The following is a 72,089-nucleotide window of genomic DNA, read 5'->3' on the forward strand; positions in this document are numbered from 1 at the left end:
GCCCTAGTCCGCTTAAGTCCGAAGAAATGGGATCTTGGAATCACGTTATTCAATCGAGGACGGTTTTACATTGAATAATGTGGGAAAACTCAATTTTTCCAAAAACGATAACGAGTTGAAAACTTCGCAATTCTTTCTTGTAGTTTTAATGACTTATTAGAAAATTAGTTTTCTAACATTCGTTCAAATCTGAGAAAGGTTCTTAGATTCGAAATTAGTTTTCTAACATTCGTTCAAATTAGCTTTCTAACGAGTTGAATGAAAGCAACTTTTGAATGAAAAGGAATCCGAGAAAGGTTCTTAGATTCGAAATAAAGAAAACGTCCTAGAATACCAAATCTCAATGTTGACTGATACCGGATAAGGTCAAAAGTCTTTTGCAAGCAATGGTAGAACATTCTCTTTTGAAGAGTATTGGATGTTACCACGACCATTAAAACAACTAAGGATGAAGTTCCTACAAAGGTCATGAATGGAGAGGTACGAGACCTCTAAGGCAATTTGAAATGTCATCTTAAGAAATGACAACAGAGTTCATCTATCGTCCAGTTCAATAGCGATTGAACCAAGATACATAAGACCATAGATGAGTCACTCAGATTGTTGTGAACAACTGAGCAGAACACACGAGAACATCAAATCTAAGAAAAAGGTTCTTGAGATTCAGAGCAAGAAATGTAGGAAAAGTTTTTGATATTCTAAAAGGCAAAGGGTTAGTCAAGAGAGACAAATAATTTATCAAGGAAGACAAATCAGTTGTCGAGTCCATGATCAAGATTGTTCCTCATTATTGTAAATGTTTCGATAATTGGCTAGACCATTTGAAAAGAAACTACCCTTAGTACCTGGAGGACAAAAAGAATTGAATTGTGAATTTCGGTTCCATATCCTTGTTAACGAAGTTAAGCAAGTATAATTCCTTCATCAGGTGTTTAAGACCGGATGTGCGGCTCAGTGGGAGCTTAAGGGAACTTAATACTTGACTAAAAGAAAGATGGACTCTCAAATAGCTAATGAAGCAAACGGTTGCCGAAATCGATTTAAAGTCTTATAGTCTTTCTTTTAGACACTGATCTAGCTTAGAACTTAATAATAATTATTATGTTCTCGTGGGAACATCGAATGTTTTAAATTGGTGGTAAATTAACTGAAGGTTCTTGAAGAACCAAAATTGTATATATTGATAATGGCTAAAATCAAAAGATTCAAACTCGTTAACTCTAGCATTGTCGCTTAGGTCTTGAGGACCAATTGACAAACTCACCCTTTTCAGAAAGGCATAGAGACTAGTAATCAATTAGGACACATACTTAGTTATGCAGGCCTATAAGTTTACTTGCAGAAGCTAACAAAAGCTACTTCAACACACTCTGACAACTTCATGAAGTACGGAAACGTACAAGTCATAAAGTCAGAAGGTTTGAAAGGTTCAAATGAAGTACAAATCGAAGTAAAATAATCACCTTGACAAAGAAAAGATAAGCCATCTGATTCGAATGGTAAAGATTTGAGTCAAGATTTTGATAACCACAAAAGGAGTTGAGAAATGGGTTCCCAAGTCACCCCATAGAACACATTCGATGGATGGCGGGTCCAGTTGGAGTAATCGAACACTGTAAAATATGCATGACTCGATCAATGATGTGTTTGAGCCAATCTTCCGAATGTTTTGGGATATATTCTAGAAACCGTCGTTTTTTCACTTTACCTACTCCGTCTATAGCTAAGCCTACGAAAAAACGTTTTACAAGGGTACAAAATTAGCTAGTCTAACGCAATTTCTCTAAAAGAAATTTTGGCTATTCCACAACCGATCAGAGAACAAAGTGTTTGTTGCTCGTGATGGTATTCTTTTAATAATTAGTGCTTCGCTATATTATCAGAAGAATAAGTCAGAGAGAATGTACGAGTCTAATTAGTTCGACCAAGTTATGAGATTGAAATCTTACTGATAAACGATAAAAGTCATAAATCTGCGCAGAGACGGAAACCAACTCTAGATTTTGGCTTGAAGCCAAAATAACATGGAATCCAATCTCATCAAGTTTTGGAACTTGATAATTTGGTTAATAGAGTAAAACCCATTCGACAGAGAATTGGTTTTCTAGAGAAGAAAAATGAAAAGGTTAGAAACATTGGAGTTTCCCAAAACTATAGAAGGAGATAAAGATCACTGGTTCATACCATGAGACTATGAACGAAATCTTTTTCAGTCTAAGTTTTGTCCGCACTAACATAGAAAGTCAAAACCATCTTCCCTAATGAATTATGGGAGTTAAAAGGTTACCAACTTTAGAAGTTAGTAAAATACGCATGCTTCGGAAATCCATCAATGGGTTGAAGCGGGCAAGAGTTGGAATCTTCGATTCGACAAGGCAATCAAAATGTTTGGTTCCTAAGGAATCAAGAGAGTCTTGAACCTCAGGATTTCAAGAAGGTAAGTGGGAGTAACGCGTTTTCTAGGTCTGGTATGCAGTGTACATAACAAGATTGAGAACAACATTGAGATGTTGAATACAGTTAAGAACTGACTCCATAAAGGACCACACATAAAAGGATGATATGCTTTGGGCATCAAAGATCTATGAAAATAGAACGAAAAGATGATATGACTAATATAAGAAACTTACTATGCTAAGATTCTTGAATCTAAATACGAAAGACTCTAGAAGAGAAATTCAACCCAAGTCTCATGGCATAGAACTCAGCAACACTCAAAGTCTATAAGGCCCTGTTGAGCAAGAACCCATGAGAAAAATGTTTATGCTTTAAGCATAAGATCGGTCATGTGGGACATGATTAGCATTCGCCTAAGACATCTCAAATACTTGAAGTATAATGAGAGGTCACCATTCGAACTCAGACAAAACAATCTAAAACACTACTAAAGAACATCCTAGAAAGGTTTTGGATGAAGTAGTTTCTGCAAACTTGCAGACTCCCCAAACGAATGAATAAAATTGAAACTTGAGAAGTCTAGAAATATAGCAAAGAAACTAGAAATTATCAAAGAAAATTGAAGTTAAGTTCAGTCGATTGATAATTGGCAAAGTTTAACCAGATTACATGCGTTGACAACTAAATTGTCACCTACGATGAAGTATGAATGAGTTCATACAAGGGTCTAAGGCATAAGGTATATTTAGATAATAACCTTAACTAGTAAATTGACAAAAGTGAAGGAGTTTCCCAGAGAGACTCAAAATTACAAACTCTCGTTATCGAACATAAACAAAGCCATTTATTTCATAGTTGTCTAATTTTGGTTTAGTATTTATACGACAGTCCATGGATAACAAATATTCCAAATTGGTTCGTCAGATACGTGATCTGATGAATGAAACCCTATTAAGTGAACTAGGAATTATTTAATTATTATCTCCCTGGTTCAGATCATTGCAGAGACAACAATGACTTACGAAGACTAGCACGTGAGATCGACAAAATAATGTTGTTTCATGGGCTATGTGAATGGGGTATTCACGGCAACTACGTGGGTATATCATTAGGAATGTACACTGGATAATCCATGAATGAGAAGCGCATCAATGGTTATGGACGTCAAGAACTTCTCAATGGTAATATTGGAGAGATTCCTAAAAGCATGAGTGTTTCACGCATCTTATGTAAGGAATGTCTAGTTTCAATACCGTTAAACACCAGGTCGTAAAAGGAGGTTATAAAGGCAGTAACTGGGGCATGCATGATAGACATGAAGTTGAGTGGGTACAAGAATGGATTTTGTCATACTAAAACGTATCTCGAGGCCACTTAATGAAATACCTATTGAAAATGCGTGGCCACGCTCGAATGAATTAAATAGTTAATTATTTGTTTTAACAGTGGTGCTCGAGATCAAGAAAGTCTGAAAGATGTGACGTATCAGATGGGATACAAATTGACACGGGAATCGACCATTGCACTTTTTCTAAGTATAAGTCGGAGACTGAAGGAGATGTCCTTCAACCAAAGATGCAATGCGGGCAATTTTTCAGATAAGACAATTGATGAAGAAGATCATCAAGTCCAGCTGATTTAGGGGTCGTAGTGTTTAGCTAAAAACCAACTACGATCGTCGAATCACGAAGCCATTCGCGGCTAACTTCGTCTAGATCCTACATCGGGTTACACAAAGAGTGTCAACTTCATCAAAAGATATGACTAAAGAGATGAGACATATATGAATGGGTGAGACCCATAGATATGTCCAAAGGCCTAAAAGAAGTTTAGACAAAGATAGTGCAAAAGACCCAAAGAAGGGGTATTTGGGTCGGACACCAAAAGGGATATTTTGGGGCCCAAAAGAACACGGCCAAGCTTGGACATGTTCCCTTGTAGGGGTCGGCCAGATATGTCCAAGATGGGCATGATGTGGTCGTCCAAGCTATGGGAAACAGGGAAATAGCAACTAGTTGCTATTTCTAAGGGTTTCCTAAATCTTGTTCAAAAGGGACTTGTAGGAAACCTAATTAGGGTTGTACTCTAAATTAGGGTTCTATATAATGCCTCTTCAGACTTGAATAGGTGTGGAAAATTCTCAAGAAGCTTTCAGTCTCTACAACATCAAGTAGCGAAAGAAAGAGAGAAAATTCTCAACTATCTATTTAGTCAAAGAAGAAGGTGTTCTTAAATCTAACCACCATTGGAGTTCTTGCTAACAACAAGGTGGGAGATCAAGGTGATTTCTCGGTGTCCTTAGTAGAGGAGCTACAACTGGAGCTCTTGTTTTCTCAAAAGCGATTAGAAAGGTTTGACGGAAAACTAGCGATTAAGGTATTTATCGAACTAGTTAACTTAGTTATGATTATTAGCTTATGCATGAGATCCTGGGATACTAGTGGTAGAAATGTTAGATGTCTGAGATTCTGCTAGCAACACTAGGAGATTACATAACCCAACAGTCAGTCCTTAGTCGACCTCCCTATCAAGTGGTTCAGCGAAGTCGGAACTCGGCGACTCATGAGCTTGTTCTGTTTCTTCTTCTTTTTTATAGAAAAAAGAAGATTAGAAAATGATTCTTGGAGAAAATAGCGCAAAGAAATTCAACCTTCTTTTTTTGTGCTTATGGTGATAGTGTTGGTTGTGGTATGCTGGTGATTGTGATATGAAGGTTTATTGATGGAGGTTGTTGTGGTGTTGAGATTTATTAATGGTGGTGTTGGGGGTGGTGGTGGTGGTAGTGGAAGTACAATGATAGATGATTAGTAATTGTGGTGGTGATAGTAGAGGTACAATGCTAAAAGATTAGTAATCGACTAATCGTGGTCGTGGTAGAGGTCCCAACTAAAGTAATAGAAAAAGTACAATTTAATGGTTGTGGTTGTCGCGTGGAAGTTTAGTAACGGTGGTGGTCTTGGTGGTGATGGTAGTGGTAGTGGAGGTACAATGTGGAGGTTTAGTAATTATTGTGGTGGTAGAAGTGTGAAGTAAAGTAATTTAAAATTTACAATTTAATAAGGAAAAAATGCTTATGCTTGAGGATGAACTTGGGTTTTTTGTACCATTTATCACGATATCTACCAATTGAGCTAAAATAGAGTATTTGTTGTTTTTGGTAATGTTTTCTATAAAGATGAAATAAATAGGGGGCCCTACAATGAAGGAGTTGAAGGAGATGTCCTTCGACCAAGGTGACAATGCGAACAATTTTTCGGATAGGATAATTGATGTAGAAGATCATCAAGTCCGATTGATTTAGGGATCCTAGAGTTGTAGCTAGAGACCAACTACGATCGTCGAATTACGAAGTAATTCGCGGCTAACTTCGATCGGATCCTACAACGGGTTACACATAAGAGTGACAAATTGATCTAGGATATGACTAGTGGGAGTGAGATATAATCATGGGAGTGTCCCATAAACATATCTCATAGGCCTAAAAAGGAATTAGGCAAAGATAGTACAGAAAGGCCAAAAACAGGGTTTTTGGGCCTAGACCGGTTCGGGCACTTCTAGGGCTCGGATTGGGCTGAATTTTGGAGGGTTAGTTGCTGATATAATAAAAATTATATCTGCCAATTTTAGTGGTGTTTGGACACCTCCTCCTTAGGGAATTGAGAAAATATCAATAGTTGCTATTTTCGACTATTTCCCTAAATCTTATTCTAAAGGGTGTTTTGGGAAACCTAAAAGGAGGTGGATTCTCATTAAGGTTCTATATAAACACTCTTAGGGCAGAGAATAAGGTGTGGAATTTCTCTCTAAGCTTTCTTACTCTACCACATCAAGTAGAGAGGAGAAAGTGAGCTAATTCCCATTACTATCAATCTAGTCAAAGAAGAAGGTGTTCTTCTTTCCAACCACCATTGGTGTGCTAGCTATACAACAAGGTGGGAGATCAAGTTGATTGCTCGTGTCCCAAGTAGAGGAGCTACGTTTGAAGCTCCTGGTCTTCTTTAATCAATTCAACTAGTTCGAGGGAAAAGCGATTAAGGTAATCTACTATCTCCGTTAGTTTAATTACTAGTTTTGCATGTGATCCTGGGGATACTAGTGTAGACATTAGATGTCTTATTTCCGCTATAAACACTAGTATAAGGGTTTAAAACCCTACAGTGGCGTCAGAGCCTCTTGCAATGAACTAGTTTTTGCTAAGAATCGAACTAGTTCATATTGGATATGATTGATAGTTTAATAAATTGAGTTTATAAAAGTATTTTAAAAGTGTTTTAAAATTATTTAAACTCACAATTTGATATTATTGAATGGGATTCAATGAATTTCAAATTGAGAATCAAATTGATGATTGAAAGTGTTTTAAAAACTCAATTTGATTGAATTTCGGACTAATCCATGGTTGATTAAGTTGATAGTTATGTTTAAAAGAGTTTTAAACATAAAAAATTTGATTAATTTTGGATTAGATTCAAAGATTTTTCAAATTGATTTCAAATTTGTTATTTGAAAAAGTTTCAAAAACCTAGATTTTGATCCAAAATTGGTTTGATTAAGAGTTGTTTTTAAGTTTTGGAAACTTTTGAAAAACAAAAAATTCGGAATTTTAGAAGTGTTCTAAAAGAAGTGTTTTGAGTTTTAGGAAACTCTCAAAACAAAATTTGGAAAATTTTACAAGTTTCTACAAGTTTTGTAAAATTTTAGAAGTGTTCTAAAAGATTTCAAAATTTAGAAAGAGTTTTAAAATTGGAAGTTAGCAAATAAGATTTGCACAAAAAAAAAAAAAATTTTGGAAACTAGGGTTTTGGAAACCCTAGTGTCCGGCCAGGAAGCTGCTGGTCGCGTCCACTGGACGCGTCCAGAGCAGCTGTTGAGACACGTCCAGGAGACGCGTCCAGCAGCTGCAACCAGATTGCCACTGGTCGCGTCCAGAGCAGCTGGGACGCGTCTTGGAGACGCGTCCAGGTCGAGTCTAGGACTCGACCACCAGCTGTAATGGAAGCATCTGGACGCGCCTTGGAGACGCGTCCAGAGCAGCTCGGACGCGTCTAGGACGCGACCAGAAGCTGCACTGGTAGCTTCCTGGACGCGTCTGAGACGCGTCCAGAGCTCTCGACCAGACGCGTCTTGGAGACGCGTCTGGGAGGTTCTGGGTGTCTCGGACTAGGCCGAGACACCTAGTGCTGGTCCGGTCCAGCACCAGACACGTCTAGGACGCGTTCGGTGCATGGACTAGCGTCCTGGCTCCGGCCAGGACGAGACCAGGCCTTGATAGGCCTCGGCCAGGACATGCCGGCCTATGGGCCGTGCTATGTCCGGACCTTGTCAGAGCCCTTTTGTGGGCTTGGGCCGGGACTTGTCTAGGACTTGACCCGGGCTTTTTCGAGGCTTTTCGGACCACAAAAAGGGACCATCATTCGAGTGGGAGTTTTTGCCAAAATTTCTTCCGATTCCAACCAAATAATTCCAAAATCGATCCGGGCCATCCAGAAGGCCAAAACGGATTTCTCTTTAAATTGATTTATGAAATCATTAAGAATCGAACCAATATTTTTCCGAAATTGACCCGGGCTTTCAGAACCCGAAACGGAGTTTTTCTTAAAGATGATTTTAGAAATCATAAAAGATAAAACCGGAACGCACCATTAGTTGAATTCTTCGAATTTAGACTTAACGTCCGTAATGTGACATGTGATGTCAACTAAAGTATCTCCCAAGATAATCATGCATATATAATTCTTAGCCTTGATATATTATATGATTGCATGTGATGTGAATGCGGGAAACTAGTATGGCCATAGATTTATATCTTTATTCTTGTTTTAATCACGGATGGGTGCATGCTTTGTAATTAATTTTAATTTCAAGTTTATACGATCTGCGAATCGTTAGAGTCTTGTAATTAGAGTTTAGGGTCTATGAGTCCATTGAAGAAACTCGAGGATGAAATCCAAAGGTGAGTGGGAGAAATCAATGGAGGTTCAAAGATGGCGATCTAAGACGAACCGAAAGGCGAAACAAGAAGAAAACCAAAGGAGATTAGATCTTCTAGGTTAGGGGCCATACTAGGATCCATGTCTGCTTGATTTACTTTCTCGCGCGCATTTACTTACTTATTTACGCTTTATGTCATAGATGTTAGTTAGGCTAAATAGTTCACTATAACAAACGCCAGACTAGCGTAAAAGTCCCCAAAAGTAATCTTGAGTAATCGCCTATCCAGATTAAGACACTCGTTGCGCCCTTGTTCGAGGAAGGTGGGTCGGCCTTCGCAGAGTACCTCCTCTACCTTGGGACAATGCGGGTAGGTCTATAGAAGAGGCTTACACGTCTAAATGGTTCTACTCAACGAGATCAGCAAGAGAGTCTTGGATACTCGAGGCAAAAGGATAGATTAGTCATTCATTAATGAAATCTATCAACCAAGAGTCATAAGGTATGATCAGTGAAGTAGTTCGCTCACCCGGAACGACGGAGTCAAAGGGTAGGGCCTTCGTCCGCTTTACTCCGAAGAACTGGGGTCTTGGAATCACTTATTCAATCGGGGACGATTTTATTGAATAATGTGGGAAAACTAATGTTTTTCAAAAACGATAACGAGTTTTAAAACTTTGCCATTTCTTTATGTAGAATTAAGATGACACATGAAAACAGTTTCAACATTGAATCACACCTAAGGGAGGTGCTGATCAACTTCCTAGAATGGAAAAATCCGAGAATAGTTCTCAGATTCAAAAAGGAAAACGTCTAGAATACCTAGTCCCAATGTTGACTCATACTAGATAAGGTCAAAAGCCATTTGCAAACAATCATATAACATTCTCTTTGGAAGAGTAATGGATGCTAGCACGACCATTGAGACAAACTGAGGAAATAGTTCCTACAGAAGTCATAAATGGAGAGGCACGAAACCTCCATGGCAATCTGAAAGTCATCCTAATGGAAGACAACAGAATTCATCTATCACCCAATTCAATATCGATTGAACAAATTGATAAAGACCTTAGATGAGTCACTCAGGTTGTTACGAACAAACTGAGCAGAACATACGGGAATATCCAGTCTAAGAAAGGTTCTTGAGATTTGGTACAAAGAATCTAAGAAACAGCTCTTGAGATTCAAAAGGGCAAAAGGATCAGTCAAGTGAGACAAACATTTGATCAAAGAAAAGCAGTTGCCGAGTACACGATCAAGAGTATTCCTCATTACTGTGAATGTTTCTAAAACAATGGCTAGACCATTTAAAAGGAAACTACCTTTAGCACCTGGAGGACAAAAGGAATGGAATTATGAATTCCGGTTCCGTATCCTTGTTAACAAAGTTAAAAACAAGTATCGTAAAATTCCTTCATCAGGTATTTAAGACTAGATGAGCGGCTCAGTGGGAGCTTAAGGGAATTACATACTTGACTAAAAGAAGTAAAGATCCAAGAGGGAGCAGAAGCAGTAATGCTGGGGATGCTGAAAGGGATCAAAATCTTCTTTTAGACACTGATCTAGCTTAGAACTTAATAGTGATTATTTTGTTCTTCTAGAAACATATGACGTTTTAAACCAGTGGTAAAATTAACTGAAGGTTAACATTGATAATGGATAAAATCAAGAGATTCAAACTCATTAAACTTCAGCATTGTCAATTAGGTCTTAAAGACTGAATTGACAAAGTCACCCTTTTCAAAAGGCATAGAGACTGGTAATCTATTAGGACTCATACAGTGTTATGCAGACCTATAAGTTTACTTGCAGAAGCTAACGAGAGAAACTTCAAATACGTACTCTGACAACTTCATAAAGTATGGAAACGTACAAATCATAAAGTATAAGTCGGAATGTTTGAAAGGTTCAAACAAAGTACAAACCGAAGTAAAAGAATCATTTTGACAAGAGAGTTTAAGTCATCCGATTAGATTCGAGTGGTAAAAACTTGAGTCAAATACTTGATAACCATCAAAGGAGTTGAGAAACCGTTTCCCAACTCGCTCCATGGAACACATCTGAGGGATGGTGGATTCAGTGGGAGTAATCGAACATTGCTATGCATAATTCGATCAAAGATGGGTTTAAGCCAGTCTTCCGAATATTTTGGGACATATTCTATAAACGATTGTTTTCACACTTACCAAAGTCCGTCTAACAGCTAAGCTTGTAAAAGCATTACAAAATTAGCTAAAGTCTGACGCAATTTCTTTAGAAGAAATTTGGGCTTTTTCCACAAGCAATCAAGAGAACAAAGTGTTTGTTGCTCATGATAGTATTCTCCTAATAATTAACACACCTAGTAGTCTGGGAGAAAAGCACTAATTATTACAAGAATAAGTGGGAGAAAAGTACAAGTCGATTTAATTCGATCATGAGAAAAATCATGAAGAGTCATGAAGAACAATCATGAAAACTTGTACAAGACGATTAAATTCGACCAAGAGCAACAAACTGCGGCTCCTCGGAAAAGGAAAGGTTAAAGATATGATCTTGCAAACCCACCGCACAAAAGCGAATGTCATTCGCAGGAGAACTCTCAAAGCGAGTGAAAGTGTCTCTAAAGGAATATCTCAAAGTAGTTGAGAAAATTCCAAATTGTTGTTCAAAAGCCCTAGAAAGGTCAAAATAAAATCTTAAAGACTCAGAAAATAAAGGTTATTTCTGAAGAGATAAAAGACCTACGCAGAAACGGAAACTGACTCCAGATTTTGGCTAGAAGCCAAAATCATCGTGGAATCCATATCTCGTCAAGATATGAAGCTTGATAATTTAAGTCAACAGAAGACCTAAATTGGTTTTCCAAAATAGAAAACTGAGAAGGATGGAAACATTCATGTTTCCCGAAACTAGACAAGAAGAATAAGATTCTTCCAATCAAGTTATGTCCATAGGCATACTTCAGAAATCTATCGACGGATTAAAAGCACGCAAGAGTTAGAACCTTCGATTCAAAAAGGCAATCAAAGAAGTTTGATTCCTGAGGAATGAAGAAAATCTTGAATCACGAATTTCAAGAAGGTAAGTGGGAGAAACAAAAGTACATACAAAAGATTGAGTACGACATAAGATGTTGTGTAACAGTGAACACACTGACTCAATAAAAGGACCACACACAAGGATGAAATGCCATTTTGGGCATCTGAAGATCTATAAGCATAGATCAAAAGGATGATAGGATTGGAGAGACTCAGTACGCTGAGATGCCTGAGATCCGAAACAGAAAAATCTAAGACTCGGAAAGTCTAAAAGAATTTCGACCCAAAAACTCATGACAGAGGGCGTTGCAAAACTCGGAGTCTAAAAAAAGACACCGATGAGCTAGCACGCATGAGAGAGACATTTATGTTCGAAAACATAAAGTCAATCATGTTGGACATGATTAGCATTTAAACATCCGAATTCGGATTGGAAAACCGAAACACTACTTAGTACATCCTAGAAGGCTAAAGGATGAAGTAGTACAAAAGTTGAACATGTCATCGTAGCAAACTTTCAGACATGGAAGGAAAGTAGGCTAAAAGTGTTTAAGCCGGAAACTGTTGCAAATACTACATAAAGAATTAAAGGCCTTAACTCTAGTAAAGATTACTAGATATTATCAAAGTTGAAGATAGCAATCTTCAAATTAATTGATAATAAGAAAAGTTTAAAACCGGCTACCACGGTAGTCAAACTAAACTGTCACCTAAGACATAGTATGAGATTCATACACAGTCTAAGGCATGAGGTATAATTTTAAACCTCGACAAGTAAAACTGAGTGGGTAAAAAGAGTTTTACGGAAGAGGCTCAGATTTACAACTCTCGTTATCGAAAATAATAGAGTTATTTCACAAGTCGTCTAAATTTGGTTTAGTATTTAAACGACAGTCCATTGATAATAAAACGTTCCGAATAGGTTTGTCAGATACGTGATCTGATGAATGAAACCCTATTAAGTGAACTTGGAATATTTATTATCAAAAACCCTGGTCCAGGTCATTGCATGAACAACAATGACTCACGAAGACTAGCACGGGAGTCGATGGGATAGATCAGTTTCATGGGCTATAGGAATAGTATATTCTATTCGACTACGTGGGTGTGTAAAAGGTTTATACACTGGATAACCCTCAAATGAGAAGTACATCACTCGTGATGAACGTCAATACTTCTCATAAAGACAATTGGAGAGATTCCTCAAAATTTGAGTGCTCCACTCATCTTATGAAAGGAATGTCCGACTTTGGTTCCGTCAAACGCCGCGCCGTAAAAGGAGGTTATAAAGACGGATACTGGGAAGGACAGGATAGACATGAAGTTAAGTGGGGGGGCAAGAATGGATTGTGTCACCCTAATCACATTAGGTACAAAGTGTCTCAAGGCCACTTGATGAGTAGCAACTGAAAATGCGTGGCCGCGCTCAAACGGATTAAAAGTTAATCGTTTGTCTTTTACAGTTGTACTCGGATATCAAGAAAGTCTGAATGACGTGACGTATCAGATGGGATACTAAATTGACACGGGAATCGAGGCATTGCACTTGTTCTAAGTCCAAGTGGGAGTCTGAAGGAGTTGAAGGAGATGTCCTTCGACCAAGGTGACAATGCGAACAATTTGTCGGATAGGATAATTGATGTGGAAGATCATCAAGTCCGATTGATTTAGTGATCGTAGAGTTGTAGCTAGAGACCAACTACGATCGTCGAATTACGAAGTAATTCGCTGCTAACTTCGATCGGATCCTACAACGGGTTACACATAAGAGTGACAAATTGATCTAGGATATGACTAGTGGGAGTGATATATAATCATGGGAGTGTCCCATAAACATATCTCATAGGCCTAAAAAGGAATTAGGCAAAGATAGTACAAAAAGGCCAAAAACAGGGTTTTTGGGCCTAGACCGGTTCGGGCACTTCTAGGGCTCGGATTGGGCTGAATTTTGGAGGGTTAGTTTCTGATATAATAAACATTATATCTGCCAATTTTCGTGGTGTTTGGACACCTCCTCCTTAGGAAATTGAGAAAATATCAATAGTTGCTATTTTCGACTATTTCCCTAAATCTTATTCTAAAGGGTATTTTGGGAAACCTAAAAGGAGGTGGATTCTCATTAGGGTTCTATATAAACACTCTTAGGGCAGAGAATAAGGTGTGGAATTTCTCTCTAAGCTTTCTTACTCTACCACATCAAGTAGAGAGGAGAAAGTGAGCTAATTCCCATTACTATCAATCTAGTCAAAGAAGAAGGTGTTCTTCTTTCCAACCACCATTGGTGTGCTAGCTATACAACAAGGTGGGAGATCAAGTTGATTGCTCGTGTCCCAAGTAGAGGAGCTACGTTTGAAGCTCTTGGTCTTCTTTAATCAATTCAACTAGTTCGAGGGAAAAGCGATTAAGGTAATCTACTATCTCCGTTAGTTTAATTACTAGTTTTGCATGTGATCCTGGGGATACTAGTGTAGACATTAGATGTCTTATTTCCGCTATAAACACTAGTATAAGGGTTTAAAACCCTACATACAATTCTTTTGTTTTAATCGTCTTATGAGGCCTCTTGACCCTGACGGCTCGAAGCGAGGTGTAACACCCCTATTTTATTATTTATATCAAATTAGGTGGACATAACCAAACTCCAGGTCAATTTGGGTTTGGGCCTAATATGAATAGTAAGTTAGTGTGGACTTGAGTATCATAAAATAGAAGTGGGTTAGAAGGAAAAGTAGGGTTGCTTGAGGTGATTATACAAAAAGGGTGTAGAGCTCTTTTTTGTAGATCTAAAACAAAACTTAGAGAGAAAAAAAGAAATGGTATTCTTTGGAGAAGATTTTGATGAATAAATTGGAGAAATCAATGTATTGTTTATGATATAGTTGGTATATCTTCTTAATCTTCAACAAGCCACTCCTTAGTGAAGGAAGAATGAATAAAGAAGAAAAGAGGTAGAGATGGAGTTCTCTAGAGAGAGAAAGAGGCATAATTGTGGTCCTAATGTCATCTATGGCAAAAAAAGGTAGATTTCCAATCTCCTAATTCTTTTGTAGGCTTTTTCAATTTATTCCATGATAGGTTTGGTATTGTTAATCACATAAGTTCTATAAAGAATGATTGAATGATTTAGATATTAGTTTTATCTTGAATTCCATAAAAACATCTATAGAGGACAATATTTCGGTGTAGATTAAAATTAAATCTGGTATTGATTGATGATAAATCTCGGTATGTATGTTATCTGGTTGGAAAGGTATGTTTGTCTACTTTCTGGTGGTTCAAATGGTGAATTAATTGGAGTTCCGAGTGAAGAGTTATAGAAGTTTTCGTACGAGGTGTCAGAACAGTCCCTACTGTATTTTGGTCTAGATTAAAATTGAATTTGGTATTGATTGATAATGAATATCGATGTGTATCTTATATGGTTGGAAAGGTCTGTTTGTCTAATTTTTATTAGTTTAAACGGTGTGGTAATTGGAGTTCCGAGCGAAGAGTTATAGTAGTTTTCGTACGAGGTGGCAGAACAGTCCCTACTGTATTTCGGTCTAGATTAAAATTTAATTTGGTATTGATTGATAATGAATCTTGGTGTGTATCTTGTATGGTTAGAAAGGTATGTTTGTCTATTTTCTAGTGGTTCAAACAGTGCATTAATTGGAGTTCCGAGTGAGGAGTTATAATAGGATTCGTACTAGGTGTCGAGACAATCTCCAATGGGCGAATTTATTGAGATAATTCACATGGTTTCTATTCTTTAAGCAATGTATTTCTTAGATAGATGATACCTTATATTGGTGAGTCTCTATTTGTTAACTATTATTATTATTTGTTTGTTTGAGATTGTGATCCACGTGAGGATCTATTATGATCATCATCCATTTTGACTTGTCATGTGTTGTTGGCTTCAATGGTTTGGTGAACTTGTTTGTAATTCTTTATTAGAGCCAATGTTTGTGGTGTGATGCTATTATGTGTGTCATGTGATGGAATTGATGGAGGGTTGTATGAGTTTATGTGGTTGGTTCGGCCCTCTCTACCGGATGCGATCTAGGTATGGAGCGTATGGGACCGACGCTAACACAATGGATGACCTTGTGGACCACACTCTCATTCAACTTATGTTTGTTGTATGATTCTATTGTGTGTGTGATGTGATGGTGTTGGTGGAGGGTTGTATGAGTTTTGGTGGTTGGTTCGACCCTCTCTACCGGATGCGATCGAGGTATGGAGCGTATGGGGTCGGTGCTAACACAAGGGACGCCTTGTGGACCACACTCTTATACAACGTGGACACCAACTTGTCATATCCCTTTTGGTTGTTTGTATGTGATGGGGTTGGTGGAGGATTGTGGGAGTTTATGTTGTTGGTTCGGCCCTCTCTAACGGATGCGATCTAGGTATGGAGCGTATGGGGTCGGCGCTAACACAATGGATGACCTTGTGGACCACACTCTCATTCAACTTATGTTCGTTGTATGATTCTATGATGTGTGTGATGTAATGGAGTTGATGGAGGGTTGTATGAGTTTATGTAGTTGGTTCGGCCCTCTCTACGTATACGATCTTGGTATGGAGAGTATGAGGTCGGCGCTAACACAATGGATGACCTTGTGGACCACTCTCATTCAACCTATGTTTGTTGTATGATGCTATTGTGTGTGTGATGTGATGGTGTAGGTGGAGGGTTGTATGAGTTTTGTGGTTGGTTCGACCATCTCTACCGGATGTAACCTAGGTATGGAGCGTATGGGGTCGGCGCTAACACAAGGATAACCTTGTGGACCACACTCTTATACAACGTGGGCACCAACTTGCCATATCATTCGACGAGGGTTTGATGATTGTGTCTATTGGCATAATGTTTTGTCGACTAAATTGTCAAGTTTGGGTTCTATAAAGGTGTATCTTGGTTAAAAGTGTGATCTTTTTATATCTATCGAAAAGGAGAAAGATTGTTATATTATGAGAATTAGTATTGGATTAGAATGCGACGACATTGAAAACCTAATAATCAAGAATATAAATTGTTAGTTTCTACATGTATGAGGTGAATCTCGCTGTATTATGTTAGTTGTCACGTTAAATTTCAGATAACGCCAATAATGAATATGAATGCAATGTTTCCTTGATTAGGGATTGAGCTTGCCTATCCGAGACTTAGGTTTGAGGAAATCTACTGCAGTTGGGTTCTAACCCAGCTATTTTGTTTTTCAGGTATTGATTGTGCACTCATGGTAGGCGTTGCTCGTGGATCCAGTTTGAAGGTCCCAAATCTTCGATTTCAAGGCGGTTAGCTTGAGATTTGAGATTTGGGGCGCTACACGAGGCTTTGCCCACTTGCCCCTCAAGGGCGGCCTTGAGAGGAATTTAGATTGGATCAATTCCCAACTGGGAATTACAACTAAAAACTTTAGATAATTTGTTGGATAATTCTTATTAAATCCTAATTCAATTAGAACTCTGATTATTGTAGAAGTCTCTGTAAAAGGACCTCCTTATAATACAATTGGTGCGGAAAATTCTCTGAAGTTATGGCTTTCTAGCTACACTGCATAAGACTGAAAAGGTATTCAACTCTCAAGATATTATCTAGTCATAGAGAAGGAGTTCTCATCTTCGCCGCTTAAGTAAGTTTTAGCGAACTCAAACAGTTGAACATCGAGTCGGTGTCTTGGGAATCTCAAGTAGAGGTATTGCACAAGTGGAAGTCTGAGACGCGTAACTCAGACTTCTGGCCCAGGACACGTCCCGAGATATCCGAACTTGTCTCGACCCTTGGGCAGGTCTTGCTATAGGGCCAAGGGAGAGTGTCTCAGGCCTTGATCAAGGCATTTCTCAGGTCATTTCGAGAAAGGTCTCGGACTACGGGTCGAGATTACTCGGGGCTTGACTCGAGAGTGAATTTTTTCCGTTTCTCTCCAAATTTTCTCATCTTTCACGTAATGGTCTTTTCCGAAATTGACCGGGACATCCTAAGGCCCAAAGAAAGTGTTTCATCAAATTTATTTTGGAAATTATACCAAAAAAAACCGAAATGCGCCTTTTGTCAAATTTCATGAAAATGGACTTAAGGCCCGTTTGGCATAGAGATGCCAAAAGTATCTCTAGAAAAGCTACCAGTCCACAAATTCGGGGAATGAATCGAACCATGATTCCAGGTCTTAGAGACGAATCCAAAGTTACGAATTTACATTGATATTATGAATGTCATATTATGTGGTTATGTGTGGACGTTTGTGGATGCGTAAACTACTATGGCCACAAAACTTTTCTTCTTATTTTGAGCACGAATGGGTTTCATGTTGTAATTTAAATTTCTAGTTTATGCGACTCGCGCATCGTTGAGTCTTGTAATTGGACATTACGGTCAAATATCCGTTGAAGAGCTAAAGGATGGGAGCCTTGTTCGGGTGGGAGAATTCAATGAAGGTTTATGCATGAGTTCGCAGTAACGCGTTTTTGACAAAAACGTAAAGAGTCCCTGATAGAATTTTGAGTATAATGTGTACTCAGTCCCAGACTAAGACACCTGTGAAGCTCTCCATCGTCAATGGTGGGTCTGCCTCCGGAGGGTGCCATCTATTATTTTGAGAACAAGCGGGTAGACGTATGGTAGAGGTCTACATGTCTAAATGGTTTTACTCAACAAGTTCATCAAGAGAGTTTTTGATCTCGTGGAAAAAGGATGGATCTAGGCATAAGATGTGATCCATCAACAAAGAGTCAAAAGGGTACGAGCAGTAAAGGAGTTTACTCAGTAAGGACAACGTGGTTAGGGGCGTTGATGTCGATTTTTGGCAATCCGATATCAGTTAGAACAATGATAACTTGATGATGGATCACGTATAATTGACTGATTCTGCTCGGTTGATTCCTTCCACGATCAATCCGTGTCCCACTCTTCCTGCTCCAGGAATCTTGGAGGAAAATCTACAGGAGCTCGAAAACCTCTCCGATGCTCACGACAGTCTTATGGCCCCTTGAAGATAAAAGATTAATATTGAGTGAACCTTTTTCTAACTGTCCCTTCTTTGAGGTGATTTTATGCTCTTTTATAGGCTGCTTTGGACCGATTGCCGATAAATGGTGATAATGAGGCAGTTGAGATCCTACGCATCGCTGATTCAGAAAAGAGAGGAAATAATATAGATCCTCGTGAAAAAGGACAAAGTCCTACTGCCCAAGGCGAATACGATAAAAAGAATTTTGAGCCAAAGGACATGACCTCGTGGTGTGCCTTCCACAGGGAACACGACCACAAAACAGAGGATTGTTGGCACCTCAGAAACCTAATAGAAGAACTCGTGAGAAAAGGAGAACTCGACAAATACATCAAACAAGAACACCGAGCTCAATCAATCGAATACAAGGTGAAAAAGTCCTCTGGAAAAGGAGGACTTGTGTCAGGGCTCGATATAAAAACCCATTTCTCTTTGGCTAAGAAGTTGAACGAAGATTGGGAATCCAGACAGGATTCAGAACCAAGAAGGTGGGTACCATTAATACTATTACGGGGAGACCAGCCTCCGGGGGAAACACAAAAAATGCTCGTCACAAATACGCAAACGAAGCAAGGGGAACACCTTCTATATTCACAAAACCAGAAAGGGAAATTCCACCAATCATCTTCACGAGTTACGATTTACTTGACGTAATTACCCCACACACTGATCCACTAATAATCACAACTACGATAACAAACTGGAACATGAACTGAATCATGATTGACAGTGGCAGCTATACTGAAGGCATGGGCAGAGCTTGCCTCCGGAAACTTGGTGTAAGTCCTCATTATTTGAGGTCCTATCAATCTTACCTAAGAGATTTTAGGGCTAACAAAGTCCTCACAGTTGGGATAATATCAGTACCCCTGGGAAATGGGAAAGGAAGATCTAACCGGGTAATCATGCTAGACTTCATGGTCGTGGAAAAGCTCGTCGCTAATAACGTCATCCTCGGAAGCACCGTGCACCCACTCCTCCAACCACCCAGATCCGTGCAATGTAGATCCGACGGGTACTGGCGCGTCTCACCTTTGCTATAATACTCCCAACGCAATTGTACCCAAAATTTCTTATCCTTTTAAACCCTAGCCGCCAGAAATGTAGAAAAGGGTATCGGATTTCTAAAAATTACCTTTTTGGCCCCCAATTGGTTCTCACTTGATTTTTATAGCCAACAAGTGCCCTTTCTTGTTCCAAAAGCAACCCAAAATTCTATTTTTCTTCTTAAACCCTAACCAACCCATATAAATAAATCTTTTATTCCTATGTTCCATCTTAGACAAAAACTGCTCTCATTTCTCTTACTTCTACTCTTCTTACCTACATCTGTTTCCTTATTTCTTACTTTTCTCTCTTCTACAGGAAATTTTAAATTTTTTTAGTTTAAAAAGACAAGTTAAAGTTTTTTGTTAAAAACCTAAATTTTGTATTTTTTTTGTTAAACCCCCAAATATTGGTATTTTGTTTGGTTAAAATCACAATATTTTTTACGAAGGTGTTGCAAAGCTGCCGCAAAGGCGTTGTAAAGTTGTTGCAGGGCGTTGCAAAACTGTCGCAAGGTGTTGTAAATTAAAAATTATTCAGGGACCTGAAGACTACAAAAATTGACTGATCCTTTTTCACCAAAGTCAAAATTTTTTAGGGCCAAATTTCCCAGTAACCCTAAAACTCATTTCTTCTATTCTCACTAGCCACCTTCTCTTCTTCCCAATTTCATTTTAATTCTAATTTCTATTTTCAATTTCTTTTCTAAAATTTCTTCTTCTCCCATCTTTTTTTCCAGGTCTCTCTTCTCTCAAGCTACTAAAAGAGGTCATTACTTGGATTTTGGGGGTATTCTTGAGCATATTTGGAGCAAGCACCAGACAATATGGAGGCATGTAGAGCTATGGAAGTGTGTACACTTTAGTGATTTATTCTCCTTTCTCTTTTGTAATTTCATTTATTTTGTAATTTCAATGAATATTTCCTTAAATTCCATGTATAGTTAACTCTTCATCTAGGGTTGTAGATGAAACCTTTATTTGATCTTTTTGAGACCTGTTAATGATTAATTAAATCTTTTGATTGTGCTTTAATTTCTATTGATTGTCTAATATATGATTATAAAATGGTTTTGTCAAGAATATCTTCCAGAATGTAAATAGTTCATTATATTAAATTTTGAGTCATAACGAAAGAGGTTTAGTTGATTAATTGCATGTGTTAGAAAGTGAATTAATATGGTGGATTCTAAAATCCTCAATATTTTTTCATCTTGCTCCCTTCCTCTTTAGTTTGTTATTGTTTTATCATTTTCAAAATCAATTTAATGAAAGGGGGTTGAATTCTAGATTTAAAGCAAAGTTACTCTTCCTTGAGGATCGACTCTGGTCTTACTGTATTTATTATTACTTGACCCCGTATACTTAGGGGGTATAAACCTTTTTTTGGGCCTATCAATCAGTCTTGCTTACATGGACCCCCGCACTTCTCGCAAATCCTAGACAAACCTGGTTGTATTTTAGTTAAGGCAGGGCTTAAGGCTCCTATGATAGTCGTGTCGACCCTCCAACTCTAGGCTTGACGCGGGTTGCCCGGTTTGGCTTTTGGTCTTCTCTTGACTCATTGACAAGTCAATTGGTGACCATCTTTTAGATCATCAACAACGGCTTATAAAGAGGTATATAATGTTGCTTATTTATAACGACTCTTCGTAGAAAAACCGTTACAAAACGTGTATTTGTAACGGGCACTAGACGTTACAAGTGTAAGCCACGAGGCTTCTTGTAACGACCTGAAATTTATTAGTAACTGATTCGGGCCATTAAAAAGAATGGCTTCGGTTTCTCCTTACTGTAGCCACGATCATTATAAATGTTTCATGTTTTCGCAGTGAGTATACATATTATTCATTAAAAATCAATTGAAATCAGAATCAAAGAGTAAAGAATGATTTGTTATTACCTCAACGTCCTTCACGAGAAGCTCCTTCTCTTGAGAGGAAAGTTTTTCCCAAAATGAAAACATCGCAAAACTTATAATGGAATTAACAACTACAATCATGAACTTTAAGATTAATGTTTTCCTTCTCATTTGCTTTTTTTACTTATAGGCCTAAAATCTTAATCAGCATGAATCTATAAGCTCACAACTCAAGCAAAGTATTTACCTCAATGATTGTAAGAACAGACCCTAAGTCTTAACAAAATTGTGTGAACAAACCCGAAATGGCGACGTACTCTAAGATTTGAAACCAATGAACCTGAATTAGCAAAACTGGCGATATCAAGCAAACTTTAGGAATTAGATGACTATAGAAGAACTTCATGACCAATCCCTAATTTAAAAAACCCATGATCAAATCAATATGATTCTTCTTCTTTTACACTCGTCAATGCTGAAGGGAAGCGAAATATGGTAACAACTCCAATCCAATCGTTAGAATTAATGGAGCATGAGAAGGTAACTGCTGGAGAAGAAGATCCAAACAGTTCAATTTCAACGGGGGGAATGTAGGGTGTGTTTGATTCCAAGTCAGGGAAAGGAAAAAAATAAGAGAAAGTGTCTCAGGGAGAAACATTTTCTTCTAGAATCTGATTCCTTGAAACATTTTCTGAATTTTCTACTGTTTGGGTCACCGAAGAAAATAAAGTTATTTTTCTCATATTGTTAGTTTCTGTTGTTTGTCTGGCATATAGAAAAATATTTATTTACTAAATTATTTTTCTATAAAATATTATTGGTAACGTAATACTTCATTAAACTAAAAAGACATTTTTCTTAAAAGCTTAAAAATGACTCAAATACTTGTCCTACATTATCTTAATTAAAGAATTTATCGAACTAACTTATTAAATATCATCATAGTAGATGTCTTCACTTCAAAGAATGTCCCTAAGCAACTAAAAAATTAATAAAATAAATTCAAAAGTTTTTACCCCTTTATCACTTGACAACTTTCCTCTTAGCCATGTTCCTCGAAATCTCTCAGAAAGTTCTAAGAATAGCGGTGCAAGTTCTGGGTTATCCAAAAACAGGACCAAAGCAGCTTGAAACTCGGTATCTGTCAAGTTTGGAATGGCCAATAATGCATCTTCTACTCCATTAAGTGAAGGAGTTTGACATGCTTCTGCAAGTTTATTTGCAGCATCTACAAGCAATGCGCCTGTATCATCTGATCCTGATCGCCGTTTACGTTTTGGTGTTACAGACCGGGCACGTTGAGTAGAAGTAGGAGAGCCAAGACCATCATCTTCATCCAAATTGATTGGCTCCACATTTGCACTTTCACCTAAACCAAAATTAAGTAAATATAAAAATTTTAGGAAAAATGACACAACTTTCATAAGTTAATGTTGACATTAACCACTAACCACGTGTCTCGGTCGAAATATCATCAGCTTCAATTTGTCGACTGCCAGTGGCTTGTTCCATTCCAATAATCGATCCTAGTTTTTCTTGATATGGAAAAGTCCTAGTGCGCAAGTCTTTTGCATTTGGGTGCTCCTACAAAACAAAAGTCAATAATACTAATATACCTTATTATTAACAAATTCTGTATACGGAAATTAACAAGTTGAGTACACCTTACCGCTACATAAGCATTCCATGAATCATCATCAGCCTCAATATGAAAAGTCTCAGTATTAAACGCAAAACCGCTAGAATTGATTGCAGCTCTCGCGGTAAAGTAATGCTTTCTGAATGTTTTCATTCGAGCTTTGATGTTTTCAATAGTAATGGTAACTCCAACTTTCTTGAATATCTCATCTATTTCTTGTTGATTTCCATTTCTTTTTCCGACCAATATACTCTCGTAAAGAGTATTCACTAAAATGTCGTCCATTAGATTACTCCAAACTACAGTGGGTCTCTTAGTCTTTTTGGTTGAGTCCATGTTGTCAGACTGAGAAGCCATCTTCATTGAAAAAACACTCACAATGTCATCAATTTTGATTAGACAGATTAAATCTAATAACAGTTTAATATTAAAGACTAAACAAATCAAATATTCTATTTTAATTTAGTAATACCAAAAGAAACATCTCTAAAAGAAAATCATAATCTTTAACATGCTAGAAAGTATGAAACACATAAATATCAGTTTGAATACTCGGCCCACATGTCTTCTACAATCGAATCCCTATTAGCTGTCCACAATTGTGATGGAACAATGTTAATTTCTGCGTCTTGCACATCATGATCTTCGTCTTCTTCACCACCATTTTCTTCTTCTTCACCACAATTTTCTTCTTCTTCTTCTTCATCACTACTTATATCATCAGGATCTCCATCTCGTAAGAAATTATGCAATGCACAACATGCTATTACTATTTTAGCTTGTGTGTCGATGTCGTGGAATGGAGAATTTCAAAAATATGCAAATCTTTTCTTCAACAACCCTATAGTTCTTTCTACAACATTGCGCAATGATGAATGATAATAATTAAATAACTCTTTGGGTGTTTGGGGACGATGACCAGCGCGATCCTTAAGATGATATCTAGTACCACGGTATGGTGTGAGGAATCCAGGCACAAGAGGAAATCCCGCATCAGCAAGATAATATTTGCCTACATGGACGTGGTTCATTATGATTATTATTAGTAACGTAAAACTTCAGTAGTATCTTTCATTTAATATACAACTAAATCAAACTATCTACCTATTGGAACAGTTAGTTTTCGTCCAGAACGATTGACTGCACATCTTAATAGACGACCATCATGAGCAGACCCTTCCCATCCGGCAAGTACGTAATGAAATTTCATATCAAATCCACACGCTACAAGAACATTTTGAGAAATGAAACCCTTCCTATTTCGATATCTAGGTTGGTCCTTGATTGGAACATTTGCTTTGATGTGTGTACCATCAATTGCACCAACAGCATCCTATATGATATCACATAATGTCAATTAAAACTAATTAAGTAAATAAAGTTTAACTAGATCAGTTAATTTCATATTCTAAACTAACCTTGAAGTTATCATGCCAAGATTTTCGACGACTTCCGTCTGTAGGAGAGTTTGTTATTGTTGCTAGTTTCACAATATCTTTGTAGAGTCTAAGTACGGATGTTAAAACTAAGTGGAAATACCTACTCACAGTTTCTCTCGATCGAATGAATTGAAGAACTGAATTGCGGTTACGTTGGTCATGGCCAACAATATTCAAAAAGATAGCTACTTGTTCTTCTACCTTTACATGGCGTTTGTCAAGTAACCCATAACCACGCAACCGAGCACACAGACGTTGGTCCGTTTCATTCGCAGTTGTTCATGACAATAGCGGTCACTCTTTAAATACATCCTCTTTAAGACACTTGTTCTCTCTTGGTCTCGATTAATATGAGGCATTCTATTGAGATTTGCATTTCTTCTACGACGATGACTCCAGTATGCATATATGATGATAATCATCATCATACACGCAACCCTTAAGCGCAACTTTCGCGTAAGCATTTTACACCGTTAACCGAACTAAACCAAATAGTTATAAAAATTAAGAAATGAAGCACATAATGAAATAAAGATATATGAAAATGAATTGTATATGTTGGTCCATGCTAGGTAAGACTCATCTTAGAAGTGATTTGGTTAACCTAAATACTAAACCAAGCCATATACAAAATTTGCTCTTTACAAAATCAAAACCTAAACAAGAATGAAATCAAAACCTAAACAACAAAAGAGACATAAAGAACTCTGAACTATTATTAGTACTACCACCACCATGAAATAATCTAATACTAAGTAGAATAGAGAACTCATAAGCAATACATCATAAGCAATACAAATTCAAATGATCAGTGAGTAAGAAAGTTAAACAGAAAATCCATCTTAGAAAGTATAGTAATTAATAAAAACTATATTTATACTATTGCGTAATTTATTTCAAACCTTCCCCATCAATAATTATGTAACAGTGGATGCCATTTTAGTTATCATTCTTTTCTTTTTTTTTACTTTTGGAATTATCTATGATGGATTTTTTAGTTCTCTCTAAAGATTTGAGTTTTCCAAAAATAATTTAGAAATGATATTAATATGAATATGAAATCAGACCTCCAAATGCCAAACAACTCTATCTCTCTCTGCAACATTCTCTCTCTCTCTAAAAACTATGAAACTCTTTACAAACACAGAAATTAAATGAATACTATTGTTTTTGTTTCTTCCTTCTTGTATTCTCTTTCTCAAAATTTATATTCTTTCTTCTTATAATCATAACAAGAATCAACAAGAGGAAGAAGCTTTGGTTGCCCTCATTGAGCACAGAACTAAAGAACTTGAAAACTTCAAGAACAGGTTCAATTATTACAAAATCCAGGTTGTTATTTTTCATAATTTCATTACTCTCTCTATATGTCTATTTGTGTTATCAAGACCCAGAGTCGTTATTTATTTTATAAGTTGTTACTTGGAAAGTAGCAGTTCTTTGATTGAACCTTTCAATGATCTAAAATTCTTTATATTCTAAGTTGAATTTGGTAAGGACTTACTTAGATATTTAAAGACTGTGATCAACTCTAAGTAAAGAATCATGTTACTATTGGTTATATGAAATTTGTAAATGACCGATGAAAATATCGATCCACTCTGTTTGTTGTTAGGTTTTGACATGTGCACTGAGACAAGTGAGAACTAGAGTAAACCGAAAATGACCTGTATCAACTTTTGTCAACAATCAAGTAACAATTTGTCCAAGTTAATACTATCATTATTATATTCAAGTTTTAGTTTTGAAGGAAGAACACTACCATATATTTGAAATAACAATATAAATGAAGACTTTGATATTAATGACATACCTGGAATTGATATTTTGTAAACACAAGATAGTTCAAAGAGAGAGAGAGAAACGTGTTGAGATTTTTAAACCGAGTTGTTGAAAGTTGTTGCTCATATATTCAGTGAAGAAGTCGAGAGATAGAAGAAGTGATTTAGATTGAGAGAAAGTTGTTGAGAGAAAAATAAGGTGAAGTGAGAAAAATGGTTACTGAGAAAGAGATTCTTTAGGGGGAGGTGGGTAACAACTTTCCTTGATTTTAGAGAAAAATAGAAAATTTTGATCACGTGAGTGAAAATCTCATTTTCCCTAAAATACTCAACAAACACATGAAAAATATATTTTTAAGGTAACTGATTCTCTTTTCCCAGGGAAATTTCCGAATCAAACACACCCGTAGTTACAACTGTAGTTGAGAAACATGATCTTTATGTTTAATGAAGTGAAAAGTTTTAGAGATAGAGAAAGGTGGAAGCAGAAACATTAGATTTGTGTTTTGATGAAGAAATAAAAACGTCTAGAGATCGAGAGAAAGAGGAACATAAGAGTGGGAAATGAAGAATAATAGGGAAAGATGGATCCAAAGGCCATGATTGAAGCAGAATCGAGCGGAACGACCAGACTTTTTTCTACTGTCCCATTCCACACTTCTCAATTTATTATATATAATAGATTTGATTAGGACCGTTGATTCGTCCAAATTAATAAAAATTGACTATATTGTAAATGATGAAGGGCCCGTAACCAATTCCCTTAATTAAATAAACAATTGTTGGGTTTATAATTCAAAAAACAACACCGAAACCCACATTTAGTCCACCCTAATATTAATATAGGATTTTAAGCTAAAATAATAATTATAATAGAAATCTAGTCCAAATGGGCCCATCTCTATAGAAAACACAAATCTCTATGATTTATATTTTATCATAATACCCTTTATAACCTTATACATAAGATAAGAGCCACTTTTGAAAACCAATCACAAAAATTCTCTTTCCTTTTTTTTCTTTGATTTTCTCTCTCCAATATTCTCTCCCATTACTGAAACACTCTTACTTTCTCTCTCTAAAACTAAATACGCTCATTGATGTTGCTCCATAAAAACAAACACCAGCCGATTACAGAAGATCTTCCAGCATCATCTCCATCTTCTTCCTTCATCATCTTCATCAAATAAGTGTTCTCATACTTTCTTCTCTATAATCGGTTGTTTTCATAATTTCTCTCTATTATCCGAGTTCTCACATCACCGTTTCATCAGCTTCCAAACCATCGGGTTAGTTTTCAGAATCGTTTTACCCATTTCTGTTTTCATCATCTTCATTTGATGAAAACATTTTCATACTTTCTCTCTCTATTATCATTTTCAGTTTTCATCATCTTCTAACATAAACCTTAAAATTTTTAGTTTAAAATCTCTCATTAATGAAAACATTTTCGTCTTCATCTTCAGGAGCAGTTATATCTTCCTAACCTCTTCATCACCGTACCCTAAATCCTCGTCTCTGTTAAGATATTATTTCAAATTTAGTAGGTATTAACAGATTCTGAATATTAACATATTTATTACACATAACGCGTTTTATATTATATAAAATACACGTTTTTCTGTTAAGATATTTTTCTGTTTTTTTCGGTTAATAACAGATGTTGAATATTAAGCTATGTTGTATACATAACGTGTTTTTTATATATCAAAACACGTTTTCTTCAGTTAAGATAAAACATGTCATTGTTTCAAACCGTTTCTGAATATTATCAATAATTAGTATACATATCTTGTTTTTTATACATCGATACACATTTTGCTATTTATTTTCCATTTTGTTTCATAAATAATCGTGTATTTATCAATACCATTTCTTATCTTACATACATTTTATTGCATGTTTTATACATACCACATTTTGTATTCACTGTGTTACATCTTTTGTCTACGTAAACATTATAATACATTTCATTAACATAACATATTCTGCACTGTCTAAAACATCTTATTTACTATAAACATTATACAAGCATTAAGCATTTCATATAACTTATGAAACATTATGCATTTTACACTATTCATAATGCATCATTTTCCCACATAATCCATTTTGTATACGAAGTTAGGTAATTAGTCATGGATTTTCAACCTCATTCATCAAATGGAGTAGAGAAGACGACTCTGAAATCCGATGGTTGGGTAAAATCTTTGCCCGCGTTGGTCAGTTGTTTCCAGGGGTGTTAAAGCAGTTAGATACGCCCTTCATTAATATAGTATAAGCACCGGTCAAGATTTCAAGTTGGTCAGCTATTCTCTTGGGCCGCGATGGCATTTGGGTTCGACCTTCGTCAATAAAGTATAAATATGGATCACGATTTCAAGTTTGTGAAGAACGATTTAAAGCATGTCACTGCAGTTTGTCTTATAGAAGACTGCAATTGGCGAGTTCATGGTTGGGCCTTGTTGAAATGAAAATTCATGGTTGTACACCATTGAACTGTAAAAGAAATTTTTTTATTATTGTTATAATAAAACACATTTTGTTCCAACTTATTCTCATTATTTTGTTTGTTTATATAATTTTCAGTAATCAATATATGTTTGTCAGATGAAAATAAGCATTTTGCCGCCAATAAAATTTATACTTTTCAACTTGAAGTTTATCGATTGTTTGGCTGAAAATATAACATAACAGTTTTTTATTGTTTACAGAATAATATTTGTATATGAAAAACATACTTAAGTAGATAAAAACACATTTTGCTTCAAACAAAATAGATAAATTTCAATAACAAACTTTATTTGTTAACAAAATTACATTGTTTCTTAGTGAAAAAAATATCAGAAAGATTTTCCATTTTTGATTTGGAATCTCGTATAAATTGACTTGCACTTTAGTATAAATTGACTTGCAATCTAGTATAAATTTAGACTCTCCCACCACATCAAGCATGCGGCCTCCCATTGACTTCCCTTTATCTTTTTGTTCTTAGAACTTGTTCCAACGATCAGCAGATAAAATTGATTTAGCTTTTTGAAATCAACATTATCCAAGCAACAATTTATATTATTTCTCTACCTAAATAGGAAATGTCTGATAAAGAACACATATTGCTTCTGCTAATAAACTTTTGTTTTCAATTTTGGTATTTTTACTGGAGAATAACACATTATTTTGCATAAAAAATGTATTTTGTTATGTATTTTTATTACGTATTACAAAAATATATTTTTTACTTGATAATAACAGATCAAATTGCACATTATTATGAATGGAAATATCGGTTTATAAATCACAATATGGAAAATCATAATACAAAACATAATATGAAACAACATGTTTATGAAAAGAAAATATATGAAATGGATGATACAAAATGTGTTTTGTAATAAACAATTTGTGAAATGGTACAGACGCTAAAACAAGAGTTTCAAGATGAAACCCTAAAACAAAAACATGAAGATGATGAAACATAACCTTGAAGATGAAACGGTACAAATGAAAACATAAAGAAAACTTCAAGATGAAACGGTCTAAACCTTATAAAACATTACCAATCGTTAATGGAGCTTGAAGATAAAGAAAAACCTTGAAGATGTAGATGATGAATCATTCTTGCGTTTTGTTTCTGAGTTTTATAGGGTTTTCGTTGTGTTTTACAATGTGTTTGATGAACCTTCAGAAATGTATGGTGAGGAAACAAGAAATATTGAGAGATCTAGAAAGAGAGAGAAAGAGAGGGTGAGAGAGAGATGCTTCATCTCGATTTAGGTAGAGAAACTCTAGGGTTTTGGAAAGGGAGACGAACTGTTTTCATATCTATGAGGGTAGATTTGGGCGTCCGACTCTCTTGAATTTGGGCGAGAATTGAGGAAAGATGGGTCAGGATAGATTTCATATCTATGAGGGTAATAGGGTCCAAAGTGCTAAAGGACTAAAATCTCATTTTGTGAGAAGATAGGACCCTAATCCTTTTTTAGGTTTTGTTTTGGCCCTTATCCCATGGACCCAAATTCGTAGCTTTTTATTAAAAGGGTTTGTCCTAATCAGCACAAATTCTTTACTTTTTATTATATAGATATTTTTGTGTTATGTTTGAAAACTAGTTATTTAATCCAAATCAAACATATGTGATTTTATTTAATTAAAAATTTGAATCAAATTATTTTGAAATAAAAACTAAGCCTATACCCAATTTTAAACCCATTATTCATTTTAAACCCATTTTTCGTTTTAAACCTGTTATCCATTTTAAGTTATAAAACAATATTTTTTTTAAGAAATAGGAAAATTATAAATATTAATTTCAAAACCTGAATAATTAAATATTATTTTCCAAATGTCCCCAATCTAAATCGACAGTCTACACTCATCACCACCAGTACATGCTACTAGTTATCGGTCAATGTCCAAGTTGATGATTTCCAAATCTCAAATATGACCAATCAAAACGGATAGTTTCACGAAATCTACTCGATGTTATTTGGATTGACCAAATAATTACTAGAAACTGAATCTTGAAAAGTTACTAGCTCTTTTTGGCGCTCTAACTCGTCCGATTTTTCGACTAAAAAACATGGGTGTTACATTGACTTGAGATGAGTCTTCATTGTATATGTAAGTTCGAACGTGGAACTCACTAGGGCTTACTATATTGGCTAAATTCTCTGTTCTAAATAGATATGTAGTGGGTTTCAACAAGCAAACAGAAGCAAGAAAAATCAGAAATAAAAGTAGTTCTCTAGAAATTATGAGAGCATTTTTTAAGATGGATATTCATAATCATCCTTACACCCAACATCCAACACAAGTCTAGCCTCCGCTCGCTTACCAGTCTACTTGAAGGTCCGTAACCTAGTTGCCGGTCCCACCTAACAACATTCTAACCGTGTGATTTTCTATCGTCTACAACTTGTTGGACACACTCTACCACTTTGTCTCTTGATCAATCCTGAACCTTATAAATTTCCTTTAAGAATTGGTTTACCGTGTATCCATCTAACTTTTGGATTTTTATCCTTCATTTGTTGAAACTAAACCGCGTAAATCTACATATGTATAGAATCATGAACCTAAATCTGAGTAAACATTAGAGTGAAATTAAATCTCTTTTCTAGTAGTGTTTTTACGTAGTTCACTTAGAGTAAACCTGAAGCTTAGGTTTCTGATTGACATAATTTCATTCTCACAGATTCGCAGTTGACTTTGTCAGCTGTTGTCTGGATTTTTGTGTTTCGTTTCCAAAATTGATTTCAGGATCATTTTTTATTCCGAAGTTTCAAACTTAGTTCTATTAATGGTATTTTTCTTGAAAGATTTAGGTTTTGGTTGAGGAAAGCCATATACTGCCGTGTTTATTTACAATAGTAGAGTATTATAACACATAGGATTCACCACTCTAGATTCAAAATCCCTTTGAACTAAATGAGCTTAATCACAACGAATTCATAGGCCCATGGCAAAAACACGATTAATTTGTGTTGACAAACCAAGAAAAAACACAAATAGGGATGCATAAATCTTGAACTCCAAATGACGACTAATATTATCGATTGGCGAGAAACTTCCCATCTACAGATATCGATCGTGCACTAAATTGAACAAATGTATTCAAACAATAATACCAATATCTTCATCAATCAATTTCCAAGTATCAAATTCTCGAAAAAGTTCAAGATTGATTTCAGGATCATTGTTTATTCCCAAGTTTCAAATTTAGTTCTATTAATGGTAATTTTCTTGAAAGATTTAGGTTTTTGGTTGAGGAAAGCCATATACTGCCATGTTTATTTACAATAGTAGAGTATTATAAGACATGGGATTCACCACACTAGATTCAAAAGCCCTTTGAACTAAATGAGCTTAATCACAACGAAGAGGCCCATGGCAAAAACACGATTAATTTGTGTTGACAAACCAAGCAAAAACACAAATAGGGATGCATAAATCTTGAACTCCAAATGACGACTAATATTATCGATTGGCGAAAAACTTCCCATCTACAAATATTGATCGTACACTAAATTGAACAAATGTATTCAAACAATAATACCAATATCTTCAGCAATCAATTTTCAAGTATCAAATTCTCGAAAAAGCTCAAGATTGATTTCAGGATCATTATTTATTCTGAAGTTTCAAATTTTGTTTTATTAATGGTATTTTTCTTGAATGATTTAGGTTTTGGTTGAGGAAAGTCATATACTGCCGTGTTTATTTACAATAGAAGAGTATTATAACACATGGGATTAACCACACTAGATTCAAAAGTCCTTTGAACTAAATGAGCTTAATCACAACGAATTTAGAGGCCCATGGCGAAAACACGATTAATTTGTGTTGACAAACCAAGCAAAAACACAAATAGGGATGCCTAAATCTTGAACTCCAAATGACGACTAATATTATCGATTGGCGAAAAACTTCCCATCTACAGATATCGATCGTGCACTAAATTGAACAAATGTATTCAAACAATAATACCAATATCTTCATCAATCAATTTCCAAGTATCAAATTCTCGAAAAAGCTCAAGATTGATTTCAGGATCATTATTTATTCTGAAGTTTCAAATTTTGTTTTATTAATGGGATTTTTCTTGAATGATTTAGTTTTTGGTTGAGGAAAGCCATATACTGCCGTGTTTATTTACAATAGTAGAGTATTATAACACATGGGATTAACCACACTAGATTCAAAAGTCCTTTGTACTAAATGAGCTTAATCACAACGAATTCAGAGGCCCATGGCGAAAACACGATTAATTTGTGTTGACAAACCAAGCAATAACACAAATGGGGATGCCTAAATCTTGAACTCCAAATGACGACTAACATTATCGATTGGCGAAAAACTTCCCATCTATAGATATCGATCGTGCACTAAATTGAACAAATGTATTCAAACAATAATACCAATATCTTCATCAATCAATTTCCAAGTATCAAATTCTCGAAAAAGCTCCAATATACCCCAAACTGAACCACCCAGTTTGTAACTTAGGAAATTCGTCATCCCATCCATCTCTTAGGAAACAAAAGACACTATAATTTAGTGAACCAAATATGTTGATAATATCAAAAAAAAAAATTAGGGGATATTTATCTAAGTTAATTGAAACCAGTAAATAAAAAGCGTAAAAAGAAATTCACGATTCCGACGAACGATAGTCATTGAAGAGGCTATTGCCGCCGGTTAAGCAGAAGCAAAATAGGATCGAAAATATACTACTTAGAATATTTTAGGCTTTCATACCACAAAATGTTTAGGTTTTGGTTGAGGAAAATCGTATACATCCATGTTTATTTATATTATTAGAGTATTACAATCGCTGGAAACAAATAAATAAAGATAACTTCACTCATGATAGGCGTAATAAAATTCACTCGGTTAAGAATTCTAAGGGGGAATGAGTTTCTCACGAAGCTGATATTCCCAAGTGTTCACTTCTCATCTAACTAGTATTGCTACTACCACCAACCTTGCTACCTCTTTGATTATCCTTGACCTGTTTGAGTCGTCGGTGTCAGATAGTCAGAGTAGTTACCTTACATTCATTCTTATCAGAGATGAAATTGAATCAGCTATCCATAATCTCAGAGCAGAAGCCGCCCCTGGCCCGGATGGCTATCCCCCAACATTCTTTCAGTAGAACTGGGATACAATTGATAGAGATATGATTGATATGCTATATGCTTTCTTTGAGACTATTAATCTCCCTGTTATGACTAATTAGACTCATGTATCAGATAGATTTAAAACTTATACCCCTCAAATTCCGGCAGACTATAGGCCGATCAGTCTGTTGAACTCGAGTTATAAGATCATTACCAAAATTGTGGCAGATAGATTTAAAACCACTCTTAGTACGATTATACCCCTTTTCAAGAGGCTTATATTCCTAATAGATAGGTCACTGATAATATCATTATTGGGCAAGAAATCATTCATTCCTTTAAGAAAACTAAGGGGGCCAAGAGCTACTTCGGTCTTAAACTGGATATGTCTAAAGCATTCGATAGAATTGAATGGTCCTTCCTTGCTGAAAGCATGACTAAACTAGACTTCTCGTCCCATTGGATTAAAATGACTCGATTCATCATTTCAACGTCCTCCATGGCAGTGCTTATTAATGCTAGACCAGGACCATTCTTCTACCCGCCTAGAGGCATTCGTTAAGGGGATCCTTTATCTCCCTTTCTTTTCACGTTAGCGATGGAAGGTCTCAGCATACTTCTAGAATCCACCCCTACTGATAATCCTTCCTTGGATTTCCTTCTGCCCGTAATGGTATAGTTATCAAACATCTGTTTTTTGCGAATGACTACATTATTTTCGATAAAAACTCTCTAGATAATATCCACAACCTTAAAAGTATTCTTTATATCTTTTGTAAGTCTTCGGGCCAAATGATTAACTATTCCAAATCCAATATCTTCTTCTCTATGAACTCTCACACTAAATTCAAGTGTATGATCATTAGAAATTTCAAGGTCAAACATGTTTCTCTTTCAGCCAATATCTTGGAGCTCAACTTTTTATTGGGGTGAATAAAAGTAAAGTTTCTAACACAATTCTTGACCAGATTCAGATGAAACTCTCTCGCTGGTAGAATAACTTTCTGTCACATGTTGATCGTACCGTTGTTGTTTCTGCAATTGCATCAGTTGTACCCCGATATCAGATGCAATGCTTTGTCATTCCCAAAGGCATATGCAAACACATAGCGACTTTGCAGAAGTCCTTCTGGTGAGGTAAATTTGAAGGTATTTGTACAACGGCTTGGTTTACCATTTGCCTTCCCACGAAAAAAGGAAGCCTCCGTATGAGGAACCCATACTTCACTAACCTAGCTTTTTTGAGTAAATTAGCCTGGCGCTTACAAACTGAACCCGATGCTATTTGGGCAAAGATCCTCAAAGCTAAATACTTTCTTCGAGCTGAGCACCCAAAACCTATCAGTAATACTCACTCGTGGAATTGGAAATGTATTCGCAAACAATTAGGCATTACTAATCCATTGACAATATGTGAAGTTCATCGAGGTAATGCTATAAATATCTAGACTGATATTGGGTTCCGAGTACCCCTCCCCCGTTACATAACCAGTATAATTCCTCTCTCATTTGGGTCTCCCAACTTATCCGAGACAACAATTGGGATGATAATATCCTTAATGCTAACTTTGATTAAACCATTTGCAATCTTATCAAAACTACAGACCTTCCAACAACTGTCATGATACTTAAAGATGGACTCTCTCTCAATCTGGTAAGCTTTCTGCTAGTTAGATGTATCATCACATAAACAATACACCGCACCTTAACCCCATCGAGGATGTAGAGTGGAATTATATTTGGAATTTCAGCACTATTCCGAGGATATCCATGTCCATATGGAAATGCTGCACTAATTAGCTGCTAGTCAACCATAGAATTGGTACGTATATTAATAATCAGTTTGAATGTCATTCATGCACTAGTATTGAAACGATCCAACATACTCATCTACATTGCCCGTTTGCAAAGAGGATATGGTTTTATTTCAATATCAACTCTAACAACATATTCGATTTATAATTGGATTATTGCATTGAAATCCTCATTTACAATCAGAACAATGAATTAGTGACTAACCTTACTACTATTTTGTGGTTCATCTGGAAAGCCAGATGTGACATGTTTCAGACAAACAATTACCGAACCCCACGAAGTGATAGAGCAAATTCTAGCATTTCCGGCAATCACGCAAAAGGCACCTAAACGTAGTTCGAATAACAATCATCCTAAATGGACCCCTCCCCCGTATCCGTATATCAAAATGAATACAGATGCATCCTTCACTAACTGTAATGAAAAATATAGAATTGGCATTATTTGTCATTATCACCATGCTAAATTTATTGCAGCAAAAGTAGTTAAACTCAGGGCGAGAACAATAGAAGAAAATGAAACGAAAGCTATATTATAAAGCATAAATTGGGCGGTAGAAAAAAAGTACAAACATGTTATTATTAGAGCGACAATATGAATATCATCAATCATTATTACAGGATCCAAGGAAAGTTATTCAATGGCAAACCACATCTACAATCACAAAGATAAAGCAGGTGACGAAGAATAACCACGAAGACAAGATATGAATCTCAATTCCCGTTATCATTTCTCAATTTTATTGTAATAATACTCTTAGTTATTAATGACAATACTGCCTTTTCAACATAAAAATAAATAAATAAAGATAAAGTAAGACATAAAAATAACCCTAATTCTAGTGTATCAATTTTTTTTTTTTTTTTGAGATTTGACTCCAAGAATCATTACCTTTGTATGGCATTGATACATCATGCATATAATATACAATACATCATGACTTTGGATGAGCACTATAACCGTCAATGAAGAGATCTTATAACCGTCAATGAAGAGATCTTGAGCCCTAAAGCCCATATAAAGAGCCTTGGGACCATCTAGGGGGCCTGAAAGCCCGTTCCTACCTTTACTTATTTACTACCTAAATTACACTATATAAAACTTGATAATAAGCTGCTTCCTCCGATGCCAGATCCCAAGACCTCATGTGCTTGAGCGGGAGTGTTCAACAATTGCACCAAAGGATGATACTCTAGTGTGCAATTTGTATCTTGAATATAATTATATATATGTATATATATATATATATATATATATATATATATATATGAGTTGAGTTCCCTTTGATTTGTATAATGGGTTACCCAGATTTTTTCTTACTCTTTTGCTTGATGATATCCAAATTTCTTTGTCTTAATTGACTGCAAAAAGAAAATATGGACACAGGTAATACCTTGTTTGCATTACAAAGAACAGAAAACTGGAATCAGAAAAAGAAAATATATTTTCATGCTACAATTGATTAGGATACGAGTCCAAGAAGAGAGAAGTAAACAATAGTGAGTTCCATGTATCAGGAACCCCAGGCAAACACCAGTGATTACAATCTGCATACAGCTCCGGTTCTCTTCTTTGCTCTATTGTCAATAGCTTACCTCGTTTAGTTGTGTATATCGTCGGGTGAGCATCTTTACGATATTCTGAGAGTTTCGTAATGTTTAGATACTTTGTTGGCGTTCGCATTTGTTTTATCGTCTTTAGGATTATTTCAATTAAGGATCTTCGAAATGGCGTTATGTATGAATCGTCGTTGATTGGTTGTGTTTGATTGAAACACCATTGCTCTCTGCATTTTAAACAATCATTCATTCAAGATTACTTAGTCCTCACACTTATGGGTTATGTTGTTTTTGAAATTATCAAGAAAACATTGAGAATAAGATTCTGTGTTTCTGTTTATGAACTCACTCTTTATGTATAGCAGAGATGCTCCTAAAAACAACAATTGTTTTGGCTGGATCAACGTTGAGATCGACCCAATTAGCCCATGTTTTCATGGCTATTTGGAATGCAGTTTCCGGCTTCACATCCTTCACCAACTTCCCTTTATGTTGATATAGATCCCATCTGCATGCATCAATCTTACACAATTAGTCATTTTTCCCTAAGTTATGTGTTCATATATATATATATATATATATATAGGAAAAAATTTGTGTGTCAATCAATAGACAGATACATCTATCTGTATGCGTGATGGCAGTGTATGTGTTTGTGTGCGTGTGTATATGTTACATGAAGAAAAAAGGATGGAAGGATGAGCTTACCGTTGTATCTTACGCGTCCACCAATATCCAGTATTGAAAATCATAACATCAGCACCTCGCCATTGTTTAGCAAAGGGAGAGAGTTTATCAATATTTAGAACTCTATGACCGACTCGTTTGGTTTCATCAAATTGAACTAGGAATGGACTCCAGAAGAACTCAACAGTGCAGTTGTAATCCTGTCATCAACAATAAATGCAGCTTTATATACAAATTCCTTTTGTATACCTACATTTGCACGCTCAACTTAACAGAATTTTCTCTTTTAATATGGTTCAAATTTAAAATTATTTACACATTCAAAAATGACTTATGATTACAGTATCATAGTTGAGGGTTAGTAGTGGTTTATTAACTTATGTAATCATATTACTCCAAACTATTATTTATCAGTTCTGTAAGCTTAAACTTCAAGAAAGAAATAATATGGCGTGCACAATTGTTAATATAGCAACAAAATATTAAACATGTGGCACGTCTATCAGTGGTGCGGCTAAGTTTGGGTCTGATGCAAAATCTTATTAAGGCCAATATACAGTCATTTAATTCTACATCACCATGTTTTCCTATACGTACTGTAGTAAGCAAAAACCTCGAAATGTATTAATTTGATTAATATTTTTAAAATTAATTAGATAAATCTAATGGTTGTGTTAACAACGTATTTATTGCTCCTAAGTACTTAGAAGCAAGTCGATACCAGCTAAACTGCATTACTTTCATGATAAGATTCAAATCTACCAACTAAGCTACACCTTAATTCATTATTCATAATTGATACTCGTAATTTGTATTTGTGGTTGAAGATAATAATGATTTGAAAATAAAATTAAAGTTAATGAGATTTTTTAAGATATATATGCTTGGTTGCTTGAGGGGCTCAAATCTTATAGAGAGCTTACTGTTTGAGGGGGCCAATACCATCGGACAGGTGGTAGCCCTCAAACACGTCTACAGAACCAAATTGTTATATTATTAATACTTTTTTGTTCAATCAACACTAAAATCTGCAACACCCGATTTTTCCCTTGTTTAATTCCTTAAGAAAAATGCGAATTTGGGTCTTTCGTTATAAAGTGCATATCGCCTACTCCCATAATTCTCAAAAGAAGGCAAAAAATTTTGATGCTAATTTTTAGCCTGAGCGATTAGAATAATGAAGAAACGCCCAAAATGACCAGACTCACCTCCAAATATACAAAAATGATGATGTTTGTACCATTTATAGCACCTCCTAACTAAATGAGTCCTTCTAACATGTTTCCTACAATGGTACAGGTATCTTCATAACTATTTTCCAATTTTAACAAACTAGTTTAATTTCTCTCGCTGATTGAATCGTTCTAGACGTTTCTAAGTACTAATAAAGAAGGAATTTCTTTCTTAAAGACACACATTAGGAAACCCAGCAGAAGAATTGAAATTCTCTTTTCTTACTCAGTTTTTACTATCTCTATGTATGTGACTCGATGAAGTGTAAGAGCGCAGTTAAATTTACCTTGGCTTTGAAGATCTTGGGACGACTACCAGACCGAACATACGCCCGTCTGGGAGAAATTGCAGAGTAAAGAAGACAAGAGAGAGATTCCCACTGGTTTCTATTGAGTGAATCTCCTGCTATAATCACCCTTTTCCCTCTTAATCTCTCTAATATCTCCTTCCCGTTCCACCTGATTATCACCCAAAACGCTATTCAGTATACACACACAGACATACACATGTACATGTTGATGATATGTGTTCTTACTTAGGAATTTGACAGTCTTTAGCTTCCCACCTCCATTTCTCATATTCGAATTCCGGTCGTCCATTTCTTCGGCAACTAACTTGATCACTAAGGAAAGGGCACAACCGATTTTTATATAATGGACTTTTTTTTGGATCGTAAACCCATTTACCATCAAAGATATTACATTCTTTTACTTTTGATTCATTCATCAGTAACTTGTCATATGTTGTATCATCTAACAATAGGGAACTAGTATTCGCCACACTTTTAGGCTTACCAATAACAATGTCTATACTAGTATTGGCCAGGGTTTCAGGACTAGTTATTGTGACTGTTGGTGTTGGTGTTGGTGTTGGTGTTGGTGCTGCTGATATTGATGCCATTGTTGGCATTAGCACTGTTGCTGCTACTGGTGCAACCACCGGTGTTAGTGTTGGTGCTGGTGCTTGTGATGTTGTTGGTGCTGGTGCTGGTGTTTGTGTTGGTGCTGGTGCTGTCATCGCTTTTGTTCGGATAGATTTGATGAGCTCGAAAGGCGATAAACTGGAGCCTTGGTACAGGTATATAAGAAATGATAAGAGAATTGAGCAGGCAAGTAAAGTAGCAAAAGTACCAAATCTCCATCCTCCATTGATGAGGTTAGAACTGGTTCCCATGGCTAAGTTTTCTTTTCATTGGACATGGTTGTTTTCATCTTACTTCTTTCTTTGTTTTTGTTGGAGATTGAAAGCAATATAACCACATTAAGTCAACACAATCTACTAAAATCAACTCATTCAACACATCTCACTGAAAATATACTCACTTCAATTAACATACCCATAGTTTGTTTTGAACCAATAATAATTTCTTCATGCCATAATTAAATATTGTCGAACAACTTACCTTACAAGAACATACAAATCTCCTCCAATATTTCTTCTTTTGTCAAGATTCTTCACTTGAACCAAAACACAGAAATCTAGCTTCTCTCACTATAAAGTCACTTTTCTCACACAAGACTTTCTTTCTTCTTTTCTTTTATACCTCTTCACACTTAACTGCCCTCCTCAATGATCATCTATGTCTACCATTGAGCAGAGTGTGGAACTGCAAAAGCCACATAATTTCCCTCCTCAATGGACTTCCATAGCTTGAACTGTAACCCTTATCGACCACTCTGTCTTTGAACCTCTCTGTTGCTTGAAGCTCTATCTCCCTTTCTCTAGCAACCATTTCAAACATAAAATATAAGAACATATTAATGCAATCATAAACTTCAAAACAATTTCATAGAAACTTCAAAACAAGATGGAATCATAAACTTTAGGTATCAAAAACCCTAACAATTTCAGTAAGTAATCATAAAAATTTCTGAATATAAAGTATCATAAACCCTAAATCACAACAATTTCATAAAGGAATGACATAAATAGTTGGAGGAAGATGATAAACGCTAACCTTAACTTTCGTTTTTTGTTAGTAACGCCATGAATTTCTGTTGGAGGAAGATGCTAAAGCCTAATCCTAACCAGAAGATGGAGCAGAACAAGGAAAGATTGAAAAAATAGAGAATCTTGAGCGGGAAATCAACAGAATGCTCTCGATTTCCCTCTCTCTTGCTCGAGCTCTCGTTCGTTACTTCGTCAGTTCTCCCTCTCTCTATTCTATGGATAGAAGTGAGGAAAGGAATTGAAGGAATTAATTGTTAAGTTCAGGGACCAAAGTATAATAATGCTTAAAATCCTCCCTTCTAATACTAGGAGCACGGTCTTGGTTGCCCAAGTGATTTAATGTGTTAGACATAAACTCCAAAAGTTCCCAGAAGTCCCGGGTTTGATCTGCAGAAGAGATGGAATCTTTGGATTTAGTTGGACTTTGGACCATAATTTAGTTGGGATTTAGGCATGCCCCTGTTAAATTTGACAATTATCGTGTTTATCACATATTTGATGTAACAAGCCATTGTAATGGCTATCGTATATCGTAGTCAAATTCCCAAACAAAAAAGATACTAGGAATGTCAGTTTGGTCCCGAGTGGCAGGCCACGTCACGCTTCGGGCCCAAGTTGGACTGCCATTCAGGCCAAGCAGCATTTCTCTTTAATAATCATGTTCTTTATAATATTTACATGCTTACTTAACATAGAACTAAGCTTCCGTAAGAAGTATTTGAGAAACAATAGGATTCCATTCCCATTTTGTGTAAACACAAATAATTTGACAACATACTTTGAGGAACCTTTATATGTAAATTGGCGCCTATGCGTGGGCTTTTAGCACCTATTATTTCAGGGTGACCAACATGTGGATAACTAATTTTCTTACATGAACGCCTATTTTATGTGGTTAAGTAGAAAAATTAGAAATTTTATGTGGACACCCGTTTTTAATTACGGGGGCATCACTTTGTGATTTTTCTTACATGTCCTCTAAGAATTAGAAGTTTTATTTTAAGTTCTCGTTTTTAAGGAGACATCACTCTATTAAGTTTTCAAAAAGACAAGTGGGAGAAATATTTTGAATTTCATTCGAACTGAGCAACAAATTGACAATAGTATCCCAACGTTAGTTTATGCGGCCCAAGTCTCCCAGACGAGACAACAGACAAACAAAGTTTGTAACTCAAGTTGTCTACCGCACTAGACAAATAAGATTCGCAGTAGAGAACTCTGAAAGTTTTCTTAAGAGATTAGGAAGATTTCACAAAGTTGTTCAAAACCCCATGTGAGTCTTAGGGGACATGCACAAAAGCTATGAAGGAACCAGACTATAAAAATTGGTTGAGAGCCATAAGATTAGAATTGGAATCCATGTTTGAAATCAAGTTTAGAACTTTGTCCAACTGCCTAAACAGGGTAACTGTAAGATACAATTAGGTTTTCAAAGTGTAAAAAATCCTTATTAAAAGATGTCGATTCATAGTAAAAGACTATGAAAAAAGGTCTTTGTTCTTATCACGAAGTAAAAGTTCATAATGACCAACTAGTACATTGAGATTGAGATCCGAAAGGATAACTGTGATAGAGAAAGATATTCTCTATATTTAATATTAGGATATATTTTAGAAGATATTCTATAGTCTAATATTAGGAGTTTCCATATTTTAGAGTTTCTAAGTAATTTAGGAGTTTCTATATTTTAAAGTTTCCAAGTAATTTAGAAGTTTCTCTATTTCTATATTTCTAAATATTGAGTCCTAGTTGGAGTCTAATTTGTCTAGTTGTAGCCTATATTTATGGTTGAGTTCATAGTAGTTAGATATGAATATGAATATGAATATGAATATGAATATGAATATGAATATGAATATTGAAGTTATTAATAAAGTTTTATATTAGTATTATGTTTATCTTTGGCTGGCCTAGAGAAGAACTTGAAGGTTCTTATCAATTGGTATCCAGAGCAAACGATCCTATCATTCGCTTTCGCACTATTTTTTTCCCTTCGTTAGAGAATCTTGTTTTTGGTATAAACTCAAAAAAAAGTAAAAAATAAAAAGAAGAATGGAGAAGTAATTGGGTAAATTGGCAGAGAAGATGGCTGAGATGACGGTAAATCAATCATTATTGATTGAGAAGATTGATCGATTGGTCAACAATAGAGAGATTGTGTCTCAAAGAGGTGATCGGTCTAAAGGTGAAAGGTTATATTTTAAACGGTTTAACGGATCAGATGTGGAAGGATGGATTTTTCAAGCTGAACAATATTTTGAGATTTATGACACTGCGCAAGACCAAAAGATTCAGTTTGCAATCAATTACTTGGATGGAAAAGCATTGCAATGGTGTCGTTGGGCTAAAAGAAGTATTCGTTCATGGGAAGAGTTTGTCGAAGCGGTTGTCGATCGCTTCGGGAGAACAACGTATGAAGATGCATGGGATGCACAAGCAAAATTACGACAAACGACCCCATACAATGAATATCAAGAAAAATTTGATTGTCTTTCAAATATGGTTAAGAAGCCCGAAAAAGATGAGGAGAAGACAGAGAGAAAAACAACCAAAGTAGAGGAGAAGGAAGCTCACAAAGAGAACACAAAAATCTCAGAGGAAGGCGACATTGATGCCATCCTGATGAATATACAAAAAGAAGAATCCAAAAAGAAGGAAATTCACATTGACAAATATGTTCCTAGACCTTCTCCTCGATCAAACTGTTCGATGAACATCAATCTACTGAAGGAAACAAAACTAATCATATATGGAGGATATTCCAAACAAGTAGCATCTAATGAGAGTAACTGCTCTGAGAAGAGAAGTTCTACAGTAAGAAGGGTGTCTCTAAAATTATCTCCAAAGTATTATGGTTCATACAAAATACTGGAAAAAATCAGTCCAATAGTGTATCGTTTGGAATTACCAGAGGGAACTAAAATTTATCTTGTTTTTTCGTGTTTTTGTTTTGAAGAAGGCACTTATCCTCTATATTGTGATTGATGATGAAATACCAATTGTCGAAGATGAGGGAGACCCGGTGTTAACTATGACTGAGAACATCCTTGAGGGCAAGGATGTTGTCAAGGGAGGAGGAATGATAGAGAAAGATATTCTCTATATTTAATATTAGGATATATTTTAGAAGATATTCTATAGTATAATATTAAGAGTTTCCATATTTTAGAGTTTCTACGTAATTTAGGAGTTTCTATATTTTAAAGTTTCCAAGTAATTTAGAAGTTTCTATATTTCTAAATATTGAGTCCTAGTTAAAGTCTAATTTGTCTAGTTGTAGCCTATATATATGGCCGAGTTCATAGTAGTTAGATATGAATATGAATATGAATATGAATATTGAAGTTATTAATAAAGTTTTATATTAGTATTACGTTTATCTTTGGCTGGCCTAGAGAAGAACTTGAAGGTTCTTATCAAACTGACTCATGTAGTTGGTACAGTACGCAAAACTAATCAATGGTTGATAAGGATAAAGCATACTAATAGGAGTTGGGATATAACATTGAAAAGGAAACTTAAAAGGTTTGATTTCCTAAAAGAATGAAGTAAAATCTTGTTTCACAAGAAGGTAAGTGGGAGTTATCCGGTTTGGGTTTCTGTCCTATATGTAAGAAACATAAGTAATTGAGAACAACATTTAGAATGTTGAAGCAGTTAAAGAACTTGTTATGCCAATCAGGGTTAATGTGAACAATACGAGTCATCCAAAACAAGCAATAGGAATAGTAAAGAACAATCAAGAACAGAACACAGAGATTTACGTGGTTCGGTTGGTGAGACCTACTCCACGACGTCAACGGCACCATGATTTCCACTATGATAAGCAAACAAGTTTACGCAAGAGATTCGTGAGATTGTGCTACTGATATCTCCTTAGGGTTTAGTTTATATAGCCACTAAACCCTAATCCCACCGCCTCACCGACTCTCTACAACTTACTCTCTCTACAACCGACATTATACACGGATAACACTAACCACCGACATAAGCCTAGCTTCCACATTCCAGCTCTGCCTCACAGCCCTGCTTCGCATACCAGCTCTGTCTCAGTAATCAGCTCCGCTAATGGGTCCAAAATTCTGCGTCGAGACCAAAGGTCTTGGTAGGCAATTACCATTGCCTTGTAAACGGGTTGGCGGGTCGTAAACCGGGTTCGTTACCAATCCATATTCAAGTCACTTCTAACAATTCTCCACCTTGACTTGAATATGCTTCTCTTGACTTAGATCTGCCACCATCATAGCTCAGCGCCTCTGAGCCATCGTCGCTCCAGCCCTGGTAGGGCTAACATCGGGAAATCCCAATCAAGTCTAAGCAATGCTTAAACTTGAAAGTTGTAACTTCCTTGGTCAGCATATCCGCTGGACTCTCTGCCGTAGAAACCTTCTTCATCGTGATCTTCCCTTCTTCAATCACGTCCTTGATAAAGTGATATTTGACGTCAATGTGTTTAGTTCTCTCGTAATACATTTGATTTTTGGTCAAATGAATAGCACTCTGGTTGTCGCAGTAGACCTCTGTCACCTCCTGCTTCAGGCCCAAATCCCGAACTAAACCGCTCAGCCATATTGCCTCCTTCACCACCTCTGTTGATGCCATGTACTCAGCTTCCGTTGTAGACAGCGCTACCACCAAGTGCAACACTGCTCTCCAACTAATGGCACTCCCGCAGAGTGTGAACGTATAGCCCGTCAGCGACCTCTTCCTTTCAAGATCCCCCGAAAAATCCGAATCTACAAATCCAACTACCGAACCAGAAGTGTCAGCCCTTCTGTCGTAAACTAAACCAAGCTCCGCAGTTCTTCCTAGATACCGCAGTATCCATTTCACAGCCTTACAATGACCTCTCTCAGGTCTACCCATGTATCTGCTTACTACACTAACAGCATCTGAAATATCGGGCCTTGTGCACACCATAGCATACATAATGCATTTGCATAAGGCACCCGAGACATGTACTCTGTCTCGTCATCAGTTGTTGGTGACAGTTCACCCGAACGCTTGAGGTGTGCTGCCAATGGAGTACCGACAGGTTTTGCCTCAGTCATACCAAAACGTTCCAACACCTTCTCGATGTACGTTTTCTGAGACAAGAACAGTTTCCCAGTAGATCTGTCTCTCCGTATCTCCATACCCAATATCTTCCTTAAGGCACCCAAGTCTTTAATCTCAAACTCACCCTTTAACTGATCCTTTAACATGTGGATTTTCGATATATCCTTGCAAGCTATCAGCATGTCATCCACATACAAAAGTAGATACACATAAGAACCATCCGATAGTTTCCTGTGGTACACACACTATCATACCTGCTTCTGTCATAGCCGTTTTTAACTATAAACGTGTCAAAACGCTTGTATGACTTCCTAGGAGACTGTTTCAGTCCATACAAAGACTTTTTCAGCAAACAGACCTGGTCTTCTTTCCCGAGAATTTCAAACCCCTCTGGCTGACGCATATAGATTTGTTCTTCCAGCTCTCCATGTAAGAACGCAGTGTTAACATCAAGCTGCTCCAATTCCATATCATACAAAGCAACCATAGCAAGTATCACTCTAATAGAGTTATGTTTAACAACAGGAGAAAATACCTCATTGAAGTTTATCCCTTCTCGCTGTGTAAACCCCTTAGCTACCAACCGTGTTTTATAACTTGCATATTCCACCCCTGGGATTCCTTTCTTCTTCTCGAAAACCCATTTGCTACCAACAATCTTCTGACCCTTAGGCTGCTCGACTAATTCCCAGACCTGGTTCTTCCGAAGAGACTCAATCTCCTCATTCATGGCAAGAGACCACTGCCGTGATTCATCACTCCTCATAGCTTCTTCGTAGGTGCATGGCTCACCTCCATCAATGCTTTCTCCCACACTAAGTACAAATGCAACCATATCTGCCATCCCATACCTTTCCGGTGCTCGAATGTCTCTCCTCCCCCTGTTTTTCGCAACACTATAATGAACCAGCTCTGGTTCATCTTCCTCAGCTTGCTCATCTACCTGAGGTCGAACCTCTTCCAGCGTGTCTATCTCAAACTCCACCAGCTCCCTATGATCTTCCTGTTCCACCTGTTTACCAACACCCCCCCGAGCATCTACAGGCGTTAGCTTCTGAGTTACCATGGCTAACTCATCAAAAGTAACATCTCTACTTATGAGAAACTTCTTAGATTTTCCATTTGGATTCCACAATCGATAACCCTTAACTCCAGGCTCATACCCGAGAAATACACATTTCTTAGCCCTCGGATCAAGTTTACCTTCTTTAACATGTGCATAAGCCGAACAACCAAAGATCCTCAAGTTCTCATAATTACCAGGATAACCAGACCATACCTCATTAGGAGTTTACACTCGATAGATGTACAGGGTGAAATATTCACCAGATATGCTGTCGTGTTCACTACTTCAGCCCAAAACACCTCCGGCAGCCCTGCATTTGAAAGCATACAACGAGTTTGTTCCAATAGAGTTCTGTTCATACGTTCCGCCACCCCATTCTGTTGTGGGGTCTTTCTGACCGTATGGTGTCTCACTATCCCTTCGTCTACACAGAACCTATTAAACTCGTTTCTGCAAAATTTCATGCCATTGTCAGTCCTCAAGCGTTTGATCGATTTTCCAGTATGTTTCTCGATCAAGGTCTTCCACTGCTTGTAATTGACGAATGCCTCATCTTTGCATTTCAGTATGTAAACCCATACTTTCCTAGAAAAATTATCTATCAAGGTTAAATGTATCTACCCCCACTATGTGAGCTGACCCGAGAGGGACCCCGAAGATCTGAATGGATGTAATCCAGAGTTCCATTGGTATTGTGAACCGCTGTACTGAACTTAACCCGACATTGCTTCCTGAAGACACAATGTTCACAGAATTCCAGTTTTCCAACCTTCTGCCCACAAAGTAAATCCTACTTGCTCAGTATAGCCATCCCCCTTTCACTCATATGCCCTAACCGCATATGCCATAGCTTGGTAGTCTCAACTTCCTTGTCTGATGATGATACTGCTACAGATTCGGTAACTGTGTTACCCTGTAGCACATATAGACCATTCTTTTTCAACCCCTTCATAACTGTAAGACTCCCCTTAGAAATCCGAAGAACACCACCTTCACCAACATATTTGCAACCATTACCATCCAGAGTTCCAAAAGAGATTAAGTTCCTCTTCAAATCTGGAACATGTCTGATGTTTGTTATAGTCCTCACAACACCATCGTGCATCTTGATCTGAATAGTACCAATTCCAACCACCTTACAAGGAGCGTCGTTTCTCATTAACACCTTATCGCCATTAATGACTGTGTAAGTGGAAAACCATTCCTTATGAGGACATACATGGAATGTACAACTAGTATCCAATATCCACCTATCTTCGGCGAAGCAGGCATTGATCTCCAGCTTCATCACATTCTTCAATGATTGCCAAGACACTACCATTATCTTCTTCGATGACTGCTACCTCTGCTGGCCTCTTTTTAAGCTCAGAACAATTCCTTTTGAAATGTCCCTCCTTCTTACAGTTAAAGCATCTGTGCTTCGTAGGTTTCAATGTAGATCGTGAACGACCCTACCCATCGACCACATGCTGCGACCTTCCCCTTACAACCAAACCATCTCCTGAGCTGCTTTCTTCCATTGACCTCCGTCACAACTCCTTCGAGTTCAATGCTGCTTTAACATCCTCAAAGGTTGTAGTTGTTTTACCAGACATAAAAGAATCAACAAAGCTTTCATATGATGGTGGTAGGGATGCAAGCAATAGTACTGCCTTATCTTCTTCTTCGAATTTGACATCTATATTTGCCAAATCTAAGAATACTCGGTTGAGTTCATCCATATGGTCTTTCAACGATTCCCCTTCTAACATCTGTAAACTAAATAATTTCTTCTTTAGATACGAATGATTAGTTAGAGATTTCGTCATATACCTTGTCTCCAGCATACTCCATAGCCCATCGGCCGTAGTTTCCGTCGCTACTTCCCGCAAGACCTCAATGCTCAAACAGAGTAGAATCTGACCATGAGCTCTCTGCATGAGATCTTCCTTCTCTGCTTCTGAAAGTGATTCAGCGAGTGCAGCATTCCCATTCAACGTCTTCAGCAGACCCTGTTGAACTAATACTGCTCGCATCTTAATCATCCAAAGATTAAAATCGTTACTTCCATCGAACTTCTCTATCTCGTATTTCACCATCACAGAAACCTCAAAACCTCAGCTCTAATACCAGTTTCTTATGCCAATCAGGGTTAATGTGAACAATACGAGTAATCCAAGACAAGCAATAGGAATAGTAAAGAACGATCAAGAACAGAACACAGAGATTTACGTGGTTCGGTTGATGAGACCTACTCCACGACGACAACGGCGCGATGATTTTCACTATGATAAGCAAACAAGTTTACACAAGAGATTTGTGAGATTTTGCTACTGATATCTCCTTAGGGTTTAGTTTATATAGCCACTAAACCCTAATCCCACCGCCTCACCGACTCTCTACAACCGACTCTCTCTACAACCGACATTATACACGGATAAAACTAGTAACCGACATAGGCCTAGCTTCCACATTCCAGCTCTGTCTCGGAGTCCAGCTCTGCCTCACATCTCTGCTTCGCATACCAGCTCTGTCTCAGTAATCAGCTCCGCTAACGGGTCCAAAATTCGGCGCCGAGACCTTCGATCTTGGCAGGCAATTAGAATTGCCTTATAAACGGGTTGATGGGTCGTAAACTGGGTTTGATACAAATCCATATTCGAGTCACTTCTAACAGAACTGACTCAATAAAGGACACTAGACACGGGTAAAATATAATTGGGCATGAAAAGTCTAAAGTAATATATAAAAGAATGAATAGAACTCCTTCAAGAAAATCTTGAGGAGGTCTAAAAAGAAGGCCACCGCTTTGGAGAAAGCAGAAAAAATTTCGGGGAAGACGGTGCAAAGCTAAAAAAGACGCAAACAAACGCACCTCAGAAGTCGCCAGCCGGATGTTGCCGGCGACGGTCGGCGACTTCATCATCTTCTCTCTCTCTTCTATTTATCTCTCTCTTCTCTTTATCTCTCTCTTCCCTCCTCTCTCTTCCCTCCTTTCTCTCTCTCTAATTTCCGGCGAAGGGAATGGTCCCTTCGTCGGAACCTTCGTGTGGAAAACCAGAAGAGGGAGGATATCTTTGATCCATATTCATTCACATATCTATGTAAAACCTGTTGATCCACATTCATTCATAGATTCCTCTCACCCATTTGCAAAAATCTGAAAACCCTAAAATTTACCATCTCTTTCAATGGCACCTGTTGATCCACATTCATTCACAGATTCCTCTCATCCATTTGCAAACAAAATCTCAATTTTTCTTTACTTTGATTTCTCATCTTCCACCATTAACGGTTCTGTTCTTCTTATTCTTCCAACTCCTTACCCTGGTTCAATAACCCTAGACGCTCGATCTCTTTCCATCACTGCAGGAGTTGATCCTGAACCCCTAACTCCTCTACCCTTTTCTCTATCTTCAATCATTGATCCAATCAAAGGTCAAAACTTAACAGTTTCCCTCTCTAATCAAATTTCATTTCTCATTTCTTTCTCTACTAGTCCTTCATCTGTACATCAACGGTTATGATATGGGCTGAATGAGGTATGTCAAATAATCATGGTCATCTTTCCCAACTAGGGTTTTCTAAAACTCTTTAGGAATATGGATAGTTATGGTTTGGGTTAGAGAACTGTTGTCCACTTTCGAAGTTGATGACATTTTGAAAAAAAAAGATTGTTTGAAGCTAGATGAATTTGTTTATATGATTCGACAAGAATTGTTGAATCTATTTTATGCTATTCGAAAATTATGTGATTTCAAATAATTTTTGCAAATGGGTGAGAGAAAAAGGGATGAAGAGAGACAGAGCGAAAGAGATGAAGAGAGAGAAAGGGTCGCCAGTGTTAATGGTAGAAATCGCCAGAATTCGGTGGAAGTCGTCGGAGTTCTAGTTGAGGTAGAGGAGAAGAAGAAAAAATAAAAAATTGAAAGGGTGATGTTTGGAGGAAACAAAAAAAGTTTGTTTCCACCCAAAACTTATTGCCCCGGAAACTTTGCTGATTTCCCCAAAACACTAGCCAAAAAGAAATACTCTTAGAGAGAAATTCTACCCAATTCTAATGGAACACTACTAAGAAAGAATCAGGATCCAAAATTTTCTAATGAGCAAAAGCACACATGAGAGAGATGATCAATGTTTACCTTGACATCTTAAATACTTGGAGTATGAAATATCGTCAGCCGTCAAATAAAATAGTTTATTTCATCGTATAAATTTCGGTTTAGTGTTTAAATGACGATCCAAAAGAATGAAATGTCACAACTAAGATTATTAAATACGTGATCTAGTAAATAAAACCCTACTAATAAGACGTGGAAGCATTTCATTATGATCTCCCTAAGCAATGTCATTGAATGGACAATAATGACTTATAAAGACTAGCATGTGAGATTGATTAGTAGAGTTATTTATTGGGTTATAAGAATTAAGCATTTAAGTCAACTGCATGGGTGTATTCTACATGGAAACCCACAAATAAGAGTTCTTCAAAAGTTGAACGTCAGAACTCAGATTAAGAATATTGGAGAGATTCCTCATAAACATGAGTATTCCACTCATCTTATGTAAATAATACCAAACTCTAGTCCTGTTAAATGCCACACTGTAAAAGGAGGTAATAAAGGCGAAAACAGGGTGAGGTATGATAGACATGAAGCTGAGTGGGAGTACAAGATTGGATTATGTCCTCCTAAATAAACTAAAATTAGTATCTCAAGGCAACTTGAAGAGTAACGACTTAAAATCCATGGTCGTTCTCAAATGAATTAAAAGTTAATCATTTGTTTCGACAGTTGTTCTCTGAATCAAGAAAGTTTGAAAGGTGTGGCGTCTCAAATGAAATGCAAAGAGACATAGGAATCGAGCATTGGACTTGTTCTAAGTCCAAAAGGGAGACTGAAGGATATGTCCTTTCAGTCTGAAGGAGATGTCCTTCTAAAGGATTGTCCTTCGACCAAGGTAACAATGCGCTTAATTTGTCGAATAGGATTCACTACACAACATACCGTCTTTTGTTACCGACGCATGCCATAAGAAATGTATAAGAATCTGTAGCAAATGATATTTTGTTATGGCCCACACCCGTCATTGGAAGTCCCATAAGAAATAGTTTTTACTACGATCTATTTGTTACAACACTGAATTTCATAACTAATGCGTAGTTTTTTGTTACACAGTAAACCATAATAAAATTTGAATTAAATTTAAAAATATGACTGTTGAAACTTTTTGCTTACATCATCGCCCATAGCAAATTTTTCGTAGCTAATGGTATTTGTTACATCTTTTCTGTTGCAAAATATATGTATCAAGTTTCACTTCAATTACATTTAGACGTACTAAAAATCCACATAGGTTGTGTTTCAATTACAAAATGGGCGTACCAAAAAGTCCATACCAATTATTATTTAACTACAGCATAGGTGAGAAAAAGCTCGTAACGGATATATTCCCCAAGATAAATATAGCTGATAACAAACAGTGGCCTACAATAATAATCAGTAAATAACTCACAACAAATACGTTCCTTGTATAATATCGTTGAATAATAATTGATAGTCTTATAATTTATTACATAATTAAATTGCACATTCAAACTAGTAGATATAAAATACTAGTTCATTCATTATTACTTCACCTTAATCCTTCCCTTGTAAGATCTAATTAAACACAACAAACAAAAAATATTGTACGCAAATTAAAAATGCTCCAAATGTTATAAAGAAGTCGTCAAATGCCTTCGACGAACCTACGTGCATAAATTAACTAAAAATACTTACGCATAAGCAAGATCTGGTCTCGTGCGTGGCAAATACATCAACCTTCCAATGAGTCGTTAATATCTTTCTTTATCAACTGGAATCTGATTAGGCTCAATGAACAACTAATTTGATCCTTCTTCAACAGGTGTATCAATCGGCTCACAAGATGACATACCCACCTCATGTAACAAATGTAAAGTATACTTTCACTGGGATAGGTAATTTCCTTTACTAGAGAGAGATACTTCAATTCTAAAACAGTATTTCAACGGACCAAGGTCTTTCATCTCAGACTCTTTAGACAAGGAATTATGTAAAGCCTTCCGTTCTTCATGATCATCCCCAGTAACCACCGTGTCATCAACATATACAATAAGCGTTGTGAGTTTTCCTTTATTTCTTTTTATAAATAAGGTACGGTCAGAATTGCTTTTGTGATACCCGAATTCTTTTATAGCCTTTGTAAACCTTCCAAACCACGCTTTTGGTGATTGTTTTAATCCATATAATGAGTTTTTCAATCTACACACCTTCTGGTTATGTATCTCTAGTATCTTACAACCCGGTGGAAGTGTAGGGTTTTGTATGTTATAATACACATAATCATCTAACTAATGTTGGGAGCGGAATCTCAATCATCATATGATTAACACTAGTTATCCTGTATCGCATGCAAGAACTAATAATGAACTAGAAGCTGAAAGAAGAATACCTGGATTCGCTTTCCCACGAACTAGATTCCAATAACTTTATCTCGAAGAAGATGAGAGCTCCAATTGTCGCTCCTCTACTTGTAATACCCGAGAATAACTTGATCTCCCTTCTTTGTATGTCAGATTCATTGAAGGTTGAGAAGAAGAACCATTGTTCTTTTGACTCCATAGTTAGATTGGGAGCTTTTTCTCTAAAACCCTCTCTCTCCACTTAGATGTATATTGTGAGAGAGATGAAGTTTTCTCTTGAGAAAAATCCAACCCTTTTTCTGAACTCTAATGACCCTTATGTAGAGAAACCCTAATAGGAGTCTCACTCAAATTAGGTTTCAATAAGAGTCCCATAAAAGATAAACACCTGAATTTCCTTTAATACCCTTTTAAAAGAAATTAGGGGTTTCCCCTTAACATGGTCTTCCGGCCACTTAATCCCATTAGTAGGCTTACCCTGGCCGGCCCACACACGTCATATCGCCGGTCCAGACCATTACCTTACCGGGCTTGGTCAGGACACCCTATAAGTGGGTTTTACCACTTTTCGGGCTTCTCTTTCGAGTCCGATTCTTTCTATCTTTTTGGCACTATTAGACTGGATCATATCCATCTATAGGAAAGCTTCCATGAGTCAACTCTCTCTGACCAAACAACCACTCTTTGGTGTAACCCGTTCTAGGATCTGGTCTATGTTAGCTGCGGATTTCTGAAGTGATCCGACGATTGTAAACGACTTCTAGCTAAGCATTACAACCCCTAATTGGACCGGACTAGATGATCTTTCGAATATCATCATTAGCGTAACTGACAAATTGTACGCATTTCCATCTTGGTCGAAGAACACTCCTTCAGATCAAGGACATCTCCTTCAGACCGAAGCACTATATCCTTCAGTCTCCCACTTGTACTTAGAACAAGTGCAATGTTCGATTCCCATGTCACTTCGCATCTCGTCTGACACATCATATTTTTTTAGACTTTCTTGATCTGGAGAACAACTGTCAAAGCTAATGATTAACTATTAATCCATTAGAGTACGACCGTACATTTTCAGTTGCTTCTCCTCAAGTGGCCCGAAGATACTAATCCTAACGCAGTTAGGAGGACATAATCCAGTCTTCTACTCCTACTTAACTTCACGTCGATCGTGTCATTCTCGGTAATCCGCTTTTATAACCTCCTTTTACGGCACGGAGTTTGGCGGTACCAAAGTTTGACACTCCTTACATAAGATGAGTGAAACACTCATGTTTAAGGAGTCTCTCCAATCTTGTCTATGAGAGTTCATGACGTATTTCATTACTCATTGAAGAACTCTCATGTTGGGTTATCCAGTGCATATTCCCAATCATACACCAATGTAATTGACTCGAATTCCCAATTCGTATAGCCCATGAAACAACGCTATCAATCAAGCTCCCATGCTAGTCTTCGTAAGTCATTGTTGTCCATGCACTGACCTGGACTAGAGACTTAATAGTGAATCTATTCCAAATTCACTTAGTAGGGTTTCATTCAACAGATCACGTATCAGATAATCCTACTTGGAATGCTTCACCATTTTTGAACTGTCGGTTAAATACTAAACCACGATTTAACGACGAAATAAGTAACTTATTTCTGATAATAAGAGTTTGTAAATTTGAGCCTTCCCGTGTAACTCCTTACACACTCAAGTTTATTAGTCTAAGGAAAGCTTAATGTCTATGACCCTAGTATGATTTTCATACTTAGTTTAAGGTGACAGTTTAGTAGATCTAATCTGTGTGGATTTTACGGGTTATCATCTTGATCATAATCATTAGTATTTCAATATTAAATTAAAACTTATGAAGCTTTAAATTTTTTCTTTTATTTGTAAAATTTGCAACAGACCTTGCCTGGAACCCTTCCAACTTTCTGTTCTCCAACTATTTAAGACGTTAAGGTGGATGCTAATCATGTCTAACATGACCGATCTTATGCTTTCAGCATAACCATCTTTTCTCATGCATGCTTGCTCATCAGAATATCTCGAATTCCGAATCTTGCCAAGCTATGTCCCTTGAGACTTGGGTAGAATTACTCTTTTGGAGTCTTTCACATTAGACTTTTCAAGACTTTTTCTTGAATAAGTCTTATCATCTTCTCGATCTATCTTCTTAGATCTTTGATGCCCAAAAGCCTTTCACCTTTATGTGTGGTCCTTTTATTGAGTCCGTTCTAAACTGTTTTCAACATCAGAATGTTGTTCTCAATCTCTAGTATGTCGTCTACATACCGAACCAACGAAAACTGGGTCACTCCCACTAACCTTCTTGAACTTTCTGAATTCAAGATTTCTCTTCATTCTTAAAGAAACCAATTTTTTATTACTTTGCAAAATCGAAGATTCCTACCCCTACTTGTATGCTTCAATCCTTCGATGGATTTCTAAAGCATGCAATTGTCACTTAGCTTTCTGGAGGGTCAACTCTTCGTCGGAATGTGTCATGTGCACATTCTTTTGCTTAGTGATTGATCATTATGGTTTTAAGCATCGTGACTTGAGAGATGGTCTTTTCATGGTCTAAACCAATAATTCTTTGACATTCTTTTCTACTCTAGCGCTCTGGGAAACACTAATATTTCCATCCTTGTCCGTTTTTCAAACTCTTTGAAAAACCTATTAGTACTTAACAGGAACTATTCCCTTAAGAAAATAGATCAAGTTCCAAACTTGATTTCAGACGTGGATTCCATTCTGATCTTATGACTCCAAGCCATATTTCAGAGTGATTCCGTCATAGCTTTTGTTAGGTAGCTCATCTCTTCTTCAGTAGGATTTAGTCCTCTGAGACAGATCTATGAGCCTTCAAGGCCTACGAGGGATTTGAACAACTTAGAGACGCTCTCAACTCCTTGAGGGCTCTCCTACGAATCTAATTCAATTTATGCGGAAGGATCTCCGAGATCGACCATCAGGTTGCTCCAGACGCATCTAGATGCGTCTAGACGTGCCTCCCTAGTCTCGGTCCTACTCGGACCGGGACTTCCTGTCCCGTGTTTTTCTCGCGTCCCAAGACCAGCTGGCCAGTCCGGCCACTAAGTTTTTTGATTTTTCAAAAAACTTTCTATCCGAATGACTTCTTCCTTCTTCTTCTTACTGCTTTTCATGGGAAAACTGTTGTCTTTCCATTGTTTTGCACCAAAACTTCATGATTTTGAAACCCGTTTTTCAAAATTCATAATCCGTTAGATCCGTTTTCGAAAACTCTTTTTAAAAACATCAAAATCTAATGATTCTATGCATTGAAACACTTTCAAATACATGTTTGATTATGTTTAAATCTAATTCAAAATAATCAAAAATTTGTCCGAATCTCTATTCAAACAAATCCATCTATCAATCTTAAGTTTGAGTCTAGTTCGTTCTAGCCAAAGATAGTTTCATGCAAACGGCTCGTGATGCCACTGTTGGGAATTACATGTATCTAATACATATCCTAGTCATGTTACTAATGTTGTAAGCGGAATCTCAATCATCATATGATTAACACTATGTTATCCAGGATCATATACATGAACTAATCAATGAACTAGAAGAAACAAGAATACCTGGATTCGCTTTCTCAGGAACTAAATCCCGACTAGTATTCGGAAGATATAGAGCTTCAAATGTAGCTCCTCTACTTGAGACACCGAATGTATAACTTAAACTCCCTCCTTTCAGTCAGGTAGGACCTTCTTGAAGGATGAGATGAAGAAGTCCTTCTTCTAGACTTGATAGATAGATTGGGAACTTTTTCTCTAAAATCTTCTCTCTCCAATAGTTGTGTGAAGAGAGGGATTTCCTTCTGAGAAATTTCCGCACGTTTTCTGAACTCTAAACTGGTCCTTATATAGACATTACCTTAGTAGTGTCTTACTCAAATAAGGAATCATAAAGTCCCTAAAAAAAGATACAAAAGAGTTTTATTTATCTGGGATTCCTTAATTAGGGAAAACCCCTAATTAGGGTTTCCCCTTTAGTGTGGCCGGCCACAACAACCCCTTATGGGCTTGTTTTCACCGACCCACTTCTCTTATATGGCCGGCCAAGGATCCCTATAAGGGATTCCCTTTCCGGCCCAAAAAGTGTGCTTTTGGCTTTTCGGTCTTCTCTTTCGAGCCCGATTCTTTTCTATCTTTTAAGTATTATTAGACTAGATCATATCCATCTATATACTAGTTCCCATCAGTCTATTCTCACTGTTCAAGTTACCATTCTTATGTGTAACCCGTTATAGGATCTGGTCTATCTTAGCCGCGGATAACCGAAGTGATCCGACAATCGTAAGCGGCTTCTAGCTAAGCATTACGACTCCTAATTGAACTGGATTGATTGATCTTTCAAATAAGGTCATCATTTATCCTATAAGACAAATCGTACGCATTGCCATCTTGGTCGAAGGACACTCCTTCGGAAGGTTATACCTCAGACCTTTAGGACATATTTCTATCAGGAAGGTCATACCTTCAGAACTAGAATATATCTCCTTCACCATCTGCTTTAGATGATGGTAGAGAAGAAAGAACGCAATGACCATCACAACATTAGGGCTCAGTAGAAAGAGCTGAAGGCCATAAAAGTTCAACAACTCGACAAGAAAATATGGAAACGGGAGAAACAAGCCCAAGTTAAAGAAAACCTCATAAACACCAACACGACGGTCAGAAGTGAGACAGACTCGTTCATTAAGGGCAGGGAGAAAAAGCTCAACGGTGGCCAGAATCAAATGCTCCGTTGATGTGACACGAAAATGTCACATTTAAGGAGCCTAACATAGACTAATTAGTCCTTTTCGAGTGTTATCAATAACATTTTATGTGTTTCTCTTGTTTAGGTACCATATTTGGAATAAAGAACTTAATTTAGAATAAAGGGAGCGAATTATCACTTTCATTTCATGTACCCAAAACGAGAGAAAAAAAACTTCAAACAAATCAAATGAGAAGAGGAGTCAAAGACGAGTCCAACAGTGAAAACGGAAGTCAATTCCGAGTTCGGACGGGGAAGTTGTGAAAGAAAGAAGTCGAGGTTCGGTTTTAAAACAAAGATTCTTTGAAGGCACCCCCCTTGATTTCCAAGTGTAGATTAAAGCCTAAGTCTAAAACCCAAGAGCCTAGATATGAAGGAATAAAACCCAAGCCCAAAGAAGATGAAAGAAGGAAGAGATTTTGGAGGCACCCAATGGACTCAAGTTTGAGTCAAAGTCAAGGTTGACTAAGTCTAGGGTTTGAGTCAAATACACTATTCATCTTCTTCCTCAATCATCAACCAAGCAACTAAGAGAGAGAGAAAAGAGGAGGCTAGAGGCTAGGGTTCTTCATCACCAAAAGAAGAGCTTGAAGAAAGAGGGAAAAAAAGATCTTGAAGAGATGGTGGAGGGTTTGCTAGAGAGAAGAAATTTCTAGAGAGAGAAAGCTAGGGTTAGCTTTAATGGAGGTTGTGTTCTAAATGGAGAAGATGATGGTGGTTGCTATGGGGAACCCAGAAAATTGCTAAGGGGAGATCGGCTGCAACTAAAAACTCATATTTTCCGACGATCTTAGCCTCGAACCACATCGAAAAAGGGGGTTTTCTCATCATTTCCTTTCCATTTCTTATTCAATCACCATGTTTAGCTAACTTTAGTGTATCGATTATATGAGATGAAATGTGATGAATTCGTGATTATGTTTAATATGATTTGATGTTTTGATTATGAATTGATGTTCATTTAATTCGATTATCGTTTTGATCGTATTTTCATGTGTCTTGTCAAGCACTTCGCATAGTTAATAGACGAAACGAAGTATTCGATATCGATCGTAGTCTAAGTCATATTTTCATGTGTCTTGTCATGCACTTCACATAGTTAGGCGACTAGACAACACTTTCGTTGACTCGGGATTAACCGATTATGATGTTTGTTTGACTAAGTATGATCTCCGGATATACGTAGTGCTTATAGACATCACTTTAGGAGTCGAACATCGATTATACTTTGAAACATTAGATCAGACTACACATAGTCGTAGATTTATCATTATGGATTCCCGGACTTCGACACCTCTCTCGCTTATTTGTTGCCCGAATCGAGTCTTACCGTCTCCCGACTCTTGTTCCCCCGACACTTCTCTCGAATCTCTCTCGTCCGTTTACATATATTACTTAGTTAGTTTTATTTGTGTTTCTTCTCTTGTTTACTTATTCGATCAAATACCCCCATTATCTTTGTTTCTTTCCTTTTTAGTCTAAGTTAGCTTTTAATATCTAGACCGAGGGATAAGACCCTTCGATATCCAAACTCCCTTCCTATCCTTGGATCGATCCCGACTTTGCCGGATTACTACTTGATACCTCCGCTTGGGTGTGCAACCTTTTCGGGTGCATCAAGTTTTTGGCGCCGCTGCTGGGGATAGGTTTAGTAGTTTAGATATCGTCTACGTGTTTTGTTCATTAGATTAGTGTTATTTGCTTACTTGGACGTTTATTTTCTTTGTTTTTTTTAAGCTTCTTTTTAATTCTTGTTTCCTTTGAGGTACTCATCCAAGGAGCTTTAAAGGACGAAAGTTAACAAGTTTGGATATAAAGGGAGAGACAAGAAAAGGGAAGAGGATCAAATTGTGGTAACGAACGCCACCTCTAGTATCATTCCCTAACCTTTACCTATTTGAGCGGCTTAAGTGCATTTATATCTTGTCTATTATTGATAGTAGTAGTTGAATTGAACACTTGTGATTGCTTGCACTTTGCTTTAATTGTGCTTCAATGGATGTTTATGGGAATGATAGTTGGAATGATGGGTATAAGGTTCATCGACCGCTTAGAAGTCTTAGAGACTACCTTGAACCTAATATGGCTAGCATACCTTCATGCATCATATTTCCGAGTAATGAGTGTGATTTAGACATAGACCCTGAGATTATCCCATTACTTCCTATATTCCGAGGCCTAGAGAATGAAGATCCATATTTTCATTTGAGAGAGTTCGATGAGATTTGCTCGATACTCCCAATCAATGGAGTACTTGAGGAAGTCGCTAAACTCAAACTATTTCCATTATCATTGAAAGAAAAGTCGAAGATATGGTTTCATTCTCTAAGGCCTAGGACTATAAGAAGTTGGGATGAGATGACTAGGGCGTTTGTGAAAAAGTTTTTCCCAATCCATCGAACCAACACCTTTAGAAGAGAAATTATGAATTTTGTGCAACATAAAGAGGAAACCTTCTTTGGGTGTTGGGAGAGATTTAAAGACCTCCTTCTCGCATGTCCACATCATAACTATGAAATATGGAGGGTCATCGGGTTCTTTTACGATGGCTTGACCTCCAAAATGAAACACTTCGTGGAAGTGATGTGCAACGGAGAGTTTATGAGTAAAAGTCCTGATGAGGCTTGGGAGTATCTCGACCTTTTAGCGGAGAAGGCCCAAGATTGGGACACACCCGTTAAGAGTGACGAAGATATAGCCGAAGGAAACCATTACTCAAAAGGAGGCATATGCTTTTTAAAGGAGAATGGGGAAGTAGAAGATAAAATTGCCTACACGGCTCGGAAAGAATTTATAGATATGCATGATGGTGATTTATCGATTGATAGTGTCTGTAGCATTTGTGCAAGTCGAGAACACCTAGCGAGTAAATGCCCTACTATTTCCCTTTGTCGAGATGTCTCGCAAGGATGCACAAATGTCGTAAACACTCATATGAAGCCCGTAGGTTCGAGGAGTGATGTCTTTACCAATGATTATGAGAATCTTCAAGAGCCCTTAGTTGGTTCTTATGCGTCTCATCATGAGAGGACTCTTGAAAATGTTTCGAAATCATTTTATGAGGCAGAAACTCAGATTAGCCAAAACACCTTGCACGCCCTTAAAGAGATGGAGGAAAAATTGAAAGACATCGAGAAAAGGGTTTCCCAACCCCAAACTCCAACAAATTCCAAGGGTATAGGTGAGGATAATACACCTAGTGCTAGTGTTAAATGTGTTACGTTTAGTTCCACTCTCGAAATAGATGAAGTATCTAACTTGGAGACCCCTATGAAGGTAGATATACCCGAGGATCTTACAAATTCTGAGAGAGGAGATGATCATAACGAAGCTTTAAAGTCGAAATCTGAACCTAAACCAATTGATAGACCTAAACCCTCATTCCCTCAACAATTATTCCCTATCTGTGATATATATATGCTTGCACCGGTAGTTCAAAGGGACAATACTATTAATGCTCAGGAGGACCATAACAACATGACTAGTTTGATTTCTGAGACCTTTGTAGATCATTTTGGTGAAATGCATGTCCCCTCTATTAGTATGCCAGACTTTGTTATCTTTTCGTCATTCAAGTTTGGGGATTACCTCTTCCTTGTCGCCGCCTCACTAATGTACCAACGTCATTACATTGTTGTGAGACGGTTCTTACCGGTTACATCTTTTCTTTGGGTAGATCCCCAAATCTTTCGTCTTTTGCTCTATGATCGTTGAACCGATTAAGATGGAGTTTGATGTTTGTGGGTATCATCTCTGGAAACCCTCCACGAGACAAAACTCGTGCTCTCGTGCATACGAGAGACTCAAAGGCTAATTGCATAGCTTGATGCAATCGAGTGATCCCGCGTGAGTGGTCTTATCGTTATATGGTCATGCTTATGCTTCATTCTTAAGTTATTTATTGATGTGTTAGGAGCGTTTCTCTCTTTGTATACTTTTGGAACGTGGTGCGTTTCAAGTTTGGGGATGACGATGGACTCATCATCAACTTGGAACTCGAATACATAAGTCTTGGTAGTATTACCTTTTATCTCCTACGGCTATGGTAATATCCTTCCACTCTTCTCTTAACTTATTGTACCTCTTATATTTTAGTTAATATATGCTTAAAACATTGAGGACAATGTTAGTTTTAAGTTTGGGGATGGGAATACGACCTTTTGGTCGCATGACATCATGACCTTAGATTTCAAAAGACAAGAGGGTTCAACAAATTGACCAAATTTGAAAAATTTTGGGTAGATTTGGTATGACTCTAGTGGTATTCTTGAGTATGTTGATGCATGTGGTTCTTTCTTGATAAATCTTATGCATGCTCTTAGTTTTTTCATGAATGTTAAGTCCTTTGGTGTTGGTGTCTTATCATGTGAGTATCATCTTAAGGAAGAAGGAACACTTCTAAGTGACCTAAAATAGTCATTAGTGGAGACTTAAACCCATGTGAGATATCTGAGCCTTTCTATTGCTTTTGAGTGTACTCTTCCGCACTAACTCCGAGTAGAATGAAGAGCTACTCAACTTCGCAACTTTCAAAAGAGCTTAGACGATCTCATGAGCTCAACTTCCTTAGCCACTAGGAGTGACATCAGGATAGCGAATAAACCTTACTCTTGTAGTCCATGAAACCCGATAATGGTGTCAACTTTAGGGAAACGGATACTCCACCATCCATTCATCATACTACTCTCGAGAATGAAGGCATGAAAAGTAAAGAAGAAAGGATTTGAAAGCAAAATGTGAAAGTAAAGGTGATTTGTTGAGAATACTAGTTGTATTTTTGTTTTGGTGTTTAGGTATGTGTGTAAAAAAGAAAAGAAAGGAAGAAAGATGAATAAGGGGGGATTGAAAGAGTAACAAAAAGAATAAAGCGAGTAAAACTAACTAAACAATAAATGTAAATGGGCAAGAGAGATTCGAGAGAAGAGTAGGAGGAACAAGAGTCGGGAGAGGGTAAGACTCGATTCGGGCAACAAATAAGCGAGAGAGGTGTCGAAGTCCGGGAATCCATAATGATAAACCTACGACTACGTGTAGTCCGATCTAATGTTCCTAAGTATAATCGATATTCGACTCCTAAAGTAGATGTCTCTAAGTACTATGTATATCCAGAGATCATACTTAGTCAAACAAACGTCTAAATCGGTTAATCCCGAGTCATCGAAAGTGTCGCCTAGTCGCCTAACTATGTGAAGTGCATGACAAGACACATGAAATTATGACTTAGACTACGATCGATATCGAATACTTCGTTTCGTCTATTAACTATGCGAAGTGCTTGACAAGACACATGAAAATACGATCAAAACGATAATCGAAATAAATGAACATCAATTATAATCAAAACGTCAAATCATATTAAACATAATCACGAATTCATCACATTTCATCTCATATAATCAACACACTAAAGTTAGCTAAATATCGTGATTGAATAAGAAATGGAAAGGAAATGGTGAGAGAATCCCCCTTTTTCAATGATGGTTCGAGGCTAAGTTCGTCGGAAAATATTAGTCTTCAATTCCAGCCGATCTCCCCTTAGCAAATTTATGGGTTCCCCATAGCGACCACCATCATCTTCTACATTTAGAATTCAACCTCCATTAAAGCTAAACCCTAGCTTTCTCTCTCTACAATTTCTTGTCCAAAATCAAATCAAACTACATGGGAAGCTAGCCAAGATGATGGGGAGCAAAAGCCCTAAGGTTTCGGATCAAGAAGGTTGCCGGAAAACTCATAAAAATCCGGTCAAAGAGTGAAGAAATCCGGCCAAAAATCAAGATCCGGCCAAATGAGTGCTGTCCGAGCCTTGTGCGCGCCTGTAGATGCGTCCCGGAGCATGTGAAGCTTCCCGTGGACGTGTCCTTGCTGCTGTGGAAGCTTCCCGTGGACGCGTCCTAGCTCCGGTCGCTGCTGCAGGTCGCTCCGGTAGCTGCTGCAGGTCGCGGCTGCTGCTGCTCCGTGGACGCGTCCCGTGCTCCACCTTCTAAGATGCAGCTCGGGCTGTTGATGAGTGCTGTCCCGAGCTGCTGTCCCATGCCTATCCTTCCATGGCTGACCGAGCTCTTGTAGTGCCGGCCTTGCTTGGCCGGCCTAGCTTGGCCTGCCAAGCTAAGGCCGGCTACTCCTACCTCCTTCTTCTCTCTTTCTTCTCTCTAGCAAACCCTCCTTGATGATGAAGAACCTTAACCCTCTTGCCTCTTTCTCTCTCCTTTCTTGCCTCCTTTCCCTCTTTCTTCAAGCTTTTCTTTTGGTGATGAAGAACCCTAGCCTTTAGCCTCCTCTTTTCTCTCTCTCTTAGTTGCTTGGTTGATGATTGAGGAAGAAGATGAATAGTGTATTTGACTCAAACCCTAGACTTAGTCAACCTTGACTTTGACTCAAACTTGAGTCCATTGGGTGCCTCCAAAATCTCTTCCTTCTTTCATCTTCTTTGGGCTTGGGTTTTATTCCTTCATATCTAGTCTCTTGGGTTTTAGACTTAGGCTTTAATCTACACTTGGAAATCAAGGGGGGGTGCCTTCAAAGAATCTTTGTTTTAAGACCGAACCTCGACTTCTTTCTTTCACAACTTCCCCGTCCGAACTCGGAATGGACTTCCGTTTTTCACCGTTGGACTCGTCTTTGACTCCTCTTCTAATTTGATTTGTTTGAAGTCTTTTTCTCTCGTTTTGGGTACATGAAATGATAATGATAATTCGCTCCCTTTATTCCGAATTAAGTTCTTTATTCCAAATATGGTACCTAAACAAGAGAAACACATAAAATGTTATTGATAACACTCGAAAAGGACTAATTAGTCTATGTTAGGCTTTTTAAATGTGACATTTTCGTGTCACATCATCCGTGCGAAGTAAATCAAGTTTATTTTGGGTCATCAGGCTTTTATAACGCCTCTGGCCAGAATAAGAAGGATTGGGAGTGGGAGAAAACATTCTTTTGTAAGGAACAAGAAGAGAGAGAAACTCGTAAGAACAGTAAAAAACGACGATCAAAAAAATAGAAGTTAGAGAGATAAAAGGACATGAGATCGACCGCGGATCCGTCCCAAACGCGAACTGAAAGTAAAAAATTGAACACGTGGCGGAAATTGCCTTTGGCGGCAAAGTAAATGCCCTCAAGCCAAATCAACAAAAGAAGAACCCAATAGAGGTAAAAATGCTTCTATATTTTAAAATAAACATCTATTACAGAAGAAATTACAGGTAAGGACATCAAGGCTAGCACAGGCATTCGGGTTTATTATAGAAGAAATTACAAACAAGATACTTAGAGAAGAAATGTGATCTTAAAGAATTGTTATGTACAAGAAAACAGTGGCGGGTTTGCCAAAGCCGAATCCACCAATACCGCCCTCACGAAGGAATTAAATCTGAGAAGACAAGTCCTTCGCTCAAGTTTACACCCTAGGGAGGGTTGGTCGCCATTCGACATCTAGGACTATCCCTTCTAAGGGAAGACCCCCTATGGCATCCTAGGTCGCCATCCCTATTGTCCAAAGTTCCACCTTTCGCCATCACTATCATCGAAGAATATCTCGTGAAGAAACATCGAGTATAAACTCAAACAGGGGTCTCATCTCGGAACCCCTAAAAATATGGAGCTAAACAAAATATATCAGAAGTAAAGTTACTGAAGAAATGTAGGTGTTTAAGGAAACATCTTTTAGAAGATCTATCACATCAGCAGGATATCTACGAAGGATCCTTGAACTTAGGAACTTTTATGTATCCTAGATATGAGATAAACCACAAGGAAAACCCTAACCACGAACAGTGGGAAACTTGCATAAACGGTGGATAACAACCGCCTCATTTACATCGTCTAATCACAGTCGGTCTACTTCTACCTGTAAAAGGGGCCCCCATCGTCTTCCACAAAACAAGCTTTACACACGATCTCTCAACCAGAGAAGATCATCCCACTTACACATAGTTCCCATAACTCTCCCCCCAAAGGTTCAATCAATATTCAATCTTTTACTGCAAAGAGCAACCTGACTTTCTTGAGCGTCGGAGCGGTTTTTGAACCCATTGCAGGTTTTCCCCTGGTTTGCGAGAAGCAGGAGCAGGAAAAAGGAGTAGGAGCAGATGAAAGAAATTTCAATCAACCTAACAGAATATTCAATCATAACGAATGGTGTCATGCAAGAAGTCCCTATTTCATGACTGGTTAACAGAAAACCATTTTTCGACATCAACAGTTATCTCCCGTGCAAATGACGCATTTCCTTGGGGCGAACTCCGATATTCCACTTTGCCTTCTAGTTCTTAGGACCTTTCTGGTTCTCCTTAGGTGCATCCCTCTTATGTTCCTTCACTAGTGGCCTTTCTCCCCCACTTTTGCTCGAGTTACTCTTTGGTTTAGTTTTGAACTGCTCCGACTTGTTATATGAGTAATCTTCTAGCTTCTCCACCGTGCAAAGGGCCGTGGGAAAATCTTCGACAAATATTCTACATCATGCGATTGCAGCCCATTGTTTGAGACCATGAAGGAAGTGATGAAACCTATCCTTCTCGTGCATAGCTGGAATATTAAGTATCAGGATGTTAAATTATTTAACATAGTCATTGATAGTACCTGTATGCTAGAGTGTCATGAGCGTTTCCCTTGCATGATACTCAATGTTCTCCGCAAAGTACTGCACCTTGAACTTCCTCTTAAAGTCCTCCCAGTATCGATCCGACATAGTCCTCTTAAAGCTCCCCCCTTTTATATAATGAGGAAAGTTTCGTCCCACAAATAATTTAGAAAACAACTAATTTAATCAAGAGTTCTAGAAAAGTATTTTTGGAATTAATTCGGACCATGTGTATATTAGTTGGATAATTATATGTGAATCTAAGAAAGAGTTAATGACTTAAGTTGGCTCTAACTGCACATATTAGGCAATCTTTTATGGAAGTGTAATGAATTAAAGAGAATATCTCAATGATTTTGCTTTAAATAAGAAGATTTGACGACTTAATTTCACCTCCGTAACTGCACATTGACTTAGGCAAGTTATTTATAAAAAAATGTTATTAATTAAAGAGAAAATCTCAATGATTTGTATTTTGAAAACGTAATTAGTAAAGGAGAAAATCCTAATGATTTTGTTTTAGACAAGGAAAATCTATTTGATTTTGTTTCTTGAAAAAGATTTTCTCACTTTCAACATTCCTTAGACTTAAACTCTATATATTACCCCATAAGATAAAACCTACCAAAACAAAATTTAATCATCAAATTGTTTTAGAGTACGATGTCGAGGAAAATGAGAAATATAGTTGTGATGTTTCTGGTTGTATTTGTTGTCATGGAAATGTTTATTCAACAAACTTCAGCCCAAGATCGAGCAGAATGTGTCGGGCAGTGCCTCAAGCAATGTAGTGGTATAACTGGTGATGGTATTGATCTCCTCATCCCTCTATTCATTTTCCAGACAATTTTTTAATTTGAAATGGCATAATATATATTTTTGATGTACGAATGTTTTAAAGACGCTCATAAGGGTTGAAGGAGCCTTCTTCCGCCGTAAATTCCTATTTAAATTTCCCTTAGAGGAGGTGCCTTCCACACTTAATAAAACACCCTTTTGATGTAACACCAAAAAGATACTACTTACAAGTCCACTGAAGGGTTAAAGGGGCATCAAAGTATATAGCGACAGAATTTAAAAATATACAAGGCATCCCACGGTATAATAGAATTTAAGAAGAGTGTGACTTTATACGAATATTGATTAGTAACCCATAGAAAATATCTTCAAGTCGATATATTCTTTCATTTAGTTTCAATCATGAGGCAACAATTAACTAAACCTTAAACTGTTCCATAAACCCTAATTGTAGAAAGTTATGCATACTTAGACATTTTATTTTAGAATGGGTAAGATTTTCAGTCTGGTCTCTCCAATAGATGGACCTAGAATATTTCTCTGAAAAATGATTGAAAAAAACATGTCTACCACCCATATATACTGCTATTACTAACTTCATGTCGTTTAAATTGGTGATTGTTTTTGCAGAAAAATATACTTGTCTTACTGAATGCTATGAAAAATGTCCGTCGGTGCTTAGACTCTTAACTTCATCAATAAAAGGGGAATAGTTTCTCATATTCATCTATAAATGAAGTTGTACTATTTTCGATAAGATGGGTGATAATGCTACTTAACAATTTATGGAAATAATAAAGTACTTCCTTTATGAAAGTTATTATCTCTTCAAGAATTTATAAGGAAATAGAAATTTCAAATATGCACCATAGCGCCTAAATACTTGATTCTTCAATGAAAGGGGAATACTTCCGAATTTTTAGTCATGAACCAAGTAGTACTATTTTTTTTTCCTCTTTAACAAAAAAAAAGTAGTATTAGTTTTTTCAATAAAAAAGTAGTACTACTTTCAAAAGGATGGGTGATAATGTTACACTTCTTATTCTTTTGTTTGTTGTAACAGTGGAGTTGAATTTCTTACCAAGAATTTACAGTCTTAATTTTATTGAAATGAATGTATTCATAAAAGTGGTTCCATTCCTACTGGGTCGTAGCTGACAATTGAGGGGTCTAGTGTCAAAATTCAATTGAGCCAATGTAAAAAGAAAAAATCTCTACATATGAAATAACAATAAGAAAATTTGGAATAATTGAACTACAAAAAGATATTAAATCGTACATCAATTCAAGCTTAACATATGAAATTGCTATGTAATGGACCTCCATTTTTTCATTCTCTTGTTTTTTAAGACTTTTATTTCCTCGGAGCTTTATTTTAGAATTTAAGAAAAGAAAAGTAAAGGTGAACGATAAAGACCTAACGTATATGCTCTTCTTTCCCTTGTACAAAAAAATTAGATGCGAAGATCAATTTTTTTCATTCAGAAAACAATTTTTTTTACGAGATAATCAGATGTGAGTACTTGGGAGCTTGGTTGGAAGATTAAACAGTTATTTATTTTATGGGTGATGGTCTAACAAATGATCATCAGTTAACTACATCAGTCAATAAAGACCAAAAGTCGAACATGTCAACCCGTATCAAGTCAATAAGGAGGTTGCATCCAAAAGAAGTCCACAAGTCGAGCCCTGGACGGGAGGGTCTGCATGATCGTCCTAGGCGCCTAACTCCTGGCTTGGCTCAAATACAACCCGGTTTTTCCTGGGATTTAAGAGAAGACAAGGGGTCCGCGTAGGTTGGTCCATAATTCAATCCCGAAACATGGGGGAATAGAAGCGTACATAACGCTTTACCGACTTAACCCTGAAATCCTATCGAGGATCGTAAGTATTTATTAGGATCGGGCTCCATGAGTCCCGTAAGGAGGAAACTTATCCTATTGAATCTACAAGATCGGAACCCCAACTTTCCTGGTTCACCCCAACATTACCCACTTGTCTGACTATTGCTGAGCAATTTTTGAATATCAAACGGACCTCCCCAAACATGATCTGTCAAGCACATATCCTTGAAACAAGTTACTTTTAAATATAAAAAATATGAGATAATTCCAAAGAGGAATCCTAATATCATCTAACTACGAAATATTAGTTTCAATCCAACACAGTAGATCTCAACCGTCTTATCAACACTGCCTATCATTAGCCGGTAAAAGAAACCTATAAAAGGTAATGAACTCGCCTCGAAGAAGGCACAACGCTCACATTACGATCACAAGATAAGTCTCAAGCTTGATGATCAATCAAAGGTCCAATTCCTAAACTCAGGATCACTCAATACGCAATATTTTAAATGCAAGGGCAATATGACTGTCTTGAGCGTCAGAGAAGTTTTCGAGTTCCTCGAAGGTTTCTCCCCCTTGGGATCAAAATGGGATTCAATGTAGCAGTCTCAACATATTGACTGATTCTAGGAAGACAAATTTTGACATCAGCAAATTGGCGCAAGAATGAGGGCTAACTCCGGCAGAATCACCATTGTTCGATAACATGGACCTCAAATTTGATACCTAACTAACTGGATCGCACTCTTACATTATTTTCAAAATTTACTTTGAAACCAACAATGATTTCGGACAAAGAGTTGGTTGCTGAGGTCGAACACCTCGAAGCCAAGGAACTAGCTGTTGAGGTTGAACGCCTTGAAATAGTGAAACTGAGGGATTTGGAAAGTATGCAAGCTTTACAAGCAAGTCTCTTGATGTGCCTGAAAAGGTTACACCCGCAAGTATACATGCGTCAAATAAAAAAACCCGGTAAGACCGGGGTCGATCCGCATGGACTAGTCAAACTTATTCTTATTCCTATAATTAGTCTGGTTTTTTCGATAGGGTTTTGGTAATAATAAAATTAAATACTGAAAGAAATAATTACTGATGGTATAAGGAAATCAGTTGGGAGGAAGTCTAGGGTTTCGAAATCTACCACATATGATCTTCTTTAGAACAAATAGTTAACTAGTTAATTCTCCCTTTTTATAATTCAGAATTTCTGATAATGAACTATCTTAATTCCGGGAGATACTTTCGTTCAAAACCAATAATCCATGACAATGTCATTGTTTTTTTTTGGAAAAATAAACTTTTAAACTATTATCTATCAATCGGTAAGTATACACCATCAAAGAACTTAACCTCAGGATGCATCAAATTAAGAGTATAGATAATGAAAAGATAACTGATTTGTCAAATTAAAACAACTTCAACTTTAAATCACAATCAAAAGATAGGAAGTTTTATTGGGCCCCCCATTTTAGTTAAAAAGGTCCCTCCTTGGGAATTTAGTACGAGCCCACTGAAGAGAACTTTAAAGACTTCTCGGTGCAAGCCCACCGAATTCGGTTTTATGATCAAACTCATTCTTGAATCTCCTTGACCAAATAAAAATATGTCTCTAAAGATTCAATAGTGAGTTTCATCATAAAACCCTAGATGGATAAATTTAGCTACTCATGACAATAAAAAACATCATCATAATTATGAAAAGTGTTATCATTATATAAACGATGACAGAGGGGAAGACGATCAGCAAATGAAGATGCTACTAGTCTTGCCTTAATGATGATAATGTGATGATGATGATGATGAAGGTGATGGGTTGTATTCAGTATTGATCAAGTCTCTCTCACAAAGACACTAGAAAATTCAAAGAAACACCCTCTACAATATGCTCTTTGTTTCTTCTTTCCTCTCTCTATAATTCTGTCTCCCTCACTATACAATTTATTATCTCATAAAACAAAAGAGAAACAAGTAGTTTAAATCAATTAAGAAGCTCTCTATCTCTCTAGTAGGCCACCTGAACATGATGCTTCCCTCTCTCGGTTCTTCTCTTTCTCTCTCTCTCTAAAATTCTTTAAAGCCCGAGAAGAAAAGGAACAGAGAGAAGGTTCTGTTTGTTGTTGTCCCCTTTGATCCCGAAGATGAGAGCTTTGTATTTAGCTATAGGGTTTTGTATGTATCTAATACACATAATCATCTACCTAATGATGTAAGCGGAATCTCAATCATCATATGATTAACACTAGTTTACCAGGATCGTATGCATGAACTAATAATGAACTAGAAACTGAAAGAAAAATACCTGGATTCGCTTTCCAATGAACTAGATTCAAATAACTTACCCCAAAGAAGATGAGACCTCCAATTTGTCGCTCCTCTACTTGAGACACCCGAGTAAATAACTTGATATCCCTTCTTTGTTGTCTGCTAGAACTCCATTGAAGGTTGAGAAGAAGATATATTCTTCTTTTGACTCCATAGATAGATTGGGACATTTTTTTTCTAAAAACCCTCTCTCTCCACTTAGCTGTAGATTGTGAGAGAGAAGTTGTTTTCTCTTGAGAAA

General features: G+C 37.0%; 2 protein-coding genes, 1 long non-coding RNA gene and 1 other non-coding gene across 6 annotated transcripts; 1 reads left to right on the forward strand and 3 right to left on the reverse strand.

The window, feature by feature from the left end:
• Positions 1–22,089: 22,089 nt before the first annotated feature.
• LOC147557122 (uncharacterized) lies at positions 22,090–26,248 on the reverse strand. The gene is made up of 5 exons (XM_086657629.1): positions 24,311–26,248; positions 23,997–24,225; positions 22,923–23,904; positions 22,705–22,837; positions 22,090–22,622 (listed from the first exon to the last, which is right to left on the reverse strand). Exons 3-5 carry the CDS (start codon positions 23,253–23,255, stop codon positions 22,234–22,236), a joined length of 855 nt encoding a protein of 284 aa, XP_086513755.1. The 5' UTR covers positions 23,256–23,904; positions 23,997–24,225; positions 24,311–26,248; the 3' UTR covers positions 22,090–22,233.
• Positions 26,249–33,283: 7,035 nt separating this feature from the next.
• Positions 33,284–38,027, forward strand: LOC147557123 (uncharacterized). Its single transcript, XR_015233862.1, has 5 exons — positions 33,284–34,506; positions 34,598–35,878; positions 36,233–36,446; positions 36,518–36,777; positions 36,819–38,027. It is a non-coding gene; the product is annotated as an uncharacterized LOC147557123 (long non-coding RNA).
• LOC147557124 (protein trichome birefringence-like 3) lies at positions 36,879–41,251 on the reverse strand. 3 transcript variants are annotated; one of them, XM_086658122.1, is made up of 7 exons: positions 40,983–41,202; positions 39,561–40,746; positions 39,312–39,483; positions 37,814–37,992; positions 37,455–37,613; positions 37,142–37,332; positions 36,879–36,907 (listed from the first exon to the last, which is right to left on the reverse strand). In XM_086658122.1, the coding sequence occupies exons 2-7, from the start codon at positions 40,196–40,198 to the stop codon at positions 36,900–36,902; spliced, it is 1,347 nt and encodes a 448-aa protein (XP_086514248.1). In that variant the 5' UTR covers positions 40,199–40,746; positions 40,983–41,202; the 3' UTR covers positions 36,879–36,899. The 3 variants fall into 3 exon arrangements, with proteins under 3 accessions (XP_086514248.1, XP_086514247.1, XP_086514246.1); XM_086658121.1 differs by having other exon boundaries at positions 36,879–37,332; positions 39,561–40,631; positions 40,983–41,251; XM_086658120.1 differs by having other exon boundaries at positions 36,879–37,332.
• A 19,461-nt stretch (positions 41,252–60,712) lies between these two features.
• On the reverse strand, positions 60,713–60,819 carry LOC147557125 (small nucleolar RNA R71). The gene has a single exon (XR_015235479.1). It is a non-coding gene; the product is annotated as a small nucleolar RNA R71 (small nucleolar RNA).
• Between the last annotated feature and the right edge of the window lie 11,270 nt (positions 60,820–72,089).

Source organism: Eschscholzia californica, unplaced genomic scaffold, assembly GCF_041429995.1.
Source record: "Eschscholzia californica isolate CP2 unplaced genomic scaffold, dmEscCali1.0.p SCAF_2, whole genome shotgun sequence".
Classification (NCBI taxonomy): Eukaryota; Viridiplantae; Streptophyta; class Magnoliopsida; order Ranunculales; family Papaveraceae; genus Eschscholzia; species Eschscholzia californica.

Excerpts from the sequence above, each read along its gene's own strand:
- LOC147557122 (XM_086657629.1), bottom strand. The coding sequence starts at position 23,255 with ATGAAGATGGCTTCTCAGTCTGACAACATGGACTCAACCAAAAAGACT. Across the intron at positions 22,838-22,922 it reads CATGGAATGCTTATGTAGCG|GAGCACCCAAATGCAAAAGA; the intron begins GTAAGGTGTACT and ends TTTGTTTTGTAG. Across the intron at positions 22,623-22,704 it reads TATTTCGACCGAGACACGTG|GTGAAAGTGCAAATGTGGAG; the intron begins GTTAGTGGTTAA and ends ATTTTGGTTTAG.
- LOC147557124 (XM_086658121.1), bottom strand. The coding sequence starts at position 40,198 with ATGGGAACCAGTTCTAACCTCATCAATGGAGGATGGAGATTTGGTACT. Across the intron at positions 37,614-37,813 it reads TGGACGCGTAAGATACAACG|ATGGGATCTATATCAACATA; the intron begins GTAAGCTCATCC and ends TGATGCATGCAG. Across the intron at positions 37,333-37,454 it reads ATCTCTGCTATACATAAAGA|AGAGCAATGGTGTTTCAATC; the intron begins GTGAGTTCATAA and ends TTTAAAATGCAG.